We start from the raw sequence: 72,089 nt of genomic DNA, 5'->3' as shown, positions 1-72,089 counted from the left end.
AGATGGCTACGTAAAATTGTCTGGATGTTACCATCGACCACCCAGAAGACCGTAGTCAATGCCTTAGTGACATCTCGGCTGGACTACGGCAACATCCTTTACCTGGGTGCAAATAAAGCAGTAGTAAGACGCCTACAGCTGGTGCAGAATGCTGCGGCCAGGCTGCTTTGCAGAATTCCCAGATATGCCAGGATCACTAAACATCTCAGAGACCTGCACTGGCTCAGGGTCGAAAATCGGATCCGTTTTAAAACCCTGAGCTATTTGTTCCAAATTAAAGCTGGGACTGCCCCCAAATATCTTCAAGACCTTGCCAAGCCTTACCTTCCAAACCGCAATCTTCGCTCAATTACATCTGCGAAGTTTGCGGTACCAAGGTATAAACGGGCTAGAGTGGGCGGAAGATCCTTTGCATTTTTGGGCCCAACTCTGTGGAATTCACGGCCTACCCAAATACGCAAAGAAGAAAACTACAGGAGTTTCAGAAAAAGCGTGAAAACCTGGTTGTTTGATCAATAATTTTTGCCTTAGGATCTGCTCTCTCTCCAGGTGTGCCTTGTGTCTTTGCTGATTTCGGCGCCGGGAAACCCTTTGTGGGTAGCTGTGCGCCTTATAAATGCTATAAAATAAATAATAATAAATAAAATGACTACTTGTGAATATTTACATCGATGCTGCCCAGTTTCTTTAACTCCATTGCAGAGTCACAAAGTGCATACCTTTAAAAGGAGTTCAAGGGCTGCCACGGGGGTCTAATACACTTGTTGTGACTTCAAAGGGGTATGAAATGGCCGCATAAGTCGGACCAACGTCTGAAAATGCAAAGGACCAGCGGATAATTACTAGCGTCCTGTTCCGGCACAAATACTGATAATCTTAGCAAAATTGGGGCATGCATACCTGAAGGAGTGATTCCAGGGCTTGCACGGGGGCAGTGCTTTAAATGGGCCGGTACTCACCGGTACTGAGTACCGGCACTTCTTTTTTTTACCCCCGAGAGTACCGGCACTTTTTCCTTACAAAAGGAGAGTACCGGTACTCATAAAATGTGGTCGGCGTTTTAGGTTTATGTGAGCATGCGTCACATTTTTCACTGTGACACATGCTCACATATTGGCTGGAATGTGTGCCGTGGCGCGGTACTGACGTACCACAGCCAAGCAACGTCTGACGTCACCAGCCTTGTAGGTGTTTGGCGCGAAGGGTCTGGCGCGAAGGGTCGGAAGGCCTTTTAAAAGGCCAGTTTAAGCTGGTTTTCCCTGTTTCGGTTTCCCAGCCATCGCAGGACGGAAAGCAGACTAGCAGAGCCACAGGGTCAGCACGGTCTGAGGAAGAGCTATTGTGAAGGGATTTCGCCAGCCAGACCCAGCGAGGAACCCCCCACCAACTCCTCGGTGCATACAGGTTAGTACCATGCACGCCTTTTGTTGTGGAACGATGGGCCCCTTTGAGAGATGTAATGCAGGGAAGTGTAGCCGCCCCTGCATTACACAAGCACAGTCCGACTTCGGCGGCGTCCATAATGTGCTCACATAATTTGGGGCAGTTTGTGACTGGAGCCGTTTCTGTTTGCACGTTTAATTGGTGACCCTTGTGAATTAGCGCCTGTCTTCCCATTGCTACTGAGCATTTCCCAATCCTAAGAAAAGAAGAAAGCCAACAGGCCACCGCTCACGCTATCTCGCGCAAGACGAAATAATGAATCTTGTTCAAAGTTTTTTCAGTTTTGTTAAAAACAATGCACCATGAGAACTTATAGCGAGAATAAATTAACCACGAGTGTGGGTGGCCCAGAGTTCCTGTTGAATTGAAAGATTGATAGCAGGACCTGAGGCGTTTACAAAATTAGCCCTCAAAGGAGAACAGCGTATTCTTCAATCTCCAAGGTTTGGAAATGCCAGCCGGCCGTGCTGCCACAACAATTAGGGCCTGGTGCGTGGTACTAGTCTAGATAAGTTGAAAAAAAGTACATGTAACCCCCGCCGGCGCACCCCTAAATACTGATTTTGTCTTTCTATTGATTATAAAGACAAAAACAGTATTTTGCGCCGGCGTGGGTCACACTCACTTTTTCTGCTGTACATATGCCATTACCAGCCGCCTCTGTGGTAATCCGGTAATGGCTTGATTGCTTACAGAAAATCTTCAGTACTCTATCTGACTTTTCATAAGCACAGTCTGAGACACCATCTCCTGCCCGTCACCCTCTGGCAGCATATTATAAGGTATAAAAGGTAGTGCTGATGGGACAATTTCCCTTCATGGGTTCACATGGAATTCTTTTTTAATTTAACTGAAAATGTGGTTGCAAAGAGTTTCGAACAGACAGGTTGCCTCACTTGTTTAGAACTGGGCCTGGAATGCGGAACACAGCATAATGCATATTTTTAACACACACGATTTTTTTTGACAAGGGTTCGCTTTTTAATGTGTTTAAAAAAAACACATTTTCATTTGATAAAGGAAGGACTTCGAAAGGCTTTGCCATTAGTACCCAACAATCAGAGAGCTTTGTCTACAATTTGATTTCCATACATCCCTTCTGACTCCTGAGCCCTCAGCCCTGTGTGCTGTCCTTGTGGCCTGAGGAATGGCTTGCATGCAGCCTACATAAAATGGTTTGCTGAAAGCAGTCGCTTTGAAATGCAAGCAGTAAAACTCGAGCAGGAGGCTCCACTTGCCTTTGATACACTGTACACTTGTGAACAGTCCACTGCAGGATGCAGGAAGTTAGCAGGTATGTTAAGAAGATTCGGATACCTGTGGAAATTGGGTTTCAATTGCACTTGAACATTGCCAAAAAGTGCTTCATTTGTTCTTCCCTAACTCATGATATGTTTTTAACTATTTGTACTGAGTTTGCTAGCAGGTATTTACATTTTATTGAGTTAGAAATGTGTTTCGTCCTACAACCTTTCTCTTTCCACTCCCTGTACCCCAGCAAAATTTTCGCACACTTAACATTACAATAGTAGCACTTCTGCCAATGCCTACCATTGATTTGCAGACCTTACAGTGGCGGCTGGTGGCATTTGCACATGAAATGTCTTTATTGATGTTACAACTACACTTTCGCAAGTGCTTCATTAACCATCTTGCTTTCTCAAATATGCTTGAAAATGCACCATTGCAAAATTTGCTTGCAGGTAGAATTTCCCGAACTCTACTTATGTTGGTCAACCTTAATACGTGTGCTCGCTCGCCCCCAGGCACTCATCCAGAACTTTTACGCCCCACCACTTTCAAATATCACCAGCCCCCACTGAAGCACACAATTTGGGAAAGTGGGGAAGCCCGGATTAATCCCTGGTTTTCTGGTTTCACATTGTCCAGTTGACCAGAAATTCGGAAAATCTGGGATTAATCCTGGCTTCCCCACTTTACCAAATTGTGTGATCCTACGCAATTGTTTATACTTTCCCTCCCTTTACTTCATTATCACATATAGGAGAACCTCGCAATATTACTTTAGGATATGCGCTTTACAAAATCCTCCCATGTGTTTGATTTATAAATTATACTGATCATGTATAATGGGAACCCAGGCTGCTCAAGAGGATGAAAATAGGTTCAATATTGGCATTGTTGTCAGGGTGGAGGGAAGAATTAATGTTTTTAAATTCACGTTTGAAAACCATCACTTTAAAATGAAAAATGCTTGTCAACGCACTGGTATATTCATGATGTATTTAGGATAAGCGGTTCTGCATGTTCAGAAAATAACACTTTTTTAATTGGGAAGAGATTTATATATTGTTTACACTCTTTCAGCAAAATGTGTTTAAAAATGAGTGTTGATAAAGTTAAGAGGTGCAGGACACCCTAGTTACTTATTTTTTTTTATTTTTTACGTCACTTTAAATACATGCTTGCATGTTTATTTAAAATCTTTTTGATGTCAGTTCTTAGTTGAGTAGGCTGTTGATCAGGTGCCGCACGTCCAGGTCAGTGCTGTATTGCATTCTGTTAGTCCATAACCAGAAAGATAAAGCATACTAAAGAATGTGATACTGGTGGCCCTAAACATGGAATGTTTAGCCAACAGCAAACTCTTTTGTGGGTCAGTCATGTGACGTAGGCCCAGGACTCAATTATGTGATCCTGCACAAGTTACCTCATCTCTTTAACTCACTTGACTTATGGATGGGACTGCTTGCTGGAATTTCAGAATTCGCCTTGTGTGCAGTTTATCAAATCAATATCAATTCATGCAAGATTTCATCTTGACAAGCCAGTTTACATCATCGGTGCCACATTTGTGTATTTTCATTGCAGATCAAAGCACATTTATTTTCTTTCAGTTTAACTGCGTCGGGCTTCGTGAGACATTGTGAACAGGGAGAGGTTGGTGTCAGACGTTAGGTTGCTACAGATCCAAGTTCAATCTACGTGGTGAAAATGAGTTTGCTGAAGTGGTTGCAAAAGGATGCCTCTCAAGGCACTAAAAGGAAGCAAATGGAGCCGGAGCAGGCTGATGATATTGAATGTGTTGTATCTGATGGTGGTAATACTAATTATAATGCAGATGATTATATTACTGTGGACACTGCTGTGCCTCAATCCAGTGAGAATTTGTCCGGTTTGCCAGACAAAACACAGCTTTTTACCACATCTGCTACGACGGAGCTCAAAGAGGGGGACATACCAGACTGCTGGAATATTGAGCAAATGCAATATTTCTGTAAAGAATATAGCTGGCTAATTGTTGAAAGTAAAAAATTAGGCTGCTCAACATGTAGATCGCTAACAACACTAGGTGCAAATAAAACCCAAGGCTTAAGATTTGCACACGAATGGGCCAATTGCAATGTAACTCATTATGGAAAAGAGAAATATAAGCAGCAGCTGTCCCTGTGTAAAAAAATCAGAGAGCATACATTTTCAACAGCTCATGTCACTGCAGAAAAAATTGCACAGGAGTCCCTGAGACAGAGCATGGAAAATCATACACGTTTAATGTACATTGCAGAACAGGAAACAACATGCCGCGTGTTTCGTACAGCATATAAAATAGGGAAACATGGGCGGCCATTTGTAGATATGTCACTTGATGTTGATGTGCAACAGCTGAATGGATTACATATGGGCCGTGTTCTACACAGTAACAATTCATGTGCTGACATTTTAGACCATATAGCTTCAGGCATGAGGAAAAAACTTGTACAGGACATATTGGAAAAAAAACGTAAAATATTCTTGTTAATTGACGAATCCACCACATTTAGTGGAAAATCTTTACTTGTCCTTTGCTTGCGTGCTGCGGTCGCAAATGATTCTGATGTGCGTACTTTTTTTTTTTACTTACTTGAACTTGGTGGCACCACAGCTAAAGATATTATCACTGCTGTGACGTAGTGTCTACACAAGCATGGCTTGCATGAGGACTTTCTTCGAGAATGTTTGATCGCCTTGGCCTGTGATGGTGCATCAGTTATGCTTGGGAAGCAGGCCGGAGTTGCAACACAGCTTCAGGTTCACTATCCAGGATTATTTGTGTGGCACTGTAGCAATCATCGGTTGGAGCTAGCTGTGGGAGATGTTATGAAAGAAATTTCAGGCATAATTCACTTTCAGATTTTCTTTGATAAACTTTATTCTTTGTACCATGCTTCACCTAAAAATCAAAGGGAACTGAGGCAGTGTGCAAAAGAAATTGAGCAGCGTTTTCTTGTGATTGAACAGATTCTTTCCATTCGCTGGGTTGCTTCCAGTGAAAGGAGCGTAAAGGCTGTTTGGCAGAGCTTCCCAGCACTACACCAGCATTTCACAAAAGCTGCTGCTGACCAAAAACGCGATGCCAGAGATAGAGCAAAGTATGCTGGTCTTAACAATATTCTGACCTCTTGCTCATTTGTAAAGAATGTTGGTGTCATGTTAGACGCTCTAGCAGAATTGAGTGACTTTTCACGCCAGCTTCAGCGCAATGATACAACTCTTCCTAATGCTGAAAAATTGCTGACCAGGGCAGTCAGGGTCTTTGAATCAATGGTTAACAACCCTGGTCCATACACTGAGGAAGCCATGGAAGCCTGCAGCAGCCTTAAATTCAGGGGTGTAGAACTGCATGAAAAGAGTAAATTTCCAATGATAAATGCAGGTCAATTCTACAGGAGCTTAGCTGAAAACCTAAAAACAAGATTTTCCACTACAAAATCATCCCATGTCAGCACTAAAATGACAGACACTCCCAAAGCAGACAACTTGAATTTGTTTACGCAGCACATAAAACTGCTTTATCCTGAAAACTGGCCAGAAGACAGCATGGATATACAATATGGTGACAACGATGTGAGGCAGCTCTGTCAAATCTTGAGAGTAAATGTGGTTGATAGTATCAGGGGATTTAGAGAATACAAGGAAGTAAAAGCTGTCTACATGCCTCTAGATTTTATGCCATTGATGAAAGCTGTTGAAACTATTGCTGTATCCACCAGTGAATGTGAAAGAAGCTTTACCTCTATGAATGATCTGCTTACACCCAAGAGAAATTGTCTAGCCACAAATCGTCTGTCATCCCTTCTGTTCTTGAAATGTGTAGGCCCACCTGTTCAAAGGTTTGAACCCTACCGTATGTTAAAACATGGTTGCAACTAGGAAGGAGATCAGCTGACGAGACAGCTTGTCGTTCACGCAACCAGGGGGTACAAAAGTCCCCTTTTGAAGCTATGTGGACACTTTTTTGATGAATGATAAGATACTCTGCTGATCTTTTTATAACATTTAATGGCAATTTCCAAGCCTCCAAATGCATTCCCACAACATTTTCGTTTTTTTGTATTTATCCAGTACTTTAGCTCGTATTTGCTGAATATGTTGGGCTTTAACTAAACTGTGTCCGGTAAGATTAATAAACTTTATTTTTTTTTGCAATTGATCTTGGTAGACTGAATTCCAGACTGTACTTCATTAGACCAATGCCTCTGATAAAAAGGAAAACCTGATGGCTCCCTATTCAATAATCTGTCAACTAGTATTGGTTGGTTGTCTGATTTTCTTCTATAAGCTGGCCATGGTCGCTGAATCTGTGCATAATAAATGCAGTTCATGTACCATTTGTGCACCAGCAATTTCATATGCAGCATTTGAAAGAGAATGTTAACAGTATCTTTAATACATGCAAGGGTATCAACAATATATTACAGATTTGAAGCACTTTGTCAGTATCGCACCCCAAAAAATTAGTGCGCCTTTTAAAGTGACATTAGCCCCGCCCCTTGTCCCGCCTCCTAGCTCCGCCTTCTTGTCACGCCCCCAGGTCACAGCTCAATTTGATGAGTACCTGCACTTTTTTTTCCCATTTAAAGCACTGTACGGGGGTCTGCGCAATCCAAGTTAGGCAGCGATTAGCGTTCGAGTCAGATTGTTATTGACTTCCTAGGGCGGAGATACGAACACGTGACCGCATGTCTCGTAAAGGGAAAACAGACTACCCGTGATTATTACTAATTGGCAATCGAGCGAAATTCCAAATGAATAATTAACGCGGTGACCTAAAAGGTTTTAAATATATTTATAGAGGAAATGTGATTGTGCTCGAAGGGGTGAATGAATTCCCAGATTATTCGAAGGTATCAGATCAAGGGAAAACAGACTGCCCGTGGTTGTTTTAATGGGCAATCGGACAGAGTTTTGAAAAAGTCATCTGTACGGTGACCTGAAAAAGATGTTATATATATTTTGAAGGCATGGTCGGAAGGGTGAGGTAAACACCCCCAGATTCGTATTCGAGTTTATCGAATAGGGGCCACCCAGCACTGATAGTATGTGCCGGATGTTAGACGAGGCAGTATCGATGTCAATAACATATACTGCAGTTTCAAATCTGAGACATTTTTTCGTACGATGATGAACCACTTAGTAAATTTATGCAAAGAGGTAAGAGTACAGTTATCTACATGAATATTCAAGTGAGGCCAATATAGGACAGAATTTGTTAGTCTTCTTGCATATAAACTTATGTCAATAATGACATTGAGATCAGACCCAAAATAAACAAGATATTAAAATTAATCTCGCCCCAACTGTAGCACATTGATGGGGCGAAGAGGGTGTACATGATAATGGGTATAGAAGGGGTGTAAATAGAAATGAGTGATGTAGCTGATAATCATAGTCCATTGTAAATAAATGCCCACAAAGGAGCGTCAAACGGCGTACCTATCATGCAAGATGGTAAAGGCCGTCCACTCATAAGATGTCAAATTTGGCAAGTCAATCCTTAATGCAAGTAAAAAATCAGGTTACCATTGCTCAATTAGATACAAACAGTACAGATGAGAAAGCAAGATCACCAACAGTCGGCGTACCTATCAGGCACGATGGTAAAAGCCGTGTAGTTAACAATGTCGGCAATGAGAGAATTTTTTGCCTTACAAATCAAAAACTCAGACAACTCGGCAAAAATTCTGTTTAACATTGTCAAAGACTTTGTCAAGCCTCCCGCTATGACACCCAACAATCTCTCCAGTCAGACTTTATGTAATGGCTTATCAGATTATTTTCAAGATAAAATTGAGAAAATCTCCTCCTCCTTTCCATCGGTCCTTATATCTGCACAATCCCCTTCCCTTGTCAATAATAGGAATGATAATGGACCAGCCCTGAAAGCTTTTAAGGATCTTACTACTGATTCTGCACTTAAACTGCTTACTCAGTGTAAATCGGGTTCTCCTTTAGACCCAGCTCCCCCCAAAGTTATGAGTGACCTAGCTCCCCTCCTGATAGAGCCACTCATCTCTATCTGGAACGCCTCACTACAGTTGGGCCAATTTCCTTCTGCCTGGAAAGAAGCCATGCTAGTTCCCATCTTGAAAAAGACAAATGCAGACCCTACGCAATTTTGCAATTACCGCCCCATTTCCCTCCTTCCTAAACCAGCTAAGGTTTTAGAAAAGGCCGTTCAACTTCAGCTCGCGGAATATCTGGAGTCTAATGTTATACTTCATGATTCCCAATCAGGTTTCCGCACTGGCTTTAGTACAGAAACGGCACTTCTGGAAGTCTCGGAGACCATTCGAGAGTGTGTGGATAGGGGAGAGGAGGCCATGTTGGTCCTCCTCGACCTATCCGCCGCTTTCGATATGGTATCCCACAAGATACTTTTAGATCGATTGGAGCAGACTGGACTGGGCGGTTCTGCTCTGTCGTGAATTAGCTCCTTTCTTCAAGGTCGAACGCAGAGGGTCCTTCTTAGACCTTTCCAATCGGAATGTAAGCCCCTTGTCTGTGGAGTGCCGCAGGGCTCCGCTTTGAGCCCATTGTTTTTTAATGTTTATTTGGCCCCTCTGGCTAAGGTGGTCGAGTCATTTGGGGTCAGAGTGATCTCTTATGCTGATGACACACAGCTCATGTTTTCTTTTAGAGATCACTCTGACTCCAGCCTCGCCAGTTTTCGCCACTGCCTGGGCGAAGTATGTTCCTGGATGGCGTCTAACCATCTCCGACTCAATACTGACAAGACGGAGGTTTTGTTTTTTAATCAAAAAATTACAATTCCCTCTACCTTGTGGTGGCCGACTGTACTGAATCCTCCCCCCATTCCTGTTCACACTGCTCGCAATCTGGGTTTTCAGTTTGACGATGCTCTGTCGTGTAGTCCCCAAATTAACAAGGTCACTGCTGCCTGTTTTGGGAAACTGCGGATGATGCGAAAGATCTTTCCTTTTTTGCCATTAGATGCTCGCAGAACGGTCACGCAGGCCTTAATCACATCACATCTGGACTATGCCAACAGCCTCTATGCCGGCGCCCCCCAATATCAAATTGAACGCCTACAGATCGTTCAGAACGCGGCAGCGAGGCTGATTGGCAATATCCCTTTTCGACATTCAGTTGCAGCCTATCGTAAAGAACTTCACTGGCTTCCAATCGCCAGTCGCATCAAGTTCAAAATGCTAACTCTTGCTTTTCGGGCCCTCAATGGGATAGGACCGGACTACTTACGTAAGAGATTAGTATTATCCCACTCAGTCCGATCTTTGCGGTCCAACAATCTGCGCCTCATTGTTGTCCCTCGGTTCCGTCGCTCCAGAATGGGCGGCAGAGCCTTTGCAGTTATGACGGCTAAATTATGGAATAGCCTCCCCTTAGATCTCAGATTTGCTTCCTCTGAAACACTCTTTCGTAGCCGTCTCAAAACTTGGCTATTTTCATTGTCATAGGCTCAACTCCCTTTCTAGCTTACAGTCTCAGCGCCGGGACACCCCCTTTGGGGGTAGCCGCGCGCTCTACAAGTTCCAAATAATAATAATAATAATAATGCCGATATCAACAAATGACTGCATACTCTAAAATTTAAAGACACACAGTAGTATTTACTATAAATTTGCTATTTGCGCAAAAGTGCTTTCTGTTTCATTAAGTCCTGATTTTACAGAGTTTAACAGAAACATCCATTTAGCTTCCCGGATGTTAAGAATATTGGGGATACTATTGCCTCTAGGGCCCAGTGTGACTTCTCTAGGATAACCCATTTGAAACTATCTGGCGGGTGCTTTTCAGTTTTGAAATGGTCTACTAGTGGAGCTCCTACTACCTCACACCTGATCCTACTACTGTGTTGCAAGATCCTGACCTTAGCCTTTTGCTTCGTTTGGCCTATATAAATTAGGTCACAATCACAAATGATGGCATAAATAACATTGGAAGAGTTACAGTTTGTGTGTGATTTTAAAGGGATCTTATGTTCCTTGTATTCAAAGACCTTAGTCTGGATCGAATTACTACACGCTTTGCACTTGGTACATCTGTGATGGCCTAACACAGGTGGAAGATTCCAAAGTGATAGCACAGTTCTAGGTTCCACCGGGGGGAGGAAGGATCTAACAACATGATCCCTGATGTTTTTACCCCTTTTAAAGGCATGTAAGGGTAAGGCCGTGTAGCCGATATCGTCCGATATCACCGGCCAATGTTTGTTAATGATTTTCTTCACCCTATTGCTTTCCGTGGAAAAGGTGGTCACACAAACCATCCGATTGTTCTGGAGGTCGGTATTCTGTTTGGGTTGAAGCAAACACTCCCTCGGATTGTACCAGGCCCGTTTCTTGGCCCTTTTGACGAGGCGTCGAGAATACCCCCTTTGTATCAGCCTGGTCATGAGATCTTCCGCTTGCTCCATATTGTGTATTTAATCCGAGCAGTTCCTGCGAAGTCGCAGAAATTGTCCAATGGGCAGGTTATCCCTAAGGGACCTGGGATGGTGACTCCCATACTGAAGGAGCGAATTATGCTCGGTTGGCTTACAAAAGAGAGTTGTTTGAAGGACGCCATCTTTTTTGTAAATGGTTAGATCCAGAAAGTTCACCTGTACTGTAATTGATTTAAAGGTGAACTTGATGTCTCTGGACTGTAGATCCAGCCATGTCTGGAAGGCCAGTAACTGAGTTGCATCCCCATTCCAAATGAAGAGGATATCATCAATGTACCGGATCTTTATATTCCAAGATCACTTTTACTTGCAAACCAAAGGCGTGGCGATGGGGGCTACATTTGCCCCCGATCTGGCCATTTTGTTATTGGCTGCCTTTGAAGAGGATACCATTCTCAATGGCCGGAACCCATACGTTGACCATGTTGGTTTATGGGTCCGGTACATTGATGCTGCCTTTTGATGCTGACAAACAGATCTTGGTCACTTGTGACATCACCTCACTGTATACAAGCATCCCGCAGGAGGAGGCCTTGACAGTTATGACACGCTATCTGAACCAGAGGACTGCCCCAACACCAGTACCTACTGAATTCATAGTATCACTTTTGAGGTTGGCCATGATGCACAATTTCTTTATATTCCAAGATCACTTTTACTTGCAAACCAAAGGCGTGGCGATGGGGGCTACATTTGCCCCCGATCTGGCCATTTTGTTTATGGCTGCCTTTGAAGAGGATACCATTCTTAATGACCGGAACCCATACGTTGACCATCTTGGTTTATGGGTCCGGTACATTGATGATATCCTCTTCATTTGGAATGGGGATGCAACGCAGTTACTGGCCTTCCAGACATGGCTGGATCTACAGTCCATAGACATCAAGTTCACCTTTAAATCATATACAGTACAGGTGGACTTTCTGGATCTACCCATTTACCAAAAAGATGGCGTCCTTCAAAACAACTCTCTTTCGTAAGCCAACCAAGCGTAATTCGCTCCTTCAGTATGGGAGTCACCATCCAGGTCCCTTAGGGATAACCTGCCCATTGGACAATTCCTGCGACTTCGCAGGAACTGCTCGGATAAAATACACAATATGGAGCAAGCGGAAGATCTCATGACCAGGCTGATACAAAGGGGGTATTCTCGACGCCTCGTCAAAAGGCCCAAGAAACTGGCCTGGTACAATCCGAGGGAGTGTTTGCTTCAACCCAAACAGAATACCGACCTCCAGAACAATCGGATGGTTTGTGTGACCACCTTTTCCATGGAAAGCAATAGGGTGAAGAAAATCATTAACAAACATTGGCCGCTGATATCGGACGATATCGGCTACACGGCCTTACCCTTACATGCCTTTAAAAGGGGTAAAAACATCAGGGATCATGTTGTTAGATCCTTCCTCCCCCAGTGGAACCTAGAACTGTGCTATCACTTTGGAATCTTCCACCTGTGTTAGGCCATCACAGATGTTCCAAGTGCAAAGCGTGTAGTAATTCGATCCAGACTAAGGTCTTTGAATACAAGGAACATAAGATCCCTTTAAAATCAAACACAAACTGTAACTCTTCCAATGTTATTTATGCCAACATTTGTGATTGTGACCTAATTTATATAGGCCAAACCCAGCAAAAGGCTAAGGTCAGGATCTTGCAACACAGTAGTAGGATCAGGTGTGAGGTAGTAGGAGCTCCACTAGTAGACCGTTTCAAAACTGAAAAGCACCCGCCAGATAGTTTCAAATGAGTTGTCTTAGAGAAAGTCACACTGGGCCCTAGAGGCGGTAGTATCCCCAATATTCTTAACATCCGGGAAGCTAAATGTATGTTTCTATTCAACTCTGTAAAATCAGGACTTAATGAAACAGAAAGCACTTTTGCGCAAATAGCAAATTTATAGTAAATACTACTGTGTCTTTAAAGGCATTAAGGATTGACTTGGCAAATTTGACATCTCATGAGTGGACGGCCTTTACCATCTTGCATGATAGGTACGCCGTTTGACGCTCCTTTGTGGGCATTTATTTACAATGGACTATGATTATAAGCTGAATCACTCATTTCTATTTACATCCCTTCTATACCCATTATCATGTACACCCTCTTCGTCCCCATTAATGTGCTACAGTTGAGGCGAGATTAATTTTAATATCTTGTTTATTTTGGGTCTGATCTCAATGTCATTATTGACATAAGTTTATATGAAAGAAGACTGTAACAAATTCTGTCCTATATTGGCCTCACTTGAATATTCATGTAGATAACTGTACTCTTTCCTCTTTGCATAAATTTACTAAGTGGTTCATCATCGTACGAAAAAATGTCTCAGATTTGAAACTGCAGTATATGTTATTGACATCGATACTGCCTCGTCTAAAATCCGGCACACACTATCAGTGCTGGGTGGTCCCTATTCGATAAACTCGAATACGAATCTGGGGGTGTTTACCTCACCCTTCCGATCATGCCTTCAAAATATATATAACACCTTTTTCAGGTCACCGTACAGATGACTTTTTCAAAACTCTGTCCGATTGCCCATTAAAACTACCATGGGCAGTCTGTTTTCCCTTGATCCGATACCTTCGAATAATCTGGGAAATCATTCACCCCTTCGAGCACAATCACATTTCCTCTATAAATATATTTAAAACCTTTTAGGTCACCGCGTTAATTATTCATTTGGAATTTCGCCTGATTGCCCATTAGTAATAATCACGGTTAGACTGTTTTCCCTTTACGAGACATGCGGTCACGTGATCGTATCTCCGCTCTAGGAAGTCAATAACAATCTGACTCGAACGCTAATCGCCGACTAACTTGGATTGCGCAGACCCCCGTACAAGCCCTGGAATCACTCCTTCAGGTATGCATGCCCCAATTTTGCTAAGATTATCAGTATTTGTGCCGCAACAGGACGCTAGTAATTATCCGCTGGTCCTTTGCATTTTCAGACGTTGGTCCGACTTATGCGGCCGTTTCATACCCCTTTGAAGTCACAACACGTGTATTAGACCCCCGTGGCAGCCCGTGAACTCCTTTTAAAGGTATGCACTTTGTGACTCTGCAATGGAGTTAAAGAAACTGGGCAGCATCGATGTAAATATTCACAAGTAGTCATATTTATACTTTTTAAAAATTGGACGTTTCTTGGAGGCTGCATTTCTGTCGATCTCTACAAATTTGTACTGCACTAACCAGACTCCTTGGAAAGTCCTGCATTTCCCAGCGTATCAGGTATGCTGTGATCCCTTTTTCAGCTGATCGGAATATAAGTATAATCTTGGCCTAAATTTGTGCAACTGTTACTGAGACTTTATTTTGAATGATTTGTAGAACACGGATCTTTACCACCGGAGACATTTATTTCGATAAGAACCCTCCAGGGCTAGTGGCTTTATCAATAACCTCAGGTATGCTATTGCTGCTTTGCTACCTGCCTTGTCAAATTCTTTTAATGTATAAGCTGGTGACCCTTTCGCCAATCCACTTCTTGCAGGATCCCGACCTGCGTGGCGGCTTCCCCATCCATCAAACGACCTTGTTGTATGGATGAGGTAAATAATTCAATGTGCTCCGTGCCAACAATTGCTGTTATTGGACATTACTTTTTGATAACTAACCTGGTCGTTTATTCGACAGATGTATTGAACAGTATCGAATGCCTTGTATTGCTGTCCAACTTGAAAGATCCCGTTTCCAGTGAGTTTCAATACATTTCGTACATTCTAAACCACTGAGAAACCTTGGTCTATGTTTGTAACAAACTGTAGAGTCTGATACTATATGCACTGATGTAAGCAACCACAATATAATCTTTGTGGCCATTTATTTATGTAGTACAGGCTCATGACATCGTTCCCCCTGTGATGTTTCACCAGCTTCTCGCTAACATTGGGTATATTCCAATATATTCCTCTCATTGCCTTGAGTTCAACAATTGTGTTTTCAGGGCAATGTTCTCTCACTGACCATGCACAATACTTTTATAATTAATAAGGATCAGCTGGACCATAACTCATTTTGATAAATTTCTTACGCAGATTGACTGCCCCTTATCCGTTCCTGCCCTGATGAAGACCCTCTAGCAAGGTTCCATCGTATACCTGCATTAATTTGGGTCGAAACGTCGACACTCCTTTCCATTTTCAGCTTCTTTCCCGATGTATCATTTATGATTCTGTTTTTGTGAGGCATGAGTTTGTCTAAGTAATTATTTCATGAATTGTGATTTTTAGTTTGTGATAATCAATTATTAGCATTTTTTTATTGAGGTCATAGTGACCATTGTTTCATTATTTGTATAGTTTCCTCACCTTCCAACCACTACCTTTCCCTTCCCTTTCCATTAGGGGTACTAATTGTGATTAAGCATTGATGTATCTTATGAATATTTTTCTACTGTACACGTTGTGATTAAATACAATGTTGTGATATCCCTCTTTTGAATTTATTTAAGATAGTATCCATCTATAGTATCTGGGACCACTTTGTTTGCATTATCTATTCTGTAAGGGCCAGTTTTTTTCCTTTTGACCAACTTGCCGAGGAGAGCGGGCTCCCCGGGACAGTTCCTCTTCCATCGACAACTTACACATGCTTGCCAGCATCTCTGGGACCTATCTAGATGTGAGACCACCACTCACAGTGCTCCAGGCGGTGTTAACTATGGGCTCTGGGGCGCCATCTCATTACCTGGCTGTATAAGGCCGTACAAGACCTGACACACATCACTCTCTCCCCACTTCGCCAAAAATGGGAGGAGGTATATGAGAGGCCACTTCATGACAAAGAATGGGTGTGGGCTCTTGAATTTCCAAAGAAAGTCTCCCAGAACACCCACTTCAAGAATATACAGTACTTCATGCTACATCGGGCCTATCTGTTGCCAACACTGCTTCACCGGCACTTCCTGGAGTCCTAAATTGCCTGTCTTTGTTGTCACGCTCCTTATGTGGTGCTCTTGTACATGTTCTGAGATTGTCCAACTTTGCAGCACTATTGGCACACTATTCATGCTACACTGAGAGAGGTCACAGGACTCCCATACATTGAATCGTGGGAAGCCTTTTCACTAGGCGTATTTAGGTGTAGGAAGCAGTTCAAGGCTCAGACAACCTTCACTGCCCTGGCCCTCCTTTTAGCCAAGTGAGCTTTCACTGTCTATTGGCGCGCAACAGCGCCCGCCACCCAGAGGCCTGGCCAAAAACTGCATGCTAGTGGGGTGCTGCAGAGGAAAACGCGCTCCGAAATGAGGAGGTGTCTCTGGTACCCGATGCCCTCTCTCCCCCAAGTGGGCCATGCCGCTCATGCTCTTCCACCAAACCACTACCAATGATGCTTCACCACCGCTGTCACAAAACCTGCAAGGCTTGCCCAGATTAATGCCCTCCCAGGGAGTGAGACCTGCCCCCCCTGAGGTCGCCAACTCCCCGCCCTGTAAGTGCCTCTGCAGTTGTTAAGGTAACTGAGACATCACAGAGTTCTCCCCTATGCCAGGGTCTGTTCCCCCGTCATCGGAACGCATCATATGCCATCATCCGCCACAGCACACCTCTGCATACACATCCTAAGATGACAGTTAAAGTTTCTCTCTTGGGTACGATGCCAGGAGGCAGCACTTCTCACAGCGGTGGCTCCCAGCTACAAGGGGACCCATTGAATGCTTCCTGATGCCTCTATGTAACTATTGTGTGCAATACTTTGCTTCAAATGTACAACTGTATCTCCTATGTACTACATGTAATTTTATGTGGCAAAATATGTATGACACTTCCGCATCGAAAACCCAATAAAATGTTTATTAAAAAATTATCATTACTAAGCTTGAATTACTCAAATGAATATGATATTTTCACAGTTTCATTAGCTACACAGAAAACCACATGTGATTTTCTTACATCTCATAATCTTTCAGATGTTATGGCATGCACTCTTCTGCTACTGCGTCATGGTTTGCTGTTGCTTTGTGGTTCCCTCCTACCGGGGGCCTCATTTATGAGAAGTGACTCATCGCTGCGTGAAAGCAGCGATGCGTCACTTCTCAGTGCGCCCTCCTTGCGACATGATTGATGCGTCATATTTACTGTATGACGCATCATGTCGCAAGGAGTTACAGATACGTCAGTTTTTCTGACGTATCTGTATGGCGCAAAAGTGACGCATTGCTGGAATGTGTCACAAAAGTGACGCAACTCCAGCAATGTGTCCTTTCACATGGGGCAAGCCCCATGTGAAAGGGCCTCCGTCAGTCTTACGCCTGCTGTGAGGCAGGCGAAAGATATTGACACATCTGTGTCCTAGAAGTGGCGCAGTGAAATCTTAAAGATTTCACTGCGTTACTTCTACGACCCTTTTTTGCGTCAATACGCCCCCCTTGCATACATTATACCTGGCGCAGGTATAATGTGGCGCAGGGGTTTACAAAGTGACGCATCTACCTAGATGCGTCACTTTGTAAATGTGGCGCAACAAGGCGCATTTTTTACGCCACTGGTGCGTCACAAAAAGTGACGCACCGGCGGCGTAAAAGTGACGCACAGCCTCAGAAATGAGGCCCCTTGTTGTTAATTCTTTGTTAATTCACTTCATCTTAATTTTCTCTTTGATTTTCTTCTTCTTTCCTTTGTACCACAACCACCCTACTAAAAGTCCAAAATCTCCTACTGTCACTATCTTTTGCTTTACCATATTTCTTCCATCATATCTTTCCTCGGAACATGTTTTCAGTAGTCCTGCCAAGAAGACTGTACCCTTAGAATAAAGACTCTTGTGAGGCCACGGGGCTCTGAGTCCCCTATTTGTAAACAGCAGGAAAAGCGGCAACAACTGCTAGTTAACTGTGCAGATGTCGTCTGAGGCCCACCAGAGGACTTAGCAAAATAGAAGAAAAACGAATTCATAATGACATGGAGCAGCACCCACTTAAGAGTAAGAATTTCATCACAAGCACCACAAGTCCCAGCATGCAATGAACTACACCACTCACTTGTGAGGCCCACTGGAGGGCGGTATAATTAACTTATAAAGCATGCGCAGATACTCGTGACTAAGCTGCCAGTCTCATTTACCCTGTGAATAAGGGGAGCTCCGAAACGCATCAGGGAAGGCTAACAAACAGACTGCAGAGGCCGGTTGCTTTGAACTAAAAGGAAATAAATGATTTGTGATAAAATCTACTGCTGTGGAGTGCGTCTTCAGCTTAAAGGCAACCCCCGATTGGAATATATATATGATCATGGGTAGTGTCTACCCGAAACGCGTCATGCCAAACGAAACAAAGAGGTGATAATAAACGTACCTGTGTACTGGAAAGCTGCCTGGTGGTCCCTGATTTCTGCATGCCGCACTGGAGAAGCAGAAAGTTGTTGGAATATATATATATATATATATATATATATATATATATATATATATGCATGTATGTGCCCTGTTGTACCTTTATTGAGGCAATTTGTTGGGCGTCAGAAGGCAGTGAGGCACTGGAGAGAAAGGGTATAAGGAGTATCACATACAAGAGCAAAATGCAATATTTGTTATAATGTGGTAACCAACCGAAGGTTGCACACAATCGATGCATGCATTCATTCAATGTTATTATTATGGCTATCTGTTGTGTTGAAAGTTTCAATGACTGTCTGTGATTTGGCCTGGGCGGTGAACTCCACTCCGTTCGCGGAGTTTGCAGAGTTTTTCTCACTCCTCGCTCCACTGTGCTTGCAGAGTTTTTTTCCCCCGCTCGAGTTGGCCAATAGTAAGTCGGTGAGAGCGAGCGTGGAATATCCAACGCAAGACTGCTTCCCAGTGAGATTTCTCAACGTGGGCATTCGTGGATGGTCACTATCGCTCGCGTTGAAAAATCTTTTGTTCGCGTTGAGAAAGCTGCTGCTCGAGTAGAACTTCTACTTGACTGGCAGAAAGAAGCTGTCCCCTCTTGCACTGCTCGTGATGCCATTTGTGTTAATTTTACAGAGTGGGACAAACCACACAGTGCTAAATTTCTGAACGAACGGTAGCTCTACAAAGGCGCGCTGACTTACTAGCGCGATAGATAGATCTTGGAACCTCCTGAGGCACAGCCGGGAGTACACTGTCAATAGCGCATTTCACTGTTTTTTATGCTTAAAATTTCGCTTTTAAAACTTACTCACCTCCCCACCCTGACACACGATTACAGTGTGCAGGCACCCTCCAGGTTGCAAAACGAGCGCTGGGAAGGGCGAAATCGCCAATCTTAATCACCCGCCATTCCCCACGCCGAGATTGGGACACGCCCACCTCGAGGCCACGCCCCCTGCAGCTCTACAAAGGCACGCTGACTTACTAGCGAGATAGATAGATCTTGGAACCTCCTGAGGCACTGCCGGGAGTAGACTGTCAATAGCGCATTTCACTGTTTTTTATGCTTAAAATTTCGCTTTTAAAACTTACTCACCTCCCCACCCTGACACACGATTACAGTGTGCAGGCACCCTCCAGGTTGCAAAACGAGCCCTGGGAAGGGCGGAATCACCAATCTTAATCACCCGCCATTCCCCACGCTGAGATTGGGACACGCCCACATCGAGGCCACGCCCCCTGCAGCTCTACAAAGGTGCGCTGACTTACTAGCACGATAGATAGATCTTGGAACCTCCTGAGGCACAGCCGGGAGTGGACTGTCAATAGCGCATTTCACTTTTTGTTATGCTTAAAATTTCGCTTTTAAAACTTACTCACCTCCCCACCCTGACACACGATTCCAGTGTGCAGGCACCCTCCAGGTTGCAAAACGAGCGCTGGGAAGGGCGAAATCGCCAATCTTAATCACCCGCCATTCCCCACGCCGAGATTGGGACACGCCCACCTCGAGGCCACGCCCCCTGTTCCCCCCCCCCCACTATAAAAATGTGTATCTACCGGAAGCGCAGCGGACGAGCGCAGCGGGCGCGACGATTGCGCGCCGAAGGCCCGCTTAAGGCAAGCTCGTCTGCGCTCGTCCGCGATCAGGACGCGGCCGGGTCCCCCTGCCCGACTCACCAGCCATATCACTGCAGTATACAATCGGACTGAGATGTTGTCTTTGAGACCCCCCCCGTTGCTCAACCTGCCCCTGGGCCATTTCTCCCTCCCTTCTTGTGACCCAACCAACAGTCCGGCCCATGCTCTGATTCCTGCTCCCTCGCTTTACCAGAGGGTTACAGTATTATCTGTGCCAATAGACCCAATGGTAAACAGGGAGGTGGCGTTGCCCTAATTCACAAATCCAAATGGACGGCTATCCTCCCTCTATATGATAAAATTGACTGTATAGAGGGCCTGCCTTTTAGTGTTCAAATCTCCCCGTCCACCTCCTGCTCGGGCATACTAATCTACCGTCCCCCCCCATTCCAATACCTCACACCTACCGGTTCTGGCGGACTATGTTATTCAGCTCAGCACACGATACGCCAACTTCACTGCTTTAGGAGACTTCAATCTCCATGTAAATGAGGAATCCTGTTCGCACAGCAAAAACTTCATCTCTACGCTGGCGGCCTGCAATCTAGTTCAAATAATAGCTCTTCCCACGCACAAAGCGGGACATACTCTGGACCTGATCTGCTCCAACTTACCACTTATTCAGGCTGCTCCCCCGATCCCGGTTATCTGGTCGGATCATTTCCTCATCCCCTTTGAGATTGGTATCATCTGCTCCATCAGATCCATTATCACCCCTAAAGCTTCAGGCAGAAACTGGAGCCGCATTACCCCTGAAACGCTCCAGGAATACCTAAAAAATTCCCAACCCAGCCCCTCGTCCGATCCTGACCAGGGCATCGACCATCTAGACGCCTGGATAGGTCAGGCCTTAGAGGCTCTGGCCCCCCTCAAACCTATCAAAACTTGTAGGGCCACACCATCAGCACCATGGTACTCCGACGAGCTTCGGCAGAAAAAGGCCTCATGTAAACTCCTCGAGCGTTCCTGGAGACAGAATTACTCCTCGGATAGCAAAACCGCCTATAAAACAGCCCTCAAAGAATACCGTAGAATGATTGAGTAGCACAAAAGGAGCTTTCTGGCCTCTAGAATAAAACTCGCCAGTAATGGTGCCAGGGAGATTTTTAACATAGTTAGATCCTTCACAGACCCTAACGCGCTGACTCGCACTCAGCCTGCCTCCCAGTCCCTATGCGATAAACTCTCGCAATTCTTTGAGGACAAAATTTAGACCATCTATTCCTCCTTCCCTACTTCCAACAGAGAAGGATCACTATTCTCTTGCCACAGCCGTCCACTCTGTCAGAATTTGCATTCATCTCTGAAGCTGACACCATGGCTGAATTACTAAAATGCTAATCTGGATCCCCAAATGACCCCTGGCCAGCTAAACAATATAGATAACTGTCAGCTCTGCTTAACCCTTATCTGAACCATATTTGGAACGAATCATTGAGAACGGGCAGCTTCCCCGCCAAGTGGAAGCATGCCTCTTTGGTCCCCATCCTGAAGAAGCCCAATTTGGACCCCGACAACCCCAGTAACTACAGGCCTATTTCTCTTCTGCCTGCCCCAGCTAAGATCCTGTAAAATTGGTACATTCTCAACTGGCGAATTACATCGAATCCAATGGGCTCCTACATACCTCTCAGCACGGCTTTCGGTCGGGCCACAGCACGGAGTCAGCCCTCATTGAAATGGCTGACTCGGTGAGATGGACGCTTGACCGGGGGTCGAGGGCGGTGTTAGTGCTGCTGGATCTTTCAGCAGCATTTGACACCGTCTCTCATAAGATCTTGCTGAGAAGGCTGTTGGACCTGGGCATAGGTGGCACAGTGTTGAAGTGGCTCTCATCCTATCTGTCTGACCGCTCTCAGCAGGTTTACACCCCCCCTACACCTCCTCTGCCAGACCACTGAAATGGGGAGTACCACAGGGCTCTTCCCTGAGCCCGCTCTTGTTCAATGTTTACTTTACCCCCCTGGCCAAACTGATTGCACATACTGGGATTAAATCCACTTCCTATGCTGACGACATTCAGCTACTGTTCACCTTTGATACCCCCTCCGCCTCTGCCTTTGATCCGTTGAAATCCTGCCTTAGGGACATCTCTAGCTGGATGGAAGCCAACTCCCTCCGTCTCAATGCAGAAAAAACAGAAATCTTGTTTTTTAACTCACCATCCCCTCTGGATTCCAGTCTGTGGTGGCCAGAGGACCTGAGCCAAGCCCTGACACCCAAAGACTCGGTGAGAAACCTGGGAGTAGGTTGGGATAACCAGCTCAGTTTCAACGCTCAGGTACAAACAGTTGCAGCCTCCTGCTTCGCAAAGATCAGGATTATCAAACGGCTTATTAACTATCTGCCAGCGGACTGCCGTAAGACTGTGGTCCAAGCATTAATAACATCTCATCTTGATTATTCCAACACATTATACCTTGGTATTACAGCAGGCCTACGTCATAAACTCCAGACTGTTCAAAACGCTGCCGCTCGGCTGGTGGAGAGAATCCCCGCTAGACTTCACATCTCTCCACACCTCCGTAAACTGCACTGGCTACCCATTGCCAAACGATGCGTTTTCAAGGCCATGACGCTGGCTTTCCGCGCATCTAAGGGCAATGGCTCGGCCCACTTGAAAAGCACTCTGCGGCCCTATGTCAACACCAGGACACTACGCTCCAACTCCCTACATTTGCTGGAAACTCCACGATTCAAACGAACTCGTGCAGGAGGAAAAACATTCGAGGTCTGCGCCACCCAGTGTTGGAACAAGCTCCCGGTTGCCCTACGTGCTTGTCAAACTGAATCGGCATTCCGTAAGTCCTTGAAGACCCACCTTTTCTCCTCTTAATGGCCTCCCCCATGTCTGTGCCCCTTGTCCCCAGCTCTATCAGCGCCGGGACGCCCCGTTGGGGCAGCTGTGCGCTTTATAAAACACACAAATAATAATAAATAACGGTATAAGGTAACGTACTCCGCCGCTCTTGGATCTCTGCATAGCTTGGTGGAGTTTTTGTCACTTTGCGGAATTCCCCATAGCGGAACCCCGCCCATGCCTATCTGTAATGCCATTCTCTTGCTATACTTGTAGTTCCTGTGTAATTCAGGGAAATGTACCCAGTGGCCAAACCTTCCCTAAATGCCTAGCAACTGACATTCAAGAGGTGACTAGTGGAAAGTGTAGCTGTTGTGCATGGTCAAGAAAAGGCAGCATAGAAACATGCAGAAACTACTGGCATCACGGGCAACTTACATTGTTATAGACTGGCAGTTGTGTCTATTGCAGAAAATGTGTACCCTGCTATGGGGAGTCTGAAATGTTACCTAATACACAATTGAAGTGGGCAAAGGAATAAAAGATTGACAACTTATTCCCTCCTTACAGCAACAGATGCCATTACATGCGAATAAAGTATGTTTGCAATATATGCTAATAAAATTGAATTACAAAACTTATTTTTTACTCAAAAAAAAGCTATTTGTGTGTTTAGATCAGACTAGTTTGGCAAATCAGGCCCAGTGTATCACTGATTATATAAGGAATTAGGAACTCAGCACTAGGCATTCATTTTCATTTTGTGAGTTTGTAAACGTTGTTCTTTACAAAGCTTGGAAAGTTTGGCAAGCCTGTGAACCCTCACCTACAGGTGAAAATTATTTCTCAGATGCCTGTAACACCTTAACTGCCTCCAAACTTCTCCAGATGCCATCAGTCTGGCATATCCTCTGCCATCGTGCTGCCTCCTGCAATACCCCCTCCTACATCTAAGGTCTTTCCGCAGCATTAATGCTCAGGAAAACCACAATAAATAGTAGCAAGGGGCTGGTAGCTTTCATGCATTGGGAGAATATAATCCTTTCATGGACTTCCCCTCCTTGTAGTTACAAACTCAAGCCAGCCCCTCCAGAAAACAGATTCTCAACAGCAATCTTCTATACCTCATCATTTTTTTTCTGTTTGAGTGGGAGCCTCAGGATCACCTAATCCCTGCATCACCCTGGCTTCCACCCATTTCAGCCACAATGTAAAGTACAAAGTTCCCCAGATTGGGTAGAGAGGAGGTAGAGTATGTCGATATGTAGTGTGTACAGAGAGAAAGAGAAAAAGCCAAAGAAGGGGAAATTCCCTTGTTGGGACTAAAACCCTCACACACCTAGCAAGCTAGATGTCATGCTTCATCATATGGGTTTGCTCCTCGCTGAACTGGCGCTGCAATGTTCAGCGGGCACCCTCAAGGGGGCTCTTTAACGGAGATCTTTAATCCCTGCCATATGGTGCATGCGGGTGTGTGGGGAAGAAAAAGGGGTGTAGTCGTAGGAGGTGAGGTGAAGATAAAAAAGGTGGGTCAGTCCACAAGAGAATTTATTGGAGTGGCTGGCGCCCTTGGTAAAAAGGTGGGAGGGGAGATAGTTGCTACTGGTTTAGGTTGGGCAAGATATCTACAACCCCCTGGTGTGGTCAACATGTTTCATGCCTACGCGGCATTTCATCAGGACCCAGAGTGGGACGTACTACACAGTGAAAACAATAATAAAAATTGTGAAAGTTAAAAACTGTAGTCATACAACCTTATGCCAAAAGGTCATAAAGGCGCAGGCAAGGAAATCCTGCTCGGTATGAGTGACCTAAAGGAATCAAACAGAACACCGTGACAGTTAACTGTTTGTCTAGCAAACTCACACGACACACATCAAAGGGACATACTCATATTTACAAGGAAAAAAGGGGTAAATTCATTGGTATATAACAATGGTTGCTTTGACATCAAGCTGCGGCTGCTTAGTGGGGCGCACAGTCATATGTCATGCACACAAAAGGGAAGAAACAAATTGAGTGGCTATGGAACGCTAGAATTCATATACAAGGGGGGCACATTATGAGAGCTCTTACCCTAGGGGAGATCGAAAGATGCCCCGCAGTCTGCTCCAGTGGGACCTGCACGTAAGGTCAGGAACCTAGGGAGGGAGCAAGACAGTGTTGATGACAACCCGTCATCTGTATTTCCCCATAATGAAAGTAGCATCATGGGTGTTGAGGCTCGCCAGGAGGCAGGGCTGATGCGGAGGACATGCACCCGAACGGCCGTAAGTTTAACTCCGGGAGCCTAAACCGTCCGGTAGAGCCGGCCAGAGACCCCGGCGGTCAGGAGTGGGGCGCGGACCACGAAACAGCGAGAGGCGACCCAGCACACCCAACGGGCGCTAGAGGTCAGGAATCACTGAACCGATAGTCCACACCGTCATCCCCGCTACCAGAGACTAAGCCGTGCTCGTTTGGAGGCTGGAGGCGTGAGCAAAACATGGGCGTGTAGGTTACACTCCCAAGGCATCTACGATACCACCCACGGTCAACAAAGCGGGGGGGGCGGCGGAGCGCCCCGAAACAGTAAATCGAGCCACTTACCCGGAAAGCGTGCGGTCGGAGCCGCTAACACCTACCCCCACCGTCTGGTCAGGACAGAGCAGCTGGTAACCGCACTGGGCTCAAGCGCGGTATTAGTAGCCCGAGTCTCGCCGAGTCCGCGTGGGGGCGGGGCCTCAGCGGCACCACGCGCATGCGTCAGAGAGTCAGCCAGCCCGGCAACTGGAGCGGGGCGGGAGGGAGGATAGTGGCGCCGGTTAGCGGCCATATTGGTGGTAAAGAAAAGTGCCTGAATTGTCCAGTTGAACATAATAGGAATCGTAAGGGTAAAGGAATGTCATATTCGACCAGGCCATGGCGTCGAATACTGAGTGGGAGTATCCAACTGGTGGATGTGATGTATTACCGGGAGCAATATGGACACAATGCCTCCCGCAAGGTACAGGAATGTAAAGCGCAATTTGAGCGTAAGATTAAAATTAAATAATTTGCGCGATAGTCACAAGGTGAATGCAGTCAGTTACTCGTCTGCGCAGTGGGACATAGACACTACTGCGTGGAGGACATGTTTAAGGGGTCAGAAGACACACGCAATCAAGGTCCGTCCAATTAGGTTTTGGTTAGTACGCAAATGGTACAGTTAGGAAAAACCCATGCACGGTGGTAGAGATGGGTGGTAAAGGTTACAGGGTGGGTAGGGGACATTGGACCAAGTAAAGAGAGTTGGATATGATACCATGTGTGTTGTTTGATGGTCAGGACGTCAGTAGGTGGTGTGGTGGGCACGGCGGGGGTGTCTCAAGCTAGACATATCCCAAGGTATCAACGTGACACTAGCGACCATGGCACACAATCATTCAGACCAACAGTATCAAGGCGTAAGCGATGTACCCATCTTTGTTCAATTCTGAACAGGGCTTGTTGTGAAATGTGGGGATGGGATTCCAAGACTACCCATTTTATGCTATCTGCCTGATGACCATGTTGGGTGTAGTGTTCATAGAGCCTTGTGTGGGTTTTCAGGCATCTAATATTGCTCTTGTGTTCCATGATACGGAGTTTGACCGGTCTCATGGTCATCCCCAGATAATGTTTATTGCAGGGGCAAGTGATAAGATAAATGCACTTGGTGCTATTGCAATTCGTATGTTTACGCAATTGCCACTTGAAAGTCTCTGAGAGTGTGATCTCCTTGATGGTGCTTGTTTGGGAGCACACAACGCACCCACCACATGGGAAGTGTCCTGTCACTGGCGGATGTCCCCACAGTGTGGTTTGATTTGTACTGTTTTGTTTCTTAGGGCGTGTATGTATTAGAGAGTCTTTTAGGTTAGCCGTGCGTTTAAAAGCAAAGCGAGGCGGTGGAATGTCAAGATCGCTTGAGTTCAGAATGTGCCAATTTCTGTTAATGATTTTCTTGATGTGGCTTGAATGTTTAGTGAAGCAAGTCACACAAGTGATCACATCATCCGTCTCTCTCGGACTGGACTCCAAAAGGGCCTCTCGGTGGTTGTTACCAGCTCGTTTGCGAGAATCTCGCAGCAGCCGTGTCGGGTACCCCCTATCCTGTAATTTGTGTTGCAGGGTTGCAGCTTCATGATTGAAGTCAGCCTTATCAGTGCAATTCCTGCGGACTCGCAGGAACTGCCCGAAAGGTAAGTTGTCCCTCAGGGCCCGTGGGTGATGACTCCCGTAGAGAAGGAGGCTGTTTCTGTCCGTTTCCTTACGGTATAGAGTAGTCTTCAGCCCATCTGGTCCAAGACTGATGAGTAAGTCTAGGAAGGGAATGACCGTGTCTGATATGGTGCTGGTGAACTTAAGAAAAGGATTCTGTGAATTGATCCAAGTACAAAAAGCTTCACATTGCATGCGGGTGCCTCTCCATAGTATAAAGATATCGTCTATATATCTTCGCCACATAGTCAGGTTGTTACTGAAAGGGTTATTGGCAGAGTTGATGATACACTCTTCGAAGGTGGCCATATAGATACACGCTAGGCTGGGAGCAAATGTCGAACCCATCGAGGTCCCGCTGATTTGGTGGTAGAGCTGGGTACCGTACTGGAAGAAGTTCTCGGTCAATGCTATAGTAGCACATGCCATTATGAAATGTACAGGCGTGGGCGAGTCCCACTCCTCCTGAAGTAAGGTAGATTCGACTGCGTCCAGTGTAGCTTGTTGAGGGATGTTGGTATACAACGCTTCAACGTCCAATGTCAAGAGGAGGTCCACTCCCTCCCTCCCATTGATGTTATTTAATAGACGGAGTACATCCCTAGTATCCTGGAGAAATGATGGTATCTTTCTCACCACTGGTTGCAAAAAGGAGTCGCAAAACTTGGACAGTGGTTCTAGGAGGGAGCCAATCCCTGAGACAATAGGTCTGCCCGGGACTGGACTCTGCCCCTTATGAATCTTAGGGAGGGTGTAGAAGTAAGGGGTGACGGGGTCAGTGGTTACCAGGAACTCAGCCTCGTTCTTGGTTATCCACCCATTGGTTTCTCCTTCCAAGACTAAGCTCGAGATGGATGTGCTCAATCTTTTAGTAGGATCTGTTCTCAGAGGTTTATAGTGGGTTGTATTGGACAACTGGCGTCTGCACTCTGTGTCGTAATCAACACTGTTTTGAATCACAGTGGCCCCACCCTTGTCCGCCTGTTTAATAACAATGGAGGTGTCATTTGCTAAATCTTGTATTGCCTGTCTCTCAACTTTGCTCAGATTGTTATAGTTATTAGTCACCGGCATTGTTTCGAGGCCTTTCAAGACAGCCTTCTCAAATGCCAGAACCTCAGGTGGAACCATGCTTTCATTAGGGGTGAAGGTTGATGGTTTGCGTAAACCAGTGTCAGTACTTTCCATGCTGGGTCTGTCATGGAAGAATGCTCGCAGGCGGACTTTTCTGAACAGTTGTTTTAGTTCACACATTTCTGTGAAACTGTCCGGGACAGGTGTCGGTACGAAGCCTAACCCCTTCTCTAACACCCCGCTTTCAATGGAGGTGAGCGACCTTGCAGAAAGATTCACAATTAGGCTTTCCTTCCCTTGGTCGTACTCCGTGTCTCCACTGAGGGGGTTGTGGTTTGCTGGTCCTGCCACTGTACTCCTTTCTGCGTTCCTCCTCTGTTTCGCCCTCTTCCTCTGCCCCAGCCTCTGCCTAAAAAAGGAGGGTTCATGGGAAAGAATTGGGGTGCCGCCTGGGGATAGAAAGGATATTGCCAAGGGGGCATCATTTGTGGGGGAGGACCATGAAACTGTGGTACGTTTTGATAGCCCTGGTTCCAATTGCCACGGCCTTGGTTGCGGTTGTTCCTCGCAGGGTAACCTCCGCTGGAGTCACTGCCAGATGAACCCCTCCGGCTGCCAGTGTCTGAATTCTCATCAGAAGAATAAGTAGATTTTTTATTGGAATATCCAGTTTTGAGGTAGGGATAGACTTTTTCTTTGTCAAATCTATCCACCTCTTTCTGGAGCTTAGTCATCTTCTGTTTGAGCAAGAAGTCATGACTGTCTTCAATCTCTTGGTTTATTTCTGCTAGCTTTGTGGTGAACGGTGTTTTGGTTAGCGTACCCCTGATAGCTAACTCCATTGCTGTTATTTTAACCTGCAGAGCATCCGCCAATCTTTTGGCAGTTTTAACTATCAGGAATAACAAATCTTTGGTGCATTTCCATGATATGTGGCACCAATCGATCTTGAATTGCCCATCTTCTAGAAAGAGTCTGGGTAGAATGTTAACTAATAGTCCTTGTGGAGCGATGTTTGCTCTAAGGTACTCGGTCATCATTTGTCCGTGGACAGTGATCCGTAGCCACTCTTTTTTTAAAACTGTTAAGTTAGTCCAATCATCATTATTGGTTGTGTTAGAGGAAGAGGCTCCACCCACCGCAAAGAGTGGGGGGGCCTGTCTCAATGCTTCTGCAATGGTGTCTTCGTCAAAGCTCAACCCAGGGACGTCCTCCATGGTAGGTAGGTTTGTCTGGGCAAGTAAGTGTGAGCTTTGAGGACCGACCCGAAGTGTCAAAAATGACAACGGGTCCCTACGTGGTCCTCACAGTGATAAGTGTACTGGAGGTAGCCTAGAGAGGGTTCCACGGGAGAAATCCCGTGCAAAGTATATAACAAAAGGGGGGGAACCAGGGCGGACAATATTTAAAGGGGTCCAGTGTACAAGTCCGAAAGATTAGCCACAATGTAAAGTACAAAGTTCCCCAGATTGGGTAGAGAGGAGGTAGAGTATGTCGATATGTAGTGTGTACAGAGAGAAAGAGAAAAAGCCAAAGAAGGGGAAATTCCCTTGTTGGGACTAAAACCCTCACACACCTAGCAAGCTAGATGTCATGCTTCATCATATGGGTTTGCTCCTCGCTGAACTGGCGCTGCAATGTTCAGCGGGCACCCTCAAGGGGGCTCTTTAACGGAGATCTTTAATCCCTGCCATATGGTGCATGCGGGTGTGTGGGGAAGAAAAAGGGGTGTAGTCGTAGGAGGTGAGGTGAAGATAAAAAGGATTCCCATTTCACCCTGATGCTACTCAGGCAAGACCCTCCAGGCCACCATGCTATAAACCAAGGGCCATATTATCAAGAAAGGGCGATACATTATGGCCGCTTTTATCGGCAGAAAACTGCTGCTAAAGTGGCGATAATGGGCTTGATAATATGCTCTTGTAAATTCCCATAGCTGCCCAGGTTCTGGTGTTAACCTGGGCTGCTATAGGAATTCACAAGGGCATATTATCAAGCACATTATCGCCGCTTTAGCAGTAGTTTCCTGCCAATAAAAGCGGCGATAATGTAGCCCCCTTTCTTGATAATATGACCCCAAGACCTTGCCACTAATATGATGTGAGGACTGACATCAAAGAGATAGATCACAAAACGTGGTAGCAAATTGTGCGCTGACTTTCAAAATCTTTTTCTGATTTTGCAATGTTACATAGGTACCAATTGTAGGTCATATCACAAAATGTCCAGTTACTGAATGACCTGTCTAATAAAGATGTATTTTTATACATGTTTAAATGCATTTTAAAGCAGCAGGCCCTTTGAGTTTGTGAATCACAAAATTTGCAAATGTAAAATTACTTTGTACATCAAGCCCATAATTCCATCCATTCTCGCCTGATAAAGGTAATGAATTGCCCATCATTTGGAAAAATGAACTGAGAGCATTCTCCCAAAGACTTATCATATGCAAATGAGGTAGGCTAGACACTATGGCTTACAATTTGGTAAACTAATCTATCTCAGCCTTTATGCTATGCTAAGAAGATGGCAGGCTTACCATATTTCAATTAAAATTACTCAGAAATATCAATCACCTCTTTCCTAAACAACGCTAAATGATGACACATCAAGCCATAGTTATTTCACAAATTACCTATGGAAATACCTTACTGACTGGTCTTTCCAACAATACTCAAAACTCCGGTCAATGTGGTGTTCTACTTAAGTACCCGAATGGTCTCTGATGCAGAACGTTTTGATTGCATCACACTTGTTTCTGTCTCCCTGAGATGGATTTCTCTTGAAGTCTGTTCCACCAGCAAAACTGTTTGTAGCACATACAAGGCAGTCCATCTGAACACCAATAACATCTAACTCATATACTTCAGGTCTCCACCAGAAACAGTCACATGTACATCAACACTCAAATGTTCCGTCTCTGCACACAAGGGGCCCGATTCACAGATTGAATTTAAGACTCAATCCTAAACTTACTACTATTTTGGTATTCACAGAATGAACTTACTACTTTTGGTATTCACAGAAGTTAGGATTTTGTCTTGTTTGTCTTAAGACAGACTTAAGACAGACTTAAGACAGACTTAAGACAAAATCCTAACTTCTGTGAATACCAAAAGTAGTAAGTTAATTATGTGAATACCAAAATAGTAGTAAGTTTAGGATTGAGTCTTAAGTTCATTCTGTGAATCGGGCCCACGGTTTGCAGTGCTCTTGCATCACACACCAGACTGGTCTTCTACATGAGTTGTATTTAAGGGAAGCCTCAATCACCTCTTAGGTAAGTTTGGTAGTTAATACCCAGCCAACAAGTTAGAGTATCAGAAAGTACCAACTCGTTTTTCTATAACACTATCATATGTGCTGTAATCATAATTGTCAAATGGTATTGCTTTCTCTGATTTCTTTTTACTGCACCTTTGATCCACATAGTCTGCTGTGAACTTGAAATCAATATTATTCCATCTTGCTCCCCATCAAGCTATAAAATATGACATCACTTGATGAGTGGAATGATAAAAACCTGTTGCATTCCATTTTTGGAACTGCATGCGCCCGGCCTATTCACACACCACATTTTATAGTACTTTAGTATTGAAAAGCTGTCTCTCCCCTTGTTTCCATGAAGCATCAAGTGAATGACGTAAATGTATGAGCAAACTACATTATTAATAGAAAATATGTATTGTGAAGAAACGTCCATCGTGTACTCAAAGTATTTTTTTAAAGGATTTCGGCTGGAAGTTCTGCTGAAGACTCTGTAATAATTCTATGAGCCATAGTTTGAGTAATATTTCTTTTGTGTTCTACATTTCCAGAGTGCAGTTGCTGAGGAAGCAACAGAAGATTTCTCCTTACTTAAGAAATGGTTAAGTGCTGAATAATTGCATAGTTTTAATTGTTATGTTGTCACGAGTGATTTTTCTATAAAACTTCTGGGATTCTGTTGTTTGTTGGACTCTTTTATCACTTTCCTTCTGGATAACATGTTGTCAGTGCCCTTTATGAGTTTGACACTTATGATTTTTGCCTAGATTTTGAATAGTGAGCACTGCATAGCTTTATGATTTTGCATTTATGTTCCCTTCTGTATTAAGGGCCTTTATTACAATCCATGCATTTGTCTCTCTCTGTACAGCATTTCTGACTTCTCTGTTAAATGCCCCTTTCCTCTATTTTTTACCTCTATTTTTGATTTAGAACTCAGTTTTTTACAATTCTAATGTTTTATTCTGTTTAACTCTGTTAAGTTGTGTTTTCCTGATGAGTGGTGTGGTCTCTATCTACTAGATCAACGGGAGACTCTGGAGCCAAATTATGTTGGTAAAAGGTGTGGGGTGATTGAATATTCAGGTGATTATTGGGATTCAGCTCACACAATTGTCATCAGAGATGGTGGAAATCCATGATTGTATAATGTTCAAAAGCTATCATTCTTAAAAATGCCTCAAAATGCAGTAATATAATCTGATGTTCTGATGAAAAGTTGCTGCATACTAGAGAAATAAACATTATTTTTTAAAAGACCCACCATATTTTTGTATAACTTTTTTGTCACCATTTGCATTATTTTCAGGTCTGTGATGTTGCAAGGAAGGGGTCATATACCTAAGCTTGGACCATGTATCCGCTCGCTCTGTTAATTTATTGGCCTCATTAGCAACTGAAAAAGATGGCAACTGCAGGGGTGAGGTACTTATTTTAAATGTGAGACATTTGAAGCAGAATGGTAATCCTTATTGTTGGACCTGCGATGGGCAAGCCCAGCACAAAGGGGGTAGCTTGGCTCAAGTGACAAGGCAAGTGAAGGCTGTAGTGTTAAGCCGGCTCTGACCCAATAATAACTCCTTGTACATCCACACCAAAAAGAAGGACACCACACCACTGCTGTAGAAAAATACGATTCCTTTATATAAAAGTTCTTTGTTGTAAATAGGGTTGACTGGGAAAGCACATATACATTTCTTTTGGTCATACAGTTCTGGTAATAAATAGTATTAATAAATAGAATAACTTCAGGAATGAGTATCACAATAAATATCAGAATAAATATCAGAATAATTATGAGAATAAATATCAGAATAAATATTGGTTCATTTAAATAAACAACCACATGTTTCTTCTGGTATCGCTGCCACCAATTAAATACTTTCGAATCATTACATCTGCAATACGTTTCAAATGGGAAAGATAACTCTTACAGTTTATGCTGTTTTCAATGACCAGGTATACGGCTTCTCTGAGCACAAAATAAGGTTTGGGACTCTTTAATAATCACTCAAGGCGTATGCGCGTATATCTAGAAGGCAAGGAAACACAGTAAATACATCATTTGCACTCGGCGGTCACCGGGATAGGATGTCTGCTTTGCCGGTGAAGTCTATGCGCGCCTACGGGCTTTAGCACCACTTGAGCACAGGCAGCACCAGTTCAAAGTCATTAGACTGACGAACGGGCTGCCGGAGAGATCACACAACCTTCGCGCACAGTCAAATAAATGCCGGTTCACAGTTCCTTCACAACGCTGCATTCACTATGAGGAAACGGGCCCACCTCACATCGGCTGCAGTCAAGATACGATTCAGTCGGGCACAGCACTCCTCTCGTTAGCGACGGGGCGCTCAGGGGCTCCACGGACCTCCCTCCGACTTCCGAACACAGGGTGGTTCCCGCCCACAGCTACAGCTCCCGGGTCACTGGGGAGTGGCAGAGACGCTAGTCCCGCCCAACGAAGGCCGGCCTTTCCCCGCCCCGGCGCACCACCTCACCTTCTATCTGCGCAGGAAGCGCTCTACGCTGGTGGGGCTCGGAGACGTCCGAGCTCCCCTCTAGAGGCACCTGACGCGAAGGGGGCACAGCTGACGATCGCGGTCGCGGCGAACTTGCTCTCGCCTCGCGACTCGATAAGTTAATCACAGTTCACCAGCGGGGGGGCGGAGAGGCACACGAATCTGGCCACAGTCTTTGGGGGCAATGAGGTACTCGGTGGGCAGGCGCTGTAGGCGCTAGATCACTTCTCACGTAGCTGACTGGAACGCCAGTCAGACACAACGCCAGCAACCCTTTGCTGCTCTACTGCCTGCGCTACCAGCCACCTCAGGGGTCAACAGGGCAGGTGTCAATCTGGTGTCAAGTCTGGAATCTCTTCTCTAATCTGAACTTCATCATCATCTCCTCTCATCTAATCTAAAATGGCCGCCAGGGACTGGGCCTTATATAGCCAGTGCCCTGGGGTACTGGCACGAGCCAGAAGGTTCTAGAACCTTCTCTGGCTGTGACAATGACATGGCGCTCTTGAGGGGTATTTAGGACACTCACAGCCACCGTACTGGGGTTCTAGAGCAGCCATTTTGTGTACCTGAGGAAAATAAAGGAATTCCTGTCAGAAATGCGCGCCAAACAAAGGGCGCCAAAACCTCAAAAGGCCAGGGTTCATGAAGGCTCCTTGCTGTTTCTAAGATTGTCTTTTGTTTTGTTGTATTTTTTATCGCCTGTCCCCCTGTTCTCGCTCCCCCGGCTTCCTCCCGCCCGCTCCCCGCTTCCCGCCTCCGTCGTAAACCACGCCCCCTTTCTTTCTGTGCCCTCCCCGCTCCCGCCTCCCAGCTGCTCCACCCTCCCTCGCACTTCGCCATATATGGCGACCGCGCAGCGTTGACGCGCAGCGGGCGCGCCGATTGTGCGCCAAAGGTAAGCCCGTCTGCGCCCGTCTGCGCCTGGACCGCGCCCAGCGCCAGGACCCCTGGCCCCCACCGATGAAAGCCAACCCGACGGACCTACGACGCCGCCGAACTCAACGCACTCAACACCGGCCGAACCCCGGGCTGCTACCGAGCCACACCGAGACGCACCCACGGACCCTTCAGCTGCCACTCCTGCAAGTTCACCTGCAACCGGACCCACGCCACACCAGCACCCACCAAGCCGAACTCCAGCAGCACCCACCTGAAGTGCATCCTGCTCAACACCCGCTCCGTCCACAGACACGCCGTCGAGCTCTGGAACTTGCTCGACACCACTGCCCCAGACGTCGCCTTCCTCACGGAAACCTGGATGAACACCTCCTCAGCGCCCGACATCGCCATCGCCATCCCGGACGGCTACAAGATCATCCGGAAGGACCGCATCAACCAGACAGGAGGAGGCATCGCCATCATCCACAGGAACAACATCCGCATCACGACCGACACCGACGATACCCTCGCACCCGCCGATCACCTGCACTTCCAGATCCACGTCAACCCCAAGACCACCCTCAGAGGCACCCTCATCTATAGACGCCCGGGACCACGCACACAATTCAGCGAAGACATCGCCGACTTCATCAGCCCACACGCCCTCCCCTCCGCCGACTACATCCTCCTCGGGGACCTCAACTTCCACCTGGAGAACAACAACCGCAACACCACCACCCTGCTGGACAACCTCTCCAACCTCGGACTCAAGCAACTGGTGACCACCCCCACCCACTACGCCGGACACACACTCGACCCGGTCTTCTCTTCCAGCAAGGACATCGCCTTCAGCCACGCCACGGGACTCCACTGGACGGACCACAGCTGCGTCCACTTCAGCTTCAGAAGGACCACGTTCCACCATCACCAGCAACAGGTTCCCCGCAGAAGCTGGAACAAGATCACTGCAGACCAGCTCGCCGCTTCCCTGAGCAAGAACCCTCCCACCAGCACAACGAACCCCAGCCAAGCGTCCACCAACCTCACGAAATGGATCAGCGTCTGCGCAGATGACCTCGCCCCTCTGAAGACCCCGCTGAGCAGACCCGGCAGCAAGAAAGCCCCATGGTTTAACGACGAGCTCCAAGAAGAACTGCAGAGCACTCGAGAAAACCTGGCGCAGAGACCCAACACCGGACAACATGACTGCCCTCAAGCTCGCCACCCGAAAACACCACCAACTGATTCGCGCCACCAAGAAAACAGCATTCAAGGAAAGACTGGACAACAACGCACACAACAGCAAGGAACTCTTCAACATCGTGAAAGAGCTCTCCAACCCCAACGCCGGAAACAACGACATCACCCCTTCGCAAGACCTCTGCAACTCCCTCGCCTCCTACTTCCACAACAAGATCGCGGGCATACACAACAGCTTCAGCACCCAACCGACGCACGCCACGACCGAACCAGCGCCCCCCACCACCACCCTCCGCGCCTGGACCCAGATCAGCACCGAAGACACCATCCGCACGATGAACTCCATCCACTCCGGATCTCCGACCGACCCCTGCCCTCACCACGTCTTCAACAAGGCCGACGCTGTCATCGCACCCCACCTGCGGGACATCATCAACACCTCCTTCGACACCGCCACTTTCCCGGAGAGTTGGAAGCACGCCGAACTCAGCGCTCTACTTAAGAAACCATCAGCCGACCCCACCGACCTCAAGAACTACCGCCCCATCTCGCTGCTCCCGTTTCCGGAAAAAGTCATCGAGAAGACCGTCAACAAGCAACTGGCCACATTCCTCGAGACGAACGGCTCCCTCGACATCTCGCAGTCTGGCTTCCGGGCCAACCACAGCACCGAGACCGCCCTGATCGCAGCCACCGATGACATCCGAGCCCTGCTCGACAACGGAGAAACAGCGGCCCTCATCCTCCTGGACCTCTCCGCGGCCTTCGACACTGTCTGCCACCGTACCCTAGTACAGCGCCTCAGCAACGTCGGAATCCAGGAGAAGGCTCTGGAGTGGATCAGCTCCTTCCTCGCCGGAAGGACACAGAGAGTCCGCCTCCCCCCGTTCAGATTGGAGGCCACCGAAGTCATCTGCGGCGTTCCTCAAGGCTCCTCGCTCAGCCCAACACTCTTCAACGTCTACATGAGCCCCCTCGCAGCCATCGCACGCCAGCACAACCTCAACATCATCTCCTACGCCGACGACACCCAGCTGATCCTCTCCCTCACCAACGACCCCGCCACCGCCAGAGCCAACCTGCACGAAGGGATGACAGACGTAGCCAAATGGATGTCGAGCAGCCGCCTGAAACTGAACTCGGACAAGACGGAAGTCCTCATCCTGGGATCATCACCCTCCGCCTGGGACGACTCCTGGTGGCCCCCCGCCCTGGGCAGCGCACCCAAACCCACAGACCACGCACGCAACCTGGGCTTCATCCTGGACTCCTCCCTCTCCATGACCAGACAAGTCAACGCCGTCTCCTCGTCGTGCTTCAACATCCTTCGCATGCTACGTAAGATCTTCCGATGGATCCCCACCGAGACCAGGAAGACGGTCACCCAAGCCCTCGTCACCAGCCGTCTGGACTACGGCAACTCCCTCTACGCCGGAACCACCGCCAAACTCCAGAAGAGACTCCAGCGGATCCAGAACACCTCAGCACGACTCATCCTGGACATCCCCCGCCGCAGCCACATCTCCGGACACCTGAGAGACCTGCACTGGCTCCCGGTCAACAAGAGAATCACCTTCCGGCTCCTCACCCACGCACACAAAGCCCTACACAACCAAGGCCCAGGATACCACAACAGTCGCCTCAACTTCTACGCTCCTAAACGCCAGCTTCGATCGACCAGCCACGCCCTCGCCGCCGTCCCCCGCATCCGAAGAGCCACCACGGGAGGAAGGTCCTTCTCCTACCTGGCCGCCAAGACTTGGAACTCCCTTCCGACCCACCTCCGCCTGACCCAAGACCACCTGGCCTTCAGGAAGCAGCTCAAGACCTGGCTGTTCGAGCAGTAGCGGACCCCCCCCGCCCCAGCGCCTTGAGACCCCCCGGGTGAGTAGTGCGCTATACAAATGATTTGATTGATTGATTGAATGGGAGTCACTTCACATGAGGAAAAAGGGTGTCCACCATTTTAAGTTCATTTATACAGGTTGACAACCCCAGTTTGTAATGCCACAGGTTTGGCCCAGGCGCCTTGTAAATAGATGCCACAAACCTTGTGAGCAACTGGGCGTCAAGGAACATCTAACCCCATGAAACAACACATAAAAAGTCCTGGTAGACAAATAAAAAGCGACAAATTTTGGGAGGTACAGGGGAACAAAATAAATCGTAGTGGTGAGGGGACTCTCAGAAGCAGACGGGTCTAACACGCGTCCCCCCCCAGCTGAAAGTGGGGAGAGCTACCCAACCCCTTGGGAGTCCTCAACACTAAGGCGGAAATACCTGGAGAGACTGTCTGCATTGGCGTGGTCAACTCCGGGCCGATGTTCCACCCGAAAGTCCATTCCCTGTAGGGAGATAGACCACCTCAACAGTTTGGGATTTTCCCCCTTCATTTGCATGAGCCAACGAAGGGGTCGGTGGTCTGTCTGAACAAGGAAGTGTGAACCAAACAAATATGGTCGCAGCTTCTTCAGTGCCCAGACCACCGCAAAGGCTTCCCGCTCGATGGTACTCCACCTCTGTTCCCGGGGAAGCAGTCTTCGTGACAGAAAGACCACGGGCTGATCCAGACCCTCTTCATTGAGTTGCGATAGCACCGCCCCAATGCCAATGTCGGATGCATCTGTCTGGACAATGAACTCTTTTGAAAAATCTGGAGCCTTCAGGACTGGAGCTTTACACAATGCTTGTTTCAGAGTGTCGAAGGCTCGCAGGCAAGCCTCCGTCCAAATGACTCTCCTGGGTTGCTTTTTGGCCGTGAGTTCTGTAAGGGGTGCCACGATAGTGCCATACCCCTTCACGAATCGTCTGTAGTAACCTGTGAGGCCCAGGAAGGCTCGGACCTCAGTCTGGGTCTTGGGGGGTTTCCAGGCCATGATTGCCTCAATCTTCGCCTGAAGGGGCTGCACCGTTCCCCGGCCCACCAAGTGTCCTAAGTACACTACCGACCCCTGTCCAATCTGACATTTGCTGGCCTTGATCGTCAAGCCAGCCCGTTCCAGGGTTTGGAGAACGGCTTGCAAGTGCTGAAAGTGATCCTCCCAGCTGCTACTGAAGACAGCTATGTCATCCAAGTAAGCAGCAGAGAATGACTCCATCCCGGTGAGGATCGTGTTCACCAGCCGCTGAAAAGTGGCAGGAGCGTTCTTGAGCCCAAAGGGCATGACGCAAAACTGGTAGTGTCCATCAAGTGTGGAGAAGGCTGACCTTTCCTTGGCTCCATTAGACATGGGAATCTGCCAGTACCCTGCAGTGAGGTCAATGGTACTGAGATATTGGGCAGCTCCCAACCGGTCAATCAATTCATCCGCCCGAGGGATCGGATGAGCATCCGTTTTGGTTACCGAATTTAGTCCTCGGTAGTCTACACAGAATCTCAATTCTGGTGTGGTACCAGGTGGGGCAGCTTTAGGAACTAACACCACCGGGCTAGACCAAGGGCTACTTGAAGGTTCAATGACTCCTAGGTCCAGCATCTTAGCTACTTCGCTTTGGATACTGGCCTTCACCTTGTCAGACAGCCGGTAAGACTTTGACTTCACAGGTGGGCTGTCCCCTGTGTCCACGTCATGGGTACACAAGTGGGTCTTACCCGGGACAAGGGAGAACAGAGGAGCGAATGACCCCAAGACCTGGCGACATTCCTCCTGCTGCTCAGGAGTCAGGGTTGGCGAGAGTTTCACTCCGTCCACTGACCTATCCTTTTCTTGAGACGCAAAAAGGTCGGGGAGAGGCTCCGTGTCCTCTTCCTCCGATCCGTCAGTCACCATAACCAACATGACTACGGGCCTCTCGTAGTGGGGCTTGAGGCGATTGGCATGTAACACCCGATGCGGATGCCGAGGGGTCTTTACGTCCACCAGATAGGTAGACTTGCCCTTCTTCTCCAATACCTCATAGGGGCCTGTCCAACGGTCCTGGAGGGCACTCAGCTCTCCAGGCTCCATCACCCACACCTTCTGGCCAGGCTCCAACTCCACTGGGTGAGCGTTGTGGTCATACCATGCTTTCATAACTGCCTGACTAGCTTCCAAGTTGTCAGAAGCTTGCTTCCACAACTTAGCCATTTGGCTTCGGAAGGCCAGCATGTAGCTCACCACATCCTGGGGAACTTTCCGGGGAGACTTTTCCCAGGAGTCCCTCACCAGGCTGAGAGGTCCACGTACAGGGTGCCCGTACAAAAGCTCGAAGGGGCTGAAGCCCACTCCCTTTTGCGGCACTTCCCTGTAGGAAAAGAGCAAACAGGGTAGGAGGACGTCCCATTTCCTCCGCAGGCTTTCGGGTAGACTTCTGATCATACCCTTCAAGGTTTGGTTGAACCTTTCCACAAGACCATTGGTCTGTGGGTGATAAGGAGTGGTGAACCTGTAAGTCACTTCACACTCCTTCCACATGGCCCGCATATATGCTGACAGGAAGTTGGTCCCTCTGTCGGACACAACTTCCTTGGGGAATCCCACTCGGGTAAAGATCCCCATCAGGGCCTTGGCCACTACTGGTGCAGTAATGGTTCTCAGAGGAATTGCCTCTGGATACCTTGTGGCGTGATCCACCAGGACCAGGATAAACCTGTGACCGGATGATGTAGGTGGATCTAGGGGCCCAGCAATGTCGATGCCCACCCTTTCAAAGGGGGTGCCAACGACGGGAAGTGGTTCCAGGGGAGCCTTCAGCTTCGTCCCTGTTTTCCCACTGGCTTGGCATGACACGCACGACCGACAGTATGTGTCGGACGCCACCCTCATTCGAGGCCAATAAAAGTGGGGGACAAGCCGGGCAAAGGTCTTGTCCTGACCCAAATGTCCTGCCAAGGGAATCTCATGAGCCAACTCTAATAGGAAGGCTCGGTAACACTGTGGGACTACCAGGGCCCATGACAATCCGTGCACTGGCGCCCTGGGTTCACTGTAGAGGAGACCATCCTCCCAGTAAACACGATAGTTCCCAGACTCGTTACCTGCTGCCTGGGCTTCAGCCTGTTGCCTCAGACCCTCGAGGGTGGGACATTCCCTTTGTCCCTGGCTCAGTTCCTCCCTGGATGGTCCTCCTTCCACTCGCCACTCAGCGGGGACAGGCAAGTCCTCCAACGGAACCATGTCCTCCTCCGCGGACTCCGGGTCCACCTCCACAGGTGGCCTATCCGTCTCACGGGGCATGGACATCGAGGCAGGCTCCTCCTGTCCTCGAAATGTTCCCTCATCGGCAGCTGGGTGGGCCATTGTTCCAGGCTCCAACCCACGCGACTTCTCCTCCCGAGCAGCCGCAGACCTGGTACTCACACAGGCCCAATCAGGTGTACCCAGCATCTCAGTATGAGTCCGGTATTCCATCTCCTTCCAAGCATTGTGCTCCATATCATTACCCAGCAGACAATCGACTGGCACGGCGGGGCTTACGGCAACTCGAAGTGAACCTGCAACCCCTCCCCACTCAAAGGGAACCTCGGCCACAGGATAGTGGCCCATTCTGCCGTCAGCCATCGCGGCTGGATGAAGTACGCCTGGAATCACCTGCTCTGAGGACACCAGATGACTCCTTACCATAGTCATACTGGCTCCTGTATCTCTCAGAGCTTCCCCTCTATGGCCATTGATGGTGACCCATTGCCCATACTTGGTAGTATTTGAGGGCACCTGGATCTTTGGAACCATCTCCCGATCACCCAGGGACACTAAGGTGACACCCGCCCACTCCCCCCCCTTAACTAAGGGCATCTCCTCCCCGAGCGCTACACTAGCGACTCCCGGGGCCTTTCCTCCAGTGGGAGGGGGTGGTCTCTTTGGGCATTTCACGTCTCCCTTATAATGTCCAATACCACCGCACTCATAGCAATGGATAACCCTTGGCTGCTGACTCTGGCCAGGATTAGGGTTCTTCTGCGGGTTAGCCTTAGAAGTGGAGAAGAAACTTTTCCCCTTAAAGGTATTTTGGGGGCCCTTGGAGAACTCCTGCTTCTTGTTATCTCCCCCCTCTTTCTTCTGGGGAGCGCCCTGTCCGGACTTCTGAGAATCTCCTCCCGTCCCCTTCGTGGACACTCGGGTACTTGCCCAAATGTCCGCCTCCTCAGCAAGCTTACGGGGGCAAGTAAGTTTGCTGTCTACCAGGTGTTGCCTCAGCTCGGGAAGACATTTCTCGAGTAGATGTTCCTTGAGTATCAGGTCGTACAACCCTCGATAGTCCTCCACCTCATTACCTTGGACCCACCCATCTAGGGCTTTCTTGGCAAAATCCAGGAAGTCAACCCAATTCTGTGAGCTCAGCTTGTGGCTGCCCCTAAACCTTTGCCGGTATTTCTCGGGGGTCAACCCAAACTTTCTGATGAGCGCCACCTTCATGGCGGGGTAATTTACCTGTTCCTCCCGGTCTAGGGCCAATCGGGCATCCCTACCTGTCGGAGGCATGTACCGGTATAATCCACCACCCCAATGCTTCTCATGGATCCCATGGGCTCTTAAGGAGACCTCATAGGCTGCCAGCCACTTGGCTATGTCATCTCCAGCGGTATAACTGGCGACTACGTCCTTGGGTAAATGGGGCCTGGGCTCCCTGGCAAATTCCTTTGACTCGACACCCTTCGGAGTGATGTTAGGGGCCTGGAATTCGAGTTCTCGTAGCTTGAACTCGTGTTCCATCCTTTTCCTTTCCATCTCCAGCTTCGACTCATGTTCCAACCTCCTCCCCTCCCTCCTTTCTTCCAACTCCATTTTTGCTATTTCCCACCTTAACAGTCTTTCCTCTCTCCTGTCAGCTAACTCGGTTTCTGACAACCCTCTCGATGACACACTGCTGCCCTCCCGTGAGGTTGCCTTGGGGCTGATTGACATCTCACCCACCCCCGGGGGACATTCCGCAGTCCTATCAATGACAGTACCTCTGTCCGATTCCTCCTCCTCCACCGTTCCCTCCGTTTGTGCTTCCACCCATGCTCGCAGACTAGTACCGAGCTCCTCTCTTTTGGCCCCTCGCCTGACAAACACTCCCCTTTCCTGACAGAAATCCTTGAGCTGTGCCACAGTATAGGTCTCCAGCTCTGACATTTCGAATTCCATCTTGTCAGTGAAAAGTGTGGACAACCACCCCGAAGTAGGTGACCAGGATAAGAACTTTGAGGGTCACTTCCACCCACCTCCAGGAAAGAATTTGGAAAAAGCAAAACATTGAATTTGACGGCCGCTAGGAGAAAACTCCGGGTGTGTACCTGTGGTGCACACTGAATTATTATGGGGTTCAAAACAAGCACGGCTCGCAATCCCACCCGCTGAGCACCAATTTTATGTTGGACCTGCGATGGGCAAGCCCAGCACAAAGGGGGTAGCTTGGCTCAAGTGACAAGGCAAGTGAAGGCTGTAGTGTTAAGCCGGCTCTGACCCAATAATAACTCCTTGTACATCCACACCAAAAAGAAGGACACCACACCACTGCTGTAGAAAAATACGATTCCTTTATATAAAAGTTCTTTGTTGTAAATAGGGTTGACTGGGAAAGCACATATACATTTCTTTTGGTCATACAGTTCTGGTAATAAATAGTATTAATAAATAGAATAACTTCAGGAATGAGTATCACAATAAATATCACAATAAATATCAGAATAAATATCAGAACAATTATGAGAATAAATATCAGAATAAATATTGGTTCATTTAAATAAACAACCACATGTTTCTTCTGGTATCGCTGCCACCAATTAAATACTTTCGAATCATTACATCTGCAATACGTTTCAAATGGGAAAGATAACTCTTACAGTTTATGCTGTTTTCAATGACCAGGTATACAGCTTCCCTGAGCACAAAATAAGGTTTGGGACTCTTTAATAATCACTCAAGGCGTATGCGCGTATATCTAGAAGGCAAGGAAACACAGTAAATACATCATTTGCACTCTGCGGTCACCGGGATAGGATCTCTGCTTTGCCGGTGAAGTCTATGCGCGCCTACGGGCTTTAGCACCACTTGAGCACAGGCGGCACCAGTTCAAAGTCATTAGACTGACGAACGGGCTGCCGGAGAGGTCACACAACCTTCGCGCACAGTCAAATAAATGCCGGTTCACAGTTCCTTCACAACGCTGCATTCACTATGAGGAAACTGGCCCACCTCACATCGGCTGCAGTCAAGATACGATTCAGTCGGGCACAGCACTCCTCTCGTTAGCGACGGGGCTCTCAGGGGCTCCACGGACCTCCCTCCGACTTCCGCTCACAGGGTGGTTCCCGCCCACAGCTACAGCTCCCGGGTCACTGGGGAGTGGCAGAGAGGCTAGTCCCGCCCAACGAAGGCCGGCCTTTCCCCGCCCCGGCGCACCACATCACCTTCTATCTGCGCAGGAAGCGCTCTACGCTGGTGGGGCTCGGAGACGTCCGAGCTCCCCTCTAGAGGCACCTGACGCGAAGGGGGCTCAGCTGACGATCGCGGTCGCGGCGAACTTGCTCTCGCCTCGCGACTCGATAAGTTAATCACAGTTCACTACCGGGGGGGGCGGAGAGGCACACGAATCTGGCCACAGTCTTTGGGGGCAATGAGGTACTCGCTGGGCAGGCGCTGTAGGCGCTAGATCACTTCTCACGTAGCTGACTGGAACGCCAGTCAGACACAACACCTGCAACCCTTTGCTGCTCTACTGCCTGCGCTACCAGCCACCTCAGGGGTCAACAGGGCAGGTGCCAATCTGGTGTCAAGTCTGGAATCTCTTCTCTAATCTGAACTTCATCATCATCTCCTCTCATCTAATCTAAAATGGCCGCCAGGGACTGGGCCTTATATAGCCAGTGCCCTGGGATACTGGCACGAGCCAGAAGGTTCTAGAACCTTCTCTGGCTGTGACACTGACATGGCGCTCTTGAGGGGTATTTAGGACACTCACAGCCCCCGTACTGGGGTTCTAGAGCAGCCATTTTGTGTACCTGAGGAAAATAAAGGAATTCCTGTCAGAAATGCGCGCCAAACAAAGTGCGCCAAAACCTCAAAAGGCCAGGGTTCATGAGGGCTCCAATGGGAGTCACTTCACATGAGGAAAAAGGGTGTCCACCATTTTAAGTTCATTTATACAGGTTGACAACCCCAGTTTGTAATGCCACAGGTTTGGGCCAGGCGCCTTGTAACTAGGTGCCACAAACCTTGTGAGCAACTGGGCGTCAAGGAACATCTAACCCCATGAAACAACACATAAAAAGTCCTGGTAGACAAATAAAAAGCGACACATTTTGGGAGGTACAGGGGAACAAAAGAAATCATAGTGGTGAGGGGACTCTCAGAAGCAGACGGGTCTAACACTTATGTTAATTTTGTTTTACAATTAACAATTCAATTTAAATGTCTCCTAATATTTCTTTATATTAAAGCAGTGTTTTACATGGATATTTCTTTAAATTCAATCAAGTACCTCTTGTGAGTTTTTCCTATGTACAAACTGGAGCCAGGATTTCAATTTTACATTTCCCCTTTATTTAATAAAACTTTAGGGAAAATAAATGTAAAATTATGTTCCTGGCTCTGGTTTGTGGCCAGGCGCAACTTACAAGGTACTTTATTTATATAAAAACAAAAGATCTCTTTGAAACGCTGCTTTAATGTAACCACTCCACCCCACAAAGGCAAGCTCAATAGCCAATGTGAGCAGCTGGTTCATCTGACAACAGCCGAGCACAGGGAAGAGGCCTAACAAGACTTAAAAATAAACGAAACAATGTTGAAAAGGCACTAAAGTGGATGTTGGGTCACAAGTACTGACAGGGTGTTGGCGAGCTACCAGTAGCATGCAGTCAGCTGGTTGGAGAATCCTGTTCTAGGGAGTCTGTCTCCCTCTCCAGGTTGAGGGACAACATTGGATGGAGGTAGTCAGTCAGTCAGTGGGTAGTTCTTTATTCATTTTTTTAACACAAGAAATAACCATAAAAGCATGATCAAAAGTAAAATACATTTTCAGAATAATACATTAAAAACAAGATACTGACCAATAAGCACAGGAATTGATTATAAGACATGCATAAAGAAAGTATCTATTTACAATATAGTCTGCACAATGCCCATTAAGAGAAAATGTCGATTCTCCAATTAGCATGCAGAGACAATCTTGATTTCGATAAAGACAACGGAGGCTGACATTATGCAATAAATTTTATTGCCGGTCCGTGAGCCGCTCATTTCCGTGAGCGGGTCACAAGAAGAAAACGGAAGAAGCGTCGGAGTTGCTCGCGTCTGATCGAGCTCCGAAGAATGGCTTCTGAATTCCTAAGTAAGCGTTTATTTTAATAAATGCCCTGCTGACGCTTCCTAGGGACGGCGAGAGTAAAGGTAATTAGCGTTGTAAAGGAGCACTCTCCGGCTCGGAAGAAACATTCAACTTGATCTCCGATCGAGATATCAGATCGGGCTCGTGAAGTGAACGCTTAACTGGTTACATTAAAAGATGCGTATTAATGATCAGTGCCCAATAACAAAAAACGAGCGAAGAAAGCAGAAACAAACATTAGGACGATTAATAAGGCAAATAAATAACGATAAACAAGCAACCCGACCATAAATCGGAAGGGTAGGCAAGGAAAGAAATATATAAAACGTTAAATACATATATTAGAATGAGTAAAGACTATTGCCTACCTAATAAGGTAAATCTGTAAAACAAATTAATTAAAAAACAATGTTCATTCCCATATAAAATACCCCAGAGGGGGAGAAAGGAAGAAGCAGTACTTATCTTTCTGTGAGCAGCGAATAAAAGAGGAAGTTACTTGGTTGCTATGGCACTTGTATTGCTCCATGGAATGTTTTTGTTTTATGATGTAATTGTTACACTTTAAAGGGCTGCATATCTTGAGCAGCAATAAAAGTTATTGCATAATGTAGCCTCCGGTCTTGTAATGAAATCACAGTATCTGCGTACAGTTCAATTATTACTGACCCCTTATACCTTGTTAAAAATTCATATTGGATGCACTGTATGTTACAGATTAGATCGATGCCGAAATATACATTTCAAAAATTTTACAATGTACTTTGATGTACACATCTCCCAAACACTGTAAAGATAGCAAGGCCGGGCGGCATCCTCTGATGCCCCTAAGTCTTAAGATCGGTAAGAGCAAGATTCTTCTGTGTCCAGTATAATATTTACAGAAAAATAGGGTGTGAATGGTTGCCTGGACCGAGATGTTATCACAGGGACATAAAGGTAATTCACGGGCCCAATTATTTCTCTGTGGAAAGGCAACCAGGCGGTGGAATACATTTAGCCTAAATCTAATCAAAAGAAATCTCATGAAAGTCGAAAAATCCTGGGTTAAATAAGGTTGAATGGAAAAGGTGGTTTGTACCGCTATCGAGTGTTGTACAGAAGGTTTAGTACACTCTTTGGTCATTCTCATTTCTTCTAGGTGTGCTAAGCACAATACTTTTAGTGCCTTCCTAGACAGAGAACAAAGTGAAGATGGTACAAGATAGTACTTTTCCAACCCTAGAACGTACAAAAATCGTTTTATGTATATTAACCAACCGATTTTGTAATGACGATCGAGGGACATGCAATCTAGAATATTCCCCTGAGTTAAAACATTGTTATCAAGAGACCAAATTCGATGCCGCAGGAGGAGGGGTTGTATTTTCGCTAAATCATATAGATACGAAATCCCCAACTCGATGTGGCATGAGAAAGTGGATTTACTCCCTGGGACCGCTAAAAGGAACCTCAGGAAGGCGTTTTCAACTAATTGAAGACTGTCAGTGTTTGCAAACCCCCATACGCCTGCCCCGTACAATGCAAGTGATTGACATTTAGCTATGTATATCTGTAGAAGCTCAGGCGGAGGCCTCTTACCCAGTTTTTTTGAGAAATTTACGAGGACCATAGTGGCTCTCGTAAGATGGAATTTCCTAGACTAGATAGCTGGTTTCCAATTGAGCCTATAATCGATAATATTACCCAGGTAAGGATACTGGTCTGTAGTTGCTAATTTCTCCTTTTCTAGATAGATGTTCTTTAGCCTTTTTTTCCCTGGACCTGCTATCATCACAAACGTTTTTTTAATGTTTATACGCAGATCCAGATTGCCCATAAATTGTGAGTATCTGGTTAGCGCCCTCTGTAATTCTATGGGGGTTCGGGTGAGTATCACCGCATCGTCAGCGTAGAGAAGTGCTGGAATCGGACGGTTGTTTATATAAGGAAGGTCCCGGCTCCCTTTAATCATGTCCCTTTCCAGCCCGTTGGTATAAAGCGTGAAGAGGAATGGGGCCAAGACACAACCTTGTCTGACTCCTCTCTCTACCCTGAACGATGCGGTTAACTCACCCTGCCCCCCGAATCTCACCCTAGCTGATGCGTTAGAATACAGTTCGAGCAAAAAGTTCACCAGTGGTTCTTCAACCCCCATATCCATTAGAATAGACCAAAGTTTGGAATGGCTCACGCAGTCGAAGGCTGCTGATAAGTCTACATATACCATATACATGGGGCCTGCCTTCGCTCTAACGTATTTGCCTAAGAGCAATGCCAGCTTTAGGGCTTGTTCAGTCGTCCCTAGGCCTTCCCGGAACCCGTATTGGAGATCAGAAAGGATCGCGCCGTCATCCGCCCATTGCTGAAGGGGTTCAAGGATGACTCTCGGCGCCACTTTTCCCAGTGAATCCAGCAATGAGATCGGGTGATAGCACGATACCTCCTGTCGATCCCCCTTTTTAAAGATACGGACCATAATTGATTTGGACCAAGAGTCCAAGAGCCCCACCTCACAAGATGCCCCAAGTACTCTGGTCACTAATGGAGCCCATAGATCCATGTTTGATTTAAAAAGATCTATTGGAACCCCGTCGGGGCCAGGGGCCTTACCATTTCTGCTTAATTTTAGGGCCCGAATGACCTCCTCTATAGTAATGTCTAAAACTATTGGGTAGGGGATACGGATTGGGTTTCGAGTTTTTCTTCGTCCCCCACAGTATTTACTAACCCTTTTGCAAAAGTCTTTGAGAAATGCTCCACCCAAACTGTTTCATCTATGGCAACATCGATAATAGGCGTGTCTTTATTGTCCGTTAAATATGGGGATTTAACCACTGCCCAAAAAGCCGAGCTTTTTTTTATGTTGAGCTTTTATGTAATTGATCCCATAGGGCCTGTTTTAGTTCAGATTTTCTAACCTTAATTGCAGCATTATATTCCCTTCTAAGGGTTGCTATTTCTTGTGGGACCCTATTTGTTTTATGGAGGGCTGTTTATAATTTAGAGTGTGCCGCTGTGCATTTATGGTTGAACCACCCCCTTTTTTTAAATTGGGTGTTTTTAAGTTTCACAAAAAACTCCTTGTTTATTGCATTTATTATTACCCTAAAGTTGCTTAATACTTCCTCGTCCGGGGTAGACGGATCTAGACACTTAAGAATAGAAGACAGTGCTATATTTAAGACTCTCCTAATGACCTCTGGAGGATCAACTTTTTCCCACTTTAAGGAGTATCCATTCGGTCTATCAAGGTGTAAAGTATTTTGCTTCAGTGCACTAACTATACCTTGCGTGCTATGCTTATGAAGCAATCGGAGTGTTATACTAAGCACACAGTAGTCGCTCAGTACGTTTATATGAAGTCAAAAATTTGTAGCACGTCTTTCCAGTATGTTTGATATTAAAATATAGTCTATTGTGCTCTGACCACCCCTGCCGAGGAAAGTTGGATCGTGCAGCAAAGTGGATGCATTCTTTTTATTTGCAATAGCAAAATCCAAATCAAGGAGTATTTCATTTAAAAGATTTCCTATGTTTGAGTGGGAAAAGTGTGTTATTAAGTCGTCCTTTTCATCCACTTTCCCACATGGAATTGGACTGATATGGTGGCATAGATGTTGGTTAAAATCGCCCCCCCCCCCAGATAATTGTAGCACCTTTTACAGAGCCCCTCAACAAGGCCGACAATTCAGCGTGCAATTGTCGCAAAACTACAGATAACTCTCCCTCTGGAAGGTTATTGTAAAAATGTACCAGATATAGAGTGTCCGCCTTATTGAAACAAACATTAAGGATCTGAAAGTTCGCCTCCAATTTTAAAGGGGTTACTTCCAATCCTCCTATTGTGTTGGATATGTAAGTTATTAGACCTCCTTTAGCCCTACCAGAGGATACGGCAATAGCAGAAGAGAAAAAAGTTTTAAAAACTACAAGATGAATTTCAGTAGTAGTCCATGTCTCCTGGAGACATATTATCCTGAAATTCATTATAAAATTCAGCCAAGTACTATTATCTATCTTAGGGCGCAATCCGGCTAAATTCCAGAAAAGAACCCTTAAGAAGGAATCATCAGGGTCTAAATTAGAGTTATTACCCGATACCATATCGCCTGAGTTCAATCGTGAAACCACATTTAAATGCTGTTTCACAGCCTTTTCCTTGGGGGGAGAAGCTTGCATTTGTTCTATTGTCTCAATCTGTTTGATGCCTATTACGGGATATCCTCTCACGCATTCACTACGTTTTGTTCCCTCATTTACATATATGGGTTCCAGTTGGTTAAGCGATCTAGCTTGAGAGCCAGAGTTTGAGGTCAATAAGGGTACCAGTTTTTTAGGTGTATAGTGGGTACTGTTTGACTGGTTGGGGCATCAATCTATTCCATCCAGACCAGAAAGCATAGTAAAATGATTAAAAGTGGGGATATTATAATGGAGATCACTCCTGTAAGGGTTTCGGGAACTTAGAGGATTTGCTAGTAGGGACTGAGGATAAAAATAGCTAAGGTGTGTTGAGATTTCTTCCCTGCCTCTCTCCGTATACCAGTCACCGATATGGGTGGTGACCCTATGATCTCTAAAATTAATTATAATGACGTCCCCTTTTATGTCCTTTGGTCTATACCCCAGCCAGTCGAGTCTCCTAACATGAAGAATTTCTCCATTGATATTTGGAGGTAGTGGTCTATTTTTTCTCAACCAATAAACAACTTTGGGGCATATTATCAAGAACGAGCGTTACATTATCGCCGCTTTTATCGGCAGGAAACTGCCGATAAAGCGGCGATAATGTGCTTGATAATATGCTCTATGAATTCCAATCGAAGCCCATGTTAGATGTGAAGTCGTCCCTGGGCGCCTACAAACAATTGCTAACAGTGTCTTTACCTAACACAAACTAACCTGAAAAAATGCTGTGGATGGCGTCTCTCCGGTATCTGGTCGCCTATCTTCCCGACATATTCCTGTCAGTCAACAACCTCCTCTCGGATTGCTCACCCCTAGTATCAGCTACACGAGCCGCTATAGGCCCATGGTCCGATCACGTGACTCCTAATCCTTCATGCAGACGTGTGTGCATCTGTATTCTAATGTATCGTTATCCACTGGGAAAATGTCAAATCTTTACTGTTGGTGATACTATGTGATATTGGTAATGCCAAATAATAAATTAAAAATAAAAGTGATAAAACGTGACGACCATTCCCCACCCGGGGATTGAACCCCTCCGTTGCTGTCAACCAAAAACTCAAGCTCCTAACAAGTGAGCTATCGTTAGATCCACTGGGTGTGTATGTAGAATAGTGATCTAAAAATGAAGTGTATACATGTAAATACTCATATCATAACATTTCTGCTGTGCAGTAGTCCTTTTATCAGAGCAAGGTGGAACATATTAAAGTCTATTACAGATAACATGATAGTTATCCGAGAGGAGGTTGTTGACTGACAGGAATATGTCGGGAAGATAGGCGACCAGATACCGGAGAGACGCCATCCACAGCGTTTTTTCAGGTTAGTTTGTGTTAGGTAAAGCCAGCAAGGGTTATTACGATAACGATAAGAAAAGAACATAACGTCGACCCAGCACACTTGACTATAGCCACGTTTTCATTTTATTTTTCCACAGAGTTCTTGAACATCTTACACGCGACACGTAAGTGTGAGTTAATAATGAGGATAGATGTCACTAAACACACGGGCTGTTAAGGTTTGATAGGGTGATTTTGATCTAAGACACACATTTGGATTGTTTTGAAATATACGTACACATACTCATGAATGTTACATTTTGATTGTAGATATGATTCCCTGATGAAGGGCGGGATTGACACGCCCGAAATGCATTGGATTTGAATAGAAACTGTGTCGCTGATGGAAATATGATGAAATATTTTACAAACAGTTGAAATGAAAAAACACTGAAAATAAAAACGTGAAACTAAGTAAGGAACTATTGTTTGGAATCTTCTTTTGACCAAAGAAGAGAACAAGGAGTGCCCATAGGGATGTCTTCAGTGGTTCACTAAAGACACTGTTAGCAAGTATTTGTACATGTTGCAGAGCAGGTTATGTTTAATAGTCAATTTGGTGCCGATAGACTGGTTGAGCTGTTTATGTGGCCAGAACTGTGTACATGGGGTGTTAAACTTGGAGTAGGGTTGAAATGCTCACGCAGGCTGGAATATGTAGAATGTTGTATTTATGCCTCCGAGGGTGCCCCTTAGCAACGCCATTGCCATAAGGTTATGATGCGCAAGTGCATCAAAGTAGCATCATTTAGCTTGTGGCCCATGATCGGTTGCGGAAATGTGATCAATGAGTGAGGGTCGCATGTGCGGTGTTGACTGTTTAGGTCAGGTGCCTGAAGAGACTGGGTTGGCAGATCTGTGGATTGCTGCAGTGTTGCCAGGATCGCATCCCAGCTTTCAGCTATAGCTACTTTCCTGAGACCCACTAGTTCTTCCCGCTTAATCGCTATGCCTTCTGCTCTGGCCCACGCAATGGTGGAACGTTTCCAGGCCTGTACTTGTGGGGGGTCTGGCGCTTTCCATCATTTTGTACTTAGCTGTTTGGTAGTGGCTTTGCCCAGGTTTAAGAACCGTGGGGTGACCTTAGTATTCCATGTCCTACGGAAGACATGTAGCAGATATGTTTGCCACTCAAAGGGTAGCTCTCTTTCTGTACAGGTATGGAGTGCATCTGCCACTTATCTCCAGTAGGCCCTGAGGTTGGGACAGCCTCAGATCATGTGCACTAGGTCTGCATCAAGAGTCGCACAGCGGGGCAAGCAGAGTCGGCTTGATGGAAGTATCTGCTAATGTTAGCTGGCGTTAAGTATGCACGCTGTGTAATGAAGTGTTGTATTTGCCTGAGTCGCATGTTTTGTGGGATACGGGTCGGGCTGGCCAATATCTGTGTCCAGGTTTTATCTGAGAGTTGGTGTCCCAAGTTATGCTCCCACTTGCATCTGAGGGGATCTAGGTTGATAGCCGCGTGATGACGCAGTGAAGTGGCGAACCAACGTATCAGGTATCTGCCCAGTCCCATGACATGGAGGTATTGGATAGTGAGGTGCATCTGTGGTTCAGTGCCTAGATCTCCCCATTTCTCTGTAAGGGTGGCCACCAGTGAGCAATGTAGGAGGAATTGTCTTGCGGAACGTTCCTGGTTTGCTGCTAGTGTCGCATAAGGAATCAGTGAGCCCTTGTGATAGAGATCACCTAAGGTCCGTATTCCAGCCCCATGCCAATTTTGCAAGTAAGCTGTGCACACCGCCGGACCTCTGAGGGTGCCTTCCAAAGGGAGGCCGGGGGCATAAGGTGTGACGTGTCGTGTTAGGTAGAGGCTCCGTCGATAACACCTATAGGCCACATTCAAATATAAGGGTTCCGGAGGGCGAGTGCGGGTACCAGGATGGAAGAGCGTAAGGATCCGTAGCAATGTGTATGGTAGACGGGTTGATGCAGTGTCGCTGCGCTGTCGGTCTGCAAATCATCTGGCGATCCATTGGAGTTGACCCGCTAGGTAGTAGTGCTCAAAGCAAGGAGCCGCTAGACCTCCCTGATCTGTGGGCAAGTATAGTTTTTTTATTTCTACCCTGTGCCAGTTGGGGCCCCGGATAAAGTCCCTGGTTGTCTGTTCTAGCTGGGTAAAGAAGGATGCTGGTACATAGTTAGGCAGGTTGAAAAAGTAGTACAGGAGCCTTGGTGAGGCCACCATTTTCACCAGTGCCACTATGCCCGTGACTGCCAGGGGGAGTGTGTTCCAGAATAGCATCTGAGAGTGAATGGCTGTTAGTGCCCTGCCTAGATTGCTGTCAAAGAGGTCTTCCGGTTGCAGATAGACTCATAGTCCTAAGTAACAAAACATCACCAGCTTTGCGCCGTTGGCATCTGGTTTGTGGCTGTGTGAGCAGGGCTAGCCGTCTGGTTTTCCTATGTATGTGCCCTTCTGGCGATGCCCGTTATCTTCTGCTGTGGGCTTCAGCGTTCTCTATTGGTCGGGTGTGTCCTCCGGAGATCCCCAGTGAATTTGGCGTGCCCAGCTCTTCGCTATCTCACGATGCAGGCACTGCCTAAGGTGAACTGACGGTTGTTCCAAGCATCGTATCGTGTGGAGGGGGGACAGGTCTGTCCTGCCACCCAGAGGTGCCCAGTATCTGGTATCTGGCGTCGTTAGTCTCAGCCCAGTTGTATCAGTCTAGGGGGAGAGGAGAGGAGAGTCACAGGCAAGGTGCGTGTCTCAGTACTTATACAGCTGCCACCTAGTACAGTTCTGTGGCGCGACTCCTACTGCATTGCCACAAGGTGACCAGCTGCCGCTGAGGGCTGGAAATGTAGTACCAGGCGTCCGATCCGTGTTTGGGTTTGCGGCAAGACGTAGAGGGTCTTTCTCATGCAAAGTGTCCGCATGTCAACAGGCGGCAGGGGGGCCGACCGTGTAAGTGGGCACCCAGTCCCGTTCGCACCAGCTGTCTATCCCCTTAGCGCCTCTCCCGCAGTGTGGTTACAAGTATTGCAATCTTCTGCCGTTCTTTGCAGCTGCTGAGGCCGGTGTGCTCACCAATCACCTTCAAGTGAGGGCCTGCTGTCCACGTGTGGACTCGGACTAATGTGGTCTGCTCCTGTGCACAAAGGATCAAACAAACACTAATTTCAGTTAGTAAAATCTAATGTTAGAAGTTTAATAAGTCTCTATCTTTGGTAGGGCCATAGCTCTTCACAGTCCAACACCTCAAACTTACCAGACAAGTCAAATAGGAGTTAAATATATCTATTCAAGGATTTTGGATTTCAACAAATCTGATACTCTGTACAATGAGTGCAATAATAACAATAAGCACAAGCGATTAATATAAAAGAACACTCAAATTCTCAATTCAGCTCAGAGTCCTCCTGGACACGATTGGACACTGCAACTCATCAAAAAATGCAAACACTCCAACTCTCAACAATTCACAATCAAAACTGCACAATCAAAATGCACTGCTGTACTTATACTCACATTTCTAGGATACTGCAATCATGTTCAGGAACGCTGGAACACCTTCAATACTCCAAATGAGACCATGGAATATCACAAACTGAATTGGGATAAAGTTTTAAATTCAGTAGTTACTTTTAAATCATCCTCTGCATTTGTTTGTGTAAATTTGAGAACCATATATTGCTTCTCTTAATGGACTGGGAACAGTTTTAATCACCCAGATTTCGGTGCTCCACCTCCTGGGCCTGGTCAACAAATCAAAACATTCAATGTAAAGGCTCCAAATGAAAGACATAGAATATTGTAGTATAAAACCATGAAGTTTTAATAAAGTTTAGTGATTTAGAGAAGGAAAAAATCAGTTTAGCATCAATTAGTAATCAAAATGTGTATGCTCGATTAATATCAATTAATTAAATCAAAATCGTATAACTCAGAGGACGACTCAGCATGAAGTTGCCTCACTGGGAAGGACAAAGAAAAGTAAACTCTCTCTCTGAGAGAGTACTATAAGATCTCCATAATCATTATCTAAACTAGAAATGCACAAGCGCTAACAATTTACACATTAAACTGTCAAATCAGGTTAAAGCGAGACGATACAATTATGTGCTCATTAGGGGCTCAAGGTTTCTTACAATACAAGCTTTCTTCACAACAGAGAAAACGGTGAGTGGCTAGATGCCATCTATATTCACATTTATGTCCACACATATTTCAAATAATGAAACCAGAATACTTCCACCAAGTTCCTCATATCTTCGCATGTTTGTTATGTTATGTTGTATTGATTTGTATAGCGCACTAATTAATAGAGAGGCATGTTTTTGGAAGAGCAACCCTGGCCCTGTATATTGATTCCTGCATCTTGGCACATTTGTCCTTTCCTGATCGCCAGTCAGACACTCGGGCAGGAGATAGACTTTCCCTCATTGCGTAATATAATAGATAATGTGTTGGTTGATGTGGCCCCGTACGGTGTTGGCGCTCAATATTAACAGTGCTATTCTGCTTCCTTATTCCTTATTATGGTGCTCTAGGTAGGAGGAACCATCCACCACTCCTCCAGATTTGTGACCCCTGGGGATCTACCTAACAATCACACGCAGGCCCGAGCACCCACAAACCTGTCGCCATTTGCTAAATTAAGACAAGCTTATAATGCACAAGATTATTCAAAATAGATTCTTGTATTTTGATTTTCTTTCTTTGGTTGATCCAGCCAACATGTGTTTCGTCATCCGGGAATAACCCGCAACTTCCTCAGGGCTGGAAAGTCAGTTATATGAACACACAATAATATCTTGTATGGGATCATTTACAATTTACTTTTTTGATTTGGTGGAACCCACACTTCAATTCGTATCAATATACACCGCTGATATGGCTCTGAATTGTGATACAGCATTAATTATGATCTGATATGCCACTGCAAGTTCAAGGCTCGTATTTCTATAATTACACAGCATGATCTAATATTGTTGGAGGGGGTGCACCTCCCAGTATCACTGCTGGTGCTGAATAGTGGTCGCACACAAGAAATTGCTGTGATTAGATGGAATCAGGAGTGCGCACATCAATGTCATTGCTGGTGCAGAATGGTGGTGGCACCTGGGGTGGGTTGGGGAGTGCTCATATCATATAGTTTCATAGTGCCAGTGAACAAGAAAAAATGCAAAGTAATTGTTAGAAGCATACGTCGATAAGCCTATAACATTAATATAAGTGTTATGTGAGCATGTATAAAGATACATTCTTAGTATCCATACGTATAGAAATTCGAAGCATAGTATGAGATAGTCATACCTCTGTGCAGGTTATAATTCCATCCCGGCCGTTAGGAGGCAGGGAAAAGGTTAAGATGCTCCAAGTTTCTAAGTGGGATCTGAAATATGAATAATAAGTATCCTTATTATTGTTATTAGTAATTTTATATGTGCACAGAAAATTACAAGACGGTGCAGAGTGTAATCCACAGCAATTCCTGATCCCGCATCTGCATAGGACAGTCAATCGAATGTCTCCTTCCCTTCCATGGTGTGCCGATCAAACACGTAGATTCTGATCATTCGCCTAGATTTTGTCCCCCAGTAGGACTACATAGAGTGTCTTGTAATCTAAGTACGCTCCTAATAGGTACTGAGACATAATATGATCAGGCGCGCAGGCTGCACTGTACTGTCATGTGATAAATCATTTACAATATGTGTTCGAAAGTATCACTTCCTTAGAAGTAGTGTACCGCGATCGCGTCAGATAAACCCATAATCCCAGAGTCTCTCTAATATGCTCGTTGTATCGATTGTTCTCAAGGTTGCATGCGAGGTTACAGGATGATAAAGAATATCTTACCCGACATCCACGTTGAGTAGCGTAGTGTCAGTGAGAGAGTTGACGAGCATCCAGTATAAGCTCATTATGGCACTGTCTTGTAGACCAGTCATGTAGAGCAGTCAGATCAGTATCCATATATCATTATTACAGTTGCAGAGTGTCCCCTCTGATGTGTCTCAATCTTACCTTTGCACGGACATTTTTCAGATTCAAACACCGGCTCCTACTATGGCCGCTGCGTGTGAGGAAAACCGGAAGTCACCTGTGTATTTGAAGGGGGCGTCAATGCTGAAACCCGTGTTCTCATTTCCCCGGCCAACTAAATACGGCATATTGGGTTCCGTAAACTCCCCATGGTGGTATGACACCATATTGTCTTAATGTCTGCCCTAATTTGCACAATACTAAAGGGGTAATAATATTAGGATGAAAATATTGATGGCATGAGTATAAAAGGTGTGCAACTTTGTGAGCAATATAAAATCAAATGGTGGTGAGGGATGGGGATGATTAAAAGATAGTGAAGAGAATTGAGGCACTCAATTGAGTCATGTATATTTGGTCATGGTTATAAAAATTATATAAGATAAAGGGCAATGGAGAAAAGTGTGGCAGTATTGGAAATTAATCCAAGATAGGTGTCAGATTCAGTATAGTACACTATTCCAGCAGGAGACGATAGTGCGTCATGTCACACAATATGAGGTGAAAACATTTATCTTAATGTAAATCACTCTATAATTGGAGTTACTACAGTCAGTGATGGTGCCCATATTTAGTACAATCATGGATATTATTTAGTACATTATTATTCCGGTAAATGTCCATGTAGTGATCAATGATTCTTCATAAACTCTATGACATTGAATGCATGTACAGTCATTGGAGGTTGTTATTCACCAAACAAGTAGTTTAATTCATGGTCCAAATTCAACCCACATTCTACTGCTTGTAATTTCATAATCCATGTAGCCTCTCTACGTCTGGGGTTGGATTCCTTATTGCCCCCTCTGGGATCCATCTCCACCTGATCTATGCCACAAAAGGTGAGGGTTTTGCGCAGACCCTGAGATGTACATTCATTTATATGTATTGCTGTTGGGCTGTTGGGTATCTGATGTCTCGAAGTTTGATGGCTCTCACATGTTCACTAATCCGTAGCTTTAACGGTCTGATTGTACTGCCAATATAGAATTTGTCGCATTTACATTTCAACATGTATATAACATATTTACTACTGCAGTTGATCATCTGTCTGATTTCATACTATCTGCCCTTACTATCTACAAAGTATTTTTTGTTGTCCATTGCTATATCACACATCCTGCAGTCACTACATTTATGGAACTCTATGCATCTCTGGGACAAGCAATTGTCTTTGGATTTATGTTTTGTATAACTAGAGCTTAGTATTGACTTGATGGTTTTGCCTCTCCTATATGTGATAAGTGGTACATCAGTAATGTAACTACTCAGCGATTTATCCGAGAATAGTACCTGCCAATGTTTCCTCATGCTGTTTCTTAGGACTACTGACGTTTTATTATAGTCTGCAATCAGTCTTAGTTTAGAGGGTGCCTTATCTTTAGGCTGTCTGTCTTTTAAGGTGTCTGCTCTGTTGACTGTTAATATTTTACGTTCTGCTTTGTTGATTGTAAGTGTGTAGTAACCTCTAGCTTGGAAGCGTTGTTTCATATTGACCACACATGATATGAAGTTCATATCATCACTGCAATTTCGCCTGGCCCTAACAAGTTCTTCATAAGGGATTGCTTTGATTTGGTGCCTGGGATGTGCACTGCTTGCATGCAGTACCGCGTTGCATGAAATGGGCTTGCGATGTAGTTTGCTGTGTATCTGATTATTCTCAATGTATAATGCCACATCAAGGAATTCAATTTCTTTCTGACTGTAGTTGTATGTGAATTTGATGCCCATATCATTAAAGTTGAGAAATTCACAGAATACTTGCAAATTGTCCATTGTTCCTGACCATGTCGTGATACAGTTGTCTATGTATCTGCCCCAATAGATAATGGATTCACACCATTTGGTTCCTCTTGAGCCCCAGAACCACTCCTCCTCAAACCATCCCATGAAGAGATTGCCATAGGAAGGAGAGAATAGGAAGCCCATGGCAACAGCTTTTATCTGCTTATTCCATTGTTATTCAAATAAAAACACATTGTTGTTCAAAATTATTTCGGTCATGGTCATCAGCATTTGTACATGTTCCCATTGTTTGGCAGGTCTTCTGCTTAGAAATTTTCTGGCTGCCCGAATTCCTAAATCAGTTCTAATGCTCATGTACAGTGCAGTGAAATCTAGAGTGGCCAAGATTACCCATCCTCCCATAAAACATCTGCAAGTATACTGAGAATATGCTTCATATCACTGACATAAGAAGGAAGACTTTTTACCATTGGTTGTAGGAAACGATTTACATATTGGGACAATTTTTCCGTAGGTCCCCCAATGCTAGGAATAATTGGTCTGCCTGGTGGAAATTGCAAATTTAGTGCACTTTAGGCAGTGTATATATATATGCATAGGAATCTGGGCCTCTCAACTTTACGATAAAGATTTTCATCTTGTTCAATCAGACCCTTGTTGAGTCATTCTCTTAGATGTGTGTTAATCAGATCAGTCATGGAAGAAACGTGGTTATCATTGAGTTTCGCACAGCATGTTTGATCTCCCAATTGGGACAGGATCTCCCTATTGTAGTCCTGCGTATTCATAATGACAATGTTGCCCCTCTTGCTTGCCTCTTTGATGGTGATGTCTTTTAGCTCTTTAAGTTCTTCCAGAGCATTGCGTTCATTCCGCATCAGAATATCCCTATGTTTCTGTTTGTGTTTATGCCTAGTGTCATGTTGCCTATCCAATCCCCTGCTAATAGTTTGTAAAATACATCAATATTGTTACCACTTGGTAAGGTTGGTGTCTGTTGGACCTGCGATGGGCAAGCCCAGCACAAAGGGGGTAGCTTGGCTCAAGTGACAAGGCAAGTGAAGGCTGTAGTGTTAAGCCGGCTCCGACCCAATAATAACTCCTTGTACATCCACACCAAAAAGAAGGACACCACACCACTGCTGTAGAAAAATACGATTCCTTTATATAAAAGTTCTTTGTTGTAAATAGGGTTGACTGGGAAAGCACATATACATTTCTTTTGGTCATACAGTTCTGGTAATAAATAGTATTAATAAATAGAATAACTTCAGGAATGAGTATCACAATAAATATCACAATAAATATCACAATAAATATCAGAATAAATATTGGTTCATTTAAATAAACAACCACATGTTTCTTCTGGTATCGCTGCCACCAATTAAATACTTTAGAATCATTACATCTGCAATACGTTTCAAATGGGAAAGATAACTCTTACAGTTTGTGTTGATTTCAAGGACCAAGTATACGGCTTCTCTGAGCACAAAATAAGGTTTGGGACTCTTTAATAATCACTCAAGGCGTATGCGCGTATATCTAGAAGGCAAGGAAACACAGTAAATACATCATTTGCACTCGGCGGTCACCGGGATAGGATCTCTGCTTTGCCGGTGAAGTCTATGCGCGCCTACGGGCTTTAGCACCACTTGAGCACAGGCGGCACCAGTTCAAAGTCATTAGACTGACGAACGGGCTGCCGGAGAGGTCACACAACCTTCGCGCACAGTCAGGTAAATGCCGGTTCACAGTTCCTTCACAACGCTGCATTCACTATGAGGAAACAGGCCCACCTCACATCGGCTGCAATCCAAATACGATTCAGTCGGGCACAGCACTTCTCTCGTTAGCGACGGGGCTCTCAGGGGCTCCACGGACCTCCCTCCGACTTCCGCACACAGGGTGGTTCCCGCCCACAGCTACAGCTCCCGTTCACTGGGGAGTGACAGAGACGCTAGCCCCGCCCAACGAAGTCCGGCCTTTCCCCGCCCCGGCGCACCACCTCACCTTCAATCTGCGCAGGAAGCGCTCTACGCTGGTGGGGCTCGGAGACGTCCGAGCTCCCCTCAACATGCAGGAACACATCAACAAAGCAACTAAGGGTGCGAACTACCAGATCAATACCTTAAGGAAACTCAAACCCTTCCTCCCACCCAAAGATTTCCATACTGCGGTACAAGCACTAGTCATCCCTCGAATAGACTACGGCAGCATCGCCCTCTGCGGTTTCCCCCTAACTACTACGGCACCCATAAGAGCTTCTCTAAACGCCGCAGCGAGACTCATCACTGGATCAAAAAAACATTCACACATCTCCCCTGATCTGAAATCTCTGAACTGGCTGCCTTTTGAAGCCAGAATACATCTGAAAATCGCCTGCATGACGCACAAGGCTGTCCACCTGAGCTCACCTGGATACCTCGCTCAGAAGCTGACAATTTCTGGAGGCTCCAGGAACACTAGAGGCACAAACAATCTCTTGCTAAAGCCCCAAAGATTTCGCAAGGAAAAAACCTATAAACGCTCCTTCTCAGGAATGGCACCCAGGATCTGGAACTCACTCCCCCCCGAAACCAGGCTCATCTCCTCCACCATACTTTTTAAGAAAGAAGTAAAAGCTATCCTCATGGCTAAATACACCTGAATTATTACTGGTTATGATATTACAGTCAATGTACCATTCAGTTCTACTGATCTTTTGCATTTTTGTATGACTCGTATTATTGACCTTCCTGATTGTTTACGCTATTACTTATTTGTACTTGTATCATAATTGATGTATCTGTCTGATCTGACTATGCTGTTGAGTCTGACTATGGTCCCACATGTACCTTCCCCACCCCAATTGTTATGTACTCACATGCTATAACCTTCGTTTGTAAAGCGCTCTGATATCTGCAAAGATCTTGTTCGCGCTATATAAAACTTTCAAAATAAATAAATAAATAAATAGAAGCACCTGTCGCGAAGGGGGCACAGCTGACGATCGCGGTCGCGGCGAACTTGCTCTCGCCTCGCGACTCGATAAATCGATCACAGTTCACCACCGGGGGGGGCGGGGAGGCACACGAATCTGGCCACAGTCTTTGGGGGCAATGAGGTACTCGCTGGGCAGGCGCTGTAGGCGCTAGATCACTTCTCACGTAGCTGACTGGAGCGCCAGTCAGACACAACGCCACAACCCTTTGCTGCTCTACTGCCTGCGCTACCAGCCACCTCAGGGGTCAACAGGGCAGGTGTCAATCTGGTGTCAAGTCTGGAATCTCTTCTCTAGTCTGAACTAATCTCCATCCTAAAATGGCCGCCAGGGACTGGGCCTTATATAGCCAGTGCCCTGGGGTACTGGCACGAGCCAGAAGGTTCTAGAACCTTCTCTGGCTGTGACAATGACATGGCACTCTTGAGGGGTATTTAGGACACTCACAGCCACCGCACTGGGGTTCTAGAGCAGCCATTTTGTGTACCTGAGGAAAATAAAGGAATTCCTGTCAGAAATGGGCGCCAACCAAAGGGCGCCAAAACCTCAAAAGGCCAGGGTTCATGAAGGCTCCAATGGGAGTCACTTCACATGAGGAAAAAGGGTGTCCACCATTTTAGGTTCATTTATACAGGTTGACAACCCCAGTTTGTAATGCCACAGGTCTGGGCCAGGCGCCTTGTAAATAGGTGCCACAAACCTTGTGAGCAACTGGGCATCAAGGAACATCTAACCCCATGAGACAACACATAAAAAGTCCTGGTAGACAAATAAAAAGCGACAAATTTTGGGAGGTACAGGGGAACAAAAGAAATCATAGTGGTGAGGGGACTCTCAGAAGCAGACGGGTCTAACAGTGTCTATCTGGATTTGCTTTTAAACCCACTTGAAAGAGTCGGGTCAGTATCTCTGTCATGATCTAGTAATAGCTCCTCTATACTCATATGATCACGATCACCATCAGTAAGCAATGAGTAATTCAGCGTTTCTAATGTCCTGTATGGTTGACAACTCAGAAAAGACATCAGTAGGATATGTTTTAACTGCTTTATTAGGTGTAGGGTTATTTGTGAAACATTACCTTCATTTGAGATTTCTTACAAATTTGAATATATCGATTATAGAGTTACAGATATCCCCATCTTCTTTAGGACAGAAACCCATGCCTTTTCAAATAGAGTTATCATGTCTTTTGTACGTTCTTTATTGCTTATGTTGATTACCTCCACTCCTTTAATCTGGCTGTCATCTAATTCCTTTTGTCCCAGGATCTCAGTTTCATGCCTTTCTTTTCTTCTTCTAGACCCTTATCTCTTGCCCCTCCTACTCTTCATGTTATATTTTCCTCACGTTTTTGTTGGTCCCTGTTCCCTCTTTTTATTCTTTCCACCTCCCGTAAAAAACGGTTATCTATGCTGTTATTGCTGATAATGATTCATCTTCACTCTCGCTAGTGGGTATGGTAGTAAGGGAGGTAGAACTGGAACTAATGGGGGTGGTGTTTCGGGTATTTTTCCCAGTTCTCTACTGTAATTGTCCACTAAATGGTCGTATTTTTTGGCAAATAAAAAAAAATCTCCCTTGTTTGTAATCTATTTTGTCCCTTTTTAGCTTATGTGCCTTTCTCTGCTTTATGTCCTCTTGGTGTTTGTTAATCACCTCATTTAGAATCACATAGCTTTTTTCTGTTGCTTCCTTCGGATCTAGGTACCTGATTCCTAATTCTAATTGTGTGATCTCTATCTGTAAGCTTCTAACTCTACAACAGCATTTTCAATTAGAATCTCCATGCGCTTGTTAGAAATCGATGTTAGTTCTTTTTCCCAGATGAGGAGCAAGTCCTCATCCAGGTCATCATATGTGTGGAGGATCTGGAATCTCAAACCCCTCGGAATCCTGTAAAGTTTCAGATATTGTCTCAATGCTGCCCTATCCCACCATTTTGAGTTCTCATTATCTCTAAGTCTCTCAAGTTTGATAAATTTGTCTTTGTGTCCTTCTTTTTTCTGGTGTGGGTTCCCACTTTATGGAAAATTAACCACTGTGTCGCCTCTCGCAAAGCTTTCAAATAAGTCCTCAGCTGCTTTACTTCTATCCATATTTGCAGTATTCTGAGTATAACCGTAGGTGCTGCCCCACCAGGTATGAAAACTATGATAGATACTGTGTTGGATGATTGGCCCCGGGCGGTGATGGTGCTCACTATTATTGGTGCAATTCCACTTTGTTATTCCTTATTATGGTGCTCAATGGAGAAGGAAACATCCACTCCCCCAGATTTGTGACCCCTGGAGATCTACCCAACAATCACACACAGGCCCGAGCACACACAAAACGGTCATCATTTGCTTGTATTTTAATTTTCTTTCTTTGTTGATCCAGCCATTTAGTGTTTCGTCGTCCTTGAATAACCCACGAATTCCTCAGGGCTGGAAAGACAGATATATGAATACATAACATCTAGTATGGGATCATTTACAGTTTAATTTTGTGATTTGGTGGAACACGGTGCACAGACATAATATCGACTCCAAAATATCGTTTGGACAGAATATCGAGTTTGAAATATCGTTTGGACAAAATATCGACAGGACAGAATATAGACAGCCAAAATATCGTTTTTAAGGTAAGTGAAGTAATATCGACTGTAAATAATATAGAAAGTGAAAATATCCAAGTATGTAATCTAGATAGTAAAAAATATCGTTTTTTAAATAATATTTAATTATTTATAGTGTTTTTTCAGGTTATAATATGTGTGAAAAGTGTCATTTTATGTTATAATTATTTTTAATTAATGATTTTTTTTAATTATTGTGTAATTTTATTCTGTAGCGGGTTGTGGGTTTATAGGGGAATAGGGTGGGAAGTAATTTAATTATAATTAATTAAATACGTAAATTTATTTATTGATAGTAATATTTAATTAATTGGTAATCAAATAATATTTGTTAATTATTTAAAATTTAATTGGTAATTAATTTAATTTTATTGATTAATTGCTAATTATGTAAATTTAAATAATTTATTTCCTGTAGCGGGTTGTGGGTTTATAGGGGAATAGGGTGGGAAGTAATTTAATTATAATTAATTAAATATGTAAATTTAATAATTGGTAGTAATATTTAATTAATTGTTAATTAAAAAACATGTGTTAATTAATTAAAATTTAATTGGTAATTAATTTAATTGATTAATTGCTAATTATGTTAAATTAAATTATTTATTTCCTGTAGCGGGTTGTGGGTTTATAGGGGAATAGAGTGGGAAGTAATTTAATAATAATTAATGAAATAATAACATTTATTTAATTGTATTTAATATAAAATAATTGTAAATTAAATTTTAATTATCAAATAAATAATTGGTAATTAGTTATAAATTAGTATTAATAGGTAACTAAGAGAAATATTTATAGTTAATTAGTAATGTTAATATATTAATTATTATGTTATATTAAATCGTTAATCATTTTTAAATACATTTATATTGATATTATTTTGTAATTTATTTATTAATATATGAAGTATTTACTTTCTCTAATGTTGCACCCACTGGAGTGGGAATAGTAATTTTAACCCTTACGCTATCCAACGCTTTCCCTACTGTTGCACCCACTGGAGTGGGAATAGTAATTCTAACCCTTACGCTATCCAACGCTTTCCCTACTGTTGCGGGAAACATCCTTTACAACGCAACTTTTACAACGCACTACCATTACAACGAAACTTTTACAACGCAAAAACTATTACAATGCATGTTTTTACAACGCAGATACCTTTACAACGCATACCATTACAACGTAAGTATTGGTAAGTATATAATAATTTTTTTAATGTAAATTTTTTTTATTTTTGGGTAAAGGGGTATTTTTAGGGTTCAGGGTCAGTTTTTAGTTTTTGGGTAAAGGGGTATTTTTAGGGTTCAGGGTCAGTTTTTGTTTTTTGGGTAAAGGGGTATTTTTAGGGTTCAGGGTCAGTTTTTAGTTTTTGGGTAAAGGGGTATTTTTAGGGTTCAGGGTCAGTTTTTAGTTTTTGGGTAAAGGGGTATTTTTAGGGTTCAGGGTCAGTTTTTAGTTTTTGGGTAAAGTGGTATTTTTAGGGTTCAGGGTCAGTTTTTAGTTTTTGGGTAAAGGGGTATTTTTAGGGTTCAGGGTCAGTTTTTGTTTTTTGGGTAAAGGGGTATTTTTAGGGTTCAGGGTCAGTTTTTAGTTTTTGGGTAAAGTGGTATTTTTAGGGTTCAGGGTCAGTTTTTAGTTTTTGGGTAAAGGGGTATTTTTAGGGTTCAGGGTCAGTTTTGGGTTTTTGGGTAAAGGGTTTTTTTTAGGGTTCAGGGTCAGTTTTGGGTTTTTGGGGTACAGGGGTACAGTGTAAAAATAAAGTAAAATTAAATTCACATTAAATTAATTTAATGAAATTAAATTAAAATATATTAAATTAATTTTAAATAATTTAAATTAAAAAAAAATATTATATACTTACCAATACTTACGTTGTAATGGTATGCGTTGTAAAGGTATCTGCGTTGTAAAAACATGTGTTGTAAAAACATGCGTTGTAAATTGTAATAGTTTTTGCGTTGTAAAAATTTCGTTGTAATGGTAGTGCGTTGTAAAAGTTGCGTTGTAACGTCATATATCCACTGTTGCACTCTTTGGAGTGGGAATAGTAATTTTAACCCCTACGCTATCCAACGCTTTCCCTACTGTTGAACCCACTGGAGTGGGAATAGTAATTTTTACTCTTTTGTATTTGTACGTTAATAATATTGGCTATTATTTAATTAAATTTTGTTACTATATATATATGTTTTAAGAAATATGAATAAAAAATATTATTTTTTTACTTTCATTAATTATTAAAAGTTATTTTAAGTATTGTTAAGTATATTTTAGTAATTAATTTTTTATATTAATGTAATTAAACATTGTTTTTATTAAAGTCGATATTTTTTACAACGATATTTTTGTAAACGATATTTTAAACTCGATATTTTTGTACTTACCTGTTTCTACATAGAAAGTCGATATTTTGACAGTCTATATTTTGTCAACGATATTCTTGAAGGTCGATATTTTGTCACTCGATATTATTTCAGTGATCCGTGGAACACACACTTCATTTCGTATCCATATACACCAATGACATGGCTCTCAATCAATCAATCAATCATATCATTTATATAGCGCACTACTCACCCAGAGGGTCTCAAGGCGCTGGGGGAGGGGGGTCCGCTACTGCTCGAACAGCCAGGTCTTGAGTTGCTTCCTGAAGGCGAGGTGGTCCTGGGTCAGGCGGAGGTGGGTCGGTAGGGAATTCCATGTCTTGGCGGCGAGGTAGGAGAAGGACCGTCCCCCTGTGGTGGCTCTTCGGATGCGGGGGACGGCGGCAAGGGCGTGGATGGTCGATCGGAGCTGGCGTTTGGGAGCGTAGAAGTTGAGGCGGCTGTTGAGGTATCCTGGGCCTTGGTTGTGTAGGGCTTTGTGTGCGTGGGTGAGGAGTCGGAAGGTGATTCTCTTGTTGACCGGGAGCCAGTGCAGGTCTCTCAGGTGTCCGGAGATGTGGCTGCGACGGGGGATGTCCAGGATGAGTCGTGCTGAGGCGTTCTGGATCCGCTGGAGTCTCTTCTGGAGTTTGGTGGTTGTTCCGGCGTAGAGGGAGTTGCCGTAGTCCAGACGGCTGGTGACGAGGGCCTGGGTGACCGTCTTCCTGGTCTCGGTGGGGATCCACCCGAAGATCTTCCGGAGCATGCGCAGGATGTTGAAGCACGATGAGGAGACTGCGTTGACTTGTCTGGTCATGGTGAGGGAGGAGTCCAGGATGAAGCCCAGGTTGCGTGCGTGGTCTGTTGGTTTGGGTGCGCTGCCTAGGGCGGGGGGCCACCAGGAGTCGTCCCAGGCGGAGGGTGAGGATCCCAGGATGAGGACTTCAGTCTTGTCCGAGTTCAGTTTCAGGCGGCTGTTCTTCATCCATTCGGCTACCTCTTTCATCCCTTCGTGAAGGTTGGCTCTGGCGGTGGCGGGGTCGTTGGTGAGGGAGAGGATCAGCTGTGTGTCGTCGGCGTAGGAGATGATGTTGAGGTTGTGATGGCGTGCGATGTCTGCGAGGGGGCTCATGTAGACGTTGAAGAGGGTTGGGCTGAGCGAGGAGCCTTGAGGAACGCCGCAGATGACTTCGGTGGCTTCAGATCTGAACGGAGGGAGGCGGACTCTCTGTGTCCTTCCGGCGAGGAAGGAGATGATCCACTCCAGAGCCTTCTCCTGGATTCCAACGTTGCTGAGGCGCTGTACTAGGGTACGGTGGCAGACAGTGTCGAAGGCCGCAGAGAGGTCTAGGAGGATGAGGGCCGCTGTTTCTCCGTTGTCGAGCAGAGTACGGATGTCATCGGTGGCTGCGATCAGGGCGGTCTCGGTGCTGTGGTTGGCCCGGAAGCCAGACTGCGAGGCGTCGAGGGATCCGTTCATCTCGAGGAAGGCGGCCAGCTGCTTGTTGACGGTCTTCTCGATGACTTTTGCAGGAAACGGGAGCAGCGAGATGGGGCGGTAGTTCTTGAGGTCGGTGGGGTCGGCTGATGGCTTCTTGAGTAGGGCGCTGACTTCGGCGTGCTTCCAGCTCTCCGGGAAGGTAGCGGTGTCGAAGGAGGTGTTGATGATGTCCCGCAGGTGGGGTGCGATGACAGCGTCGGCCTTGTTGAAGACGTGGTGAGGGCATGGGTCAGTCGGAGATCCGGAGTGGATGGAGTTCATCGTGCGGACGGTGTCTTCGGTGGTGATGGGAGTCCAGGCGCGGAGGGTGGTGGTGGGGGGCGATGGTTCAGTCGTGGCGTGCGTCGGTTGAGTGCTGAAGCTGTTGTGTATGTCCGCGATCTTGTTGTGGAAGTAGGAGGCGAGGGAGTTGCAGAGGTCTTGCGATGGGGTGATGTAGTTGTTTCCGGCATTGGGGTTGGAGAGCTCTTTAACGATGTTGAAGAGTTCCTTGCTGTTGTGTGCGTTGTTGTCCAGTCGTTCCTTGAATGCGGTTTTCTTGGTGGCGTGGATGAGTTGGTGGTGCTTTCGGGTGGCGAGTTTGAGGGCAGCCATGTTGTCCGGAGTTGGGTCTCTGCGCCAGGTTCTCTCGAGTGCTTGGCAGTTCTTCTTGGAGTTCTTGAGTTCGTCGGTGAACCATGGGGCTTTCTTGATACCGGGTCTGCTAGGCGGGGTCCTCAGGGGGGCAAGGTCGTCTGCGCAGTCGCTGATCCACTTCGTGAGGTTGGAGGCCGCCTGGCTAGGGTTCGTTGAGCTGGTGGGAGGGTTCATGCTCAGGGAGGTCGCGAGCTGGTCGGCTGTGATCTTGTTCCAGCTTCTACGTGCAACCTGTTGCTGGTGGTGGTGGATCGTGGTCCTTCCGAAGCTGAAGTGGACGCAGCTGTGGTCCGTCCAGTGGAGTCTGGTGGCGTGGCTGAAGGTGATGTCCTTGCTGGATGAGAAGATGGGGTCGAGTGTGTGACCGGCGTAGTGGGTGGGGGTGGTGACCAGCTGCTTGAGTCCCAGGTTTGCCAGGTCGTCCAGCAGGGTGATGGTGTTGCGGTCGTTGTTGTTCTCCAGGTGGAAGTTGAGGTCCCCAAGGAGGATGTAGTCAGCGGAGGGGAGGGCGTGCGGGCTGATAAAGTCGGCGATGTCTTCGCTGAATTGTGTGCGTTGTCCCGGGGGTCTGTAGATGAGGGTGCCTCTGAGGGTGGTCTTGGGGTTGATGTGGATCTGGAAGTGCAGGTGCTCGGCGGGTGCGAGGGTGTCGTCGGTGTTGGTCGTGATGCGGATGGTGTTCCTGTGGATGATGGCGATGCCTCCTCCGTTGTGGTTGATGCGGTCCCTTCGGATGATCTTGTAGCCGTCTGGGATGGCGATGGCGATGTCGGGCGCTGAAGAGGCGTTCATCCAGGTTTCTGTGAGGAAGGCGACGTCTGGGGCTGTGGTGTCGAGCAGGTTCCAGAGCTCGACAGCGTGTCTGTGGACGGAGCGGGTGTTGAGCAGGATGCATTTCAGGTGGCTGCTGTTGTTGCTCGCCTTGGTCTTAGTTGGTGCTTGAGTAGTGCAGGTCCGGATGCAGGTGAACTTGCAGGAGGTGCAGCAGAAGGGTCCGTGGGTGCGTCTCGGGGTGGCTCGGTAGCAGCCCGGGAATCGGCCGGCGTTGAGTGCGTTGAGGGTGGCGGCGTCGTACGTCCGGCAGGCGGGCTGGGGTCTGCGGGGGCCAGGGGTCCTGGCGCTGGGCGCGGTCCAGGCGCGGACAGGCGCAGATGGGCTTGCCTTTGGCGCGCCTTCGGCGCACAATGGGCGCGCCCGCTGCGCATCAATGCTGCGCGTACGCCACTCTGCCATATGTGGAGAGTGGGGGGGGCGGAGCGAGGGAGGGTCAGCTGGGAGGCGGGAGCGGGGTGGCGAATGGGAAGTGCGAGTGAGGGAAGGGGGTGGGGCCGCAGGGGGGCAGCGGCGGGGAGGTGGCGGGAAACGCGGCAGGGGCTGGGCGTCCTAATGAGGGGACCAGCGGCCGAGGAAAGAAACACAGGGGGCAAGAGAAAATACGGCGGTAAACGCTGCACACTAACCGGGGAGAGCAAGCAGGTTACAATGAGGCAAAAAGCGGCAAATGAAACAAAGAGGCAAAGCAGTTTCCAAGGAGCAAAAAAGCGGTGAAAGGCAGGGGAGAGCAAGCGGGTAACAAGGAGGCACAGGAGAACCGCAATCCAGGTGGAGCAGAAGCGGTTCCGGCGGTCGGAGGCACAGCTGAGAGCAGTGGCGGCACTTGGGAACGGGCTCACTCACGGGGAGTGTGCACGGTGGGGTGACTGGCCCAGAGGGACTCTGAATTGTGATACAGCATTAATTATGATCTGATATGCCACTGCAAGTTCTTGGCTCGTATTTCTATAATTACACAGCATGATGTAACATTGTTGGACGGGGTGTACCTATCAGTATCACTGCTGGTGCAGAATGGTGGTCACACACAAGAAATTGCTCTGATTAGATGGAATCGGGAGAGCTCATATCAATATCATTGCTGGTGCAGAATGGTGGTCGCACCTGGGATGGGGTGGGGAGTGCTCATATCAAATATTTTTATAATGCCAGAGAACGAGAAATAATGCGAAGAAATTAGCGGGGGCATACCTGTGTTGACGCAAATATAAGTTGATAAGCCTATAATATTAATATGTGTTACGTTAGCATGTATAAAAATACATTCATAGTATCCATACATATATTAGTTCGAAGCAATATACTGTTAAAAAAATGGGGCCTGACCCACCAGTGTTCACTGACCCCGTTTGCTGCCCATATCCTCCAGAATCACCAGAAGAGCATGCAGGAGGTCTCAAGAACCCAGAAAACTCCCTCTCAATAGCCTGGCAGTATGTTGCTATAAGAGGGCATGGAAAAATCATGTGATAGAAGTCAGCATCCTGTACAGAGCAATGGGTGCAATCAGGGGACAAAATGTTACTGGCATGCCAAAGCCAGTGGGGTGGGTAATATGTAATATGTAG

Source organism: Lissotriton helveticus, chromosome 1_2 (assembly GCF_964261635.1).
Source record: "Lissotriton helveticus chromosome 1_2, aLisHel1.1, whole genome shotgun sequence".
NCBI classification, from domain to species: Eukaryota; Metazoa; Chordata; class Amphibia; order Caudata; family Salamandridae; genus Lissotriton; species Lissotriton helveticus.
Note: the sequence above shows the minus strand (reverse complement) of the source record.